The 72,089-nt window shown below is 35.2% G+C and overlaps 1 protein-coding gene across 1 annotated transcript; it reads right to left on the bottom strand.

Moving 5' to 3' along the window:
* Nucleotides 1-39,930: 39,930 nt before the first annotated feature.
* Nucleotides 39,931-44,684, bottom strand: LOC306652453 (rab proteins geranylgeranyltransferase component A 1-like; the record flags this gene model as incomplete). Its single annotated transcript, XM_079125340.1, has 3 exons — nt 39,931-41,055; nt 41,156-42,335; nt 44,642-44,684. 3 exons carry the CDS (start codon nt 44,682-44,684, stop codon nt 40,338-40,340), a joined length of 1,941 nt encoding a protein of 646 aa, XP_078981466.1. The 3' UTR covers nt 39,931-40,337.
* Nucleotides 44,685-72,089: the final 27,405 nt, after the last annotated feature.

Below are 72,089 nucleotides of genomic sequence, written 5' to 3'. Positions count from 1 at the left end.
TGCCCCTGTGTTAAGTCCTCAGTACCATAGAAAAAGACAAAAGCAGAGGATTTTGTTGTTGTTATTATGAGAATTTCACATGAGAGAAAGGTACATAAAAATCACTTGATCTATGTAAAAAATGTGCTTGTATTCTCCTTTTGTCTCTCCAAGGCCAGACACCTTGTCAAATGTCTTTGTGTTGAGAGTTTCCCTGAAGGAAATTATGTGAGAAAGTTCTCCTTCTCTCTCTGATATTTTTCTGGTACTGTGTTTCAAAACTATCTGATATGAGAATCCCATAGCTGGCACATCTAATGTTTCTTGAGAGTCTAGTGAATATCAGTGCTTTGGTCTTATCTTGTTAGTAGACTTAATTTAGGGAGTATAGTTTTTCAGGGAAGTAGCTGAGTACCCTACAGCTGGAAGAAATCTCCTCAGGTATCCCTTATCCAAAATGCATTTCAGTTGTTTCCTGACCTTGGCTACTGTGGATACTGTTGCAGTGAAGATGAAAATGCAATCATTTATTTAACATACTGATTTCAAATAATTTGGAAATATACCCAGAATTATTATTATTCTGTTAGATTTTAAAGAACTTTCAACTTTCAAGACTTTTTAAAAATTGGTTTTACTAAATTCATTTCTAGCAGTTTAAAGTGTTTCTTTCTTCCATATCCATATAATCGGGGTTCTTGTTATTCTTCCACTTTTTGATAGTAACCATTCTAACAGCTGCACTCAGGTCACAGATGCTTTTATTGTTGAATGGTGCACTAAACTTATGATGCAAGTTTGTTAGAATTGAGGCTGCCTTACACTCATTGAAAGAAGTTGATGTGATCCTATTCTAGAAATATACAGGGATCTGTTCTTTTATCCCTTTTTCTTCACTCCTAGTGGGGATTTTAGTACATGGAAATGCTTGGACCAATATGGAGTCCCTTCTTTGTGAGATACTGAGATAAGCACATATGCATTTGTCATTGCTCCCAAAACCTGGAGGATTAGGATGTAGTCTGATGAATGGAAAAATTTGCATTTCAGACATATTCCTTACAGAAAGAATTGCTTACTCCTGGAGTTATTAGTGAGGTTAGCTGAGGAAGAGGGCTCATGAAGTACTTCACTTCCACTTGTGCTGCCAGTAATGGGATATATTTCCCTTGTTAACTCTTTGGTGTTGGATAGATAGAACCTCAACTCTTAGCAACAGCCTTTTGCAGATTATGCTGGCAAATGTCTTTTAGGGAAAATTGGGACCCTTGAGATTTATCTCCTCTTCTTCCCTGGTCCCATGAAATAAAACCCAGGGACCTTGCATTTTCATAGAAAACCACTTTTCTCTGATCTTTATACTCATGTATATCTAGTCTCTTTCTCTGTGTGCAGCAGTTAAATTAAAATTCAAACTGTAGGAAATTTAGAATTAAATGTGCTATATTTATGACTCAAACTGTCTTCCTCTACTCAGAGTGACAGTGGATTTAAGAATCCCATCCCATTTATAAGAATTATTGCTCAAGGAATGCTAATGTCCTAATATAACCCAATCTTTCCTCCTCATCTGATGGTAGATATTTTTGTTTTATATGCCTCTAATTAATTTATAAATTTAAGACAGATTCAAAACAGGAGTAAATATTGATTTGGTATATCTGTGAGTGGACCAAGAGTCAGTAGGTTCATATTCTATATTTTTATAATCATCCCTCTTAATATCTGCTCTCTGGTTGGTGGTGCTGGGGTATAATTCCAGTGTCACCCATTCTGCACACAATCCCAACCAGTGGTCTGGGCCTCTTGTACTAATATCTACCTTTTGGTTGGATTATACCATTCACATTAAATACTTTTCTTGATATGATTGTATTTATATAGGCCTTTTTATTGCACTTAACAATAAAAATAATATTTAGATACATACAGACTTAACTATCTAATTTTCTCTATTGTTATTTTTTGGTCTTTATATTACCACAATATTATAATTTTATAATGATAGATAGTACTTTGCTTTTATATAAAATAAACTTTCTGGAGAATTTTGTATGTTTTTGCATTGTTCCCTTCTTTAATTTCATTGAGGTATTTTTATAGTTGACTTGGAGAAAATGGTCATCCTTATGATAGGTTTACCATCTATATATAAGGTGTGCAATTGGTTCTTTGATTTATTTCTTTGTGTTTTTATTTTTCTCAAATTCTGCACATTTTAAAATATTCTTACATATGAAATTAAACATTCATGTAACAACTTTTTTAAATATACATGGTGTTTTTTAAGTATATGTCAAAATGAATATAATAAAAAAGTGTCTACCTATGAGAACCATTATTTTTCACAGTTTATTATTAATTTCTTCATAAATATATACCCCCTTTAATCATGCTCCTGGGTTTCAACTCAGAAGAAATATGGTTATGTCCTCATATGTCAAGGTGTTGTAATTTTAATCTATATTTCTGGTAATGGTGCATCATGTATGCTTGATTGCAAATAAAAATCTGCACATGGATAATAACAGTTAAAACTATATCTTCCCTTTATGAGAATGCCTTTCTTCCACATGTTCATCAATACTATTTAACTTTGTGTATATGATGTGATTTTATTTCACATTACCTAATTTCTAAAGATTTTTAGTTTTTTATGATTATGGAACACTTATATATGGTCTATTTAAAGTGAATATTCAAGTGTCTTGCCTGCTTTTCTTTTTGCAGTGTGTAGTTTTCTTCTTATAAGTGTTTGATATATATGAGGTAATTAGGTCATTTGTCCTTGCACCATTTCATGGAATCATTTGATGAAAATAATTTTATTTTAATATTATACAATTTAAAAATATTATTTTGTGTAAGTTTGAAAAAAATAACTTTTGTGTTGTTCTTTTTCCCTTTTTGGATTATGGATTGAAGCTGGTGTTCTATTACTGAGTTATATCCTCAGCTCTTTTTTAAATTTTATTTTGAGACACATTTGATAAGTTTCTTGGTTTGATCATAGACTTGTGATCCTTCTGCCTTAGCCTCTAGAGTACTTGATATATCAGTTGTGCACCACCATATGCATCCTGTCTCATTTTCTTATGTCAACCTTTGGATGCTTTATATTTTCTTTTATATTTCTCTTTTCATAATTCTTATATTTAGTATGTGAAAATGGGTTATGTGGTATGAGTAAAGCATACAATAGCATTTTTACTATCATACAAATATCCCCATATCCTAGCATTTTTCTTTGGAAAGAATGTTATTTTTCCTCTTTCCTACACTACAATCTCTATGATTTAAAAACTGCCTAAACAGCAAAAGACTTATTAAGAGTTTTTTCTTGAGTTCAACCATGTATTAATTTTATCATGAAGTCTACCCTGATTGCTTTAAATTTATAACATTATTCTATTGTGGCATTATGGTGTTTTGGTCAGTGGTAGAATCCATGTACAACAGTGGAATGGATATATCAAAGGACCTCTACCATGTAGTAGTCTGTCCCAACTAGATGTTTGTCATTACACTCAGGTTTTTGGAAAATAGCAGAATCATCTTAGAATGAATTTCACAAAAAGATATTCACTTCAAGTGAGACATCATAATATATATTCATATATATGAAATTACTTAGTATATAATTGATATAATTTTTACTTATTGAATTATTGAATTTACCAGAGTCTCTCTGAGTTAGTAAGTGATTCACTAAGTTACTGAGGCTGTCTTTGAACTCTTGATACTCCTGCCTAATCCTCCTGAGTTGTTTGGAATACACGCTTGCTCCACTATATCTGACTCATTTGCTTTTTAAAAGCACCATCATTTACTTTGGTGATTCTGTGTTATATTTATTTTCAATATCTTTTAATTTTAGTCTTTTGCTTAGGATTTTTTCTCTACTCTTACTTTTATAAAATGTATTTGTTTCAAACTATCAAGATGGATGATTTGCTAATAAATTCCTAGTCATTTTATGGATTACTAATTTATGTCTCTATATTTCATTTTTAACATCAACTTTGGATACACCCCACTTTTTAACAGTCTTATGGAGGTTTAATTGGCACATATTTACCTGCACATATCTTAACTGTATACTTTTATCTTGTGGCATATGTACATATTCTTAAAACCAGCACCACAATCAACCAAATTGTGTCCATTATTAAAATATGTTCCCAGATATTACATTCCATTTATGTGTGATCTACAAAATGTATAAATGCATTCTACTGCCATGTACAAGTAATTAGAAAAAATAAAATAAATTAAAAATAAAATGTTCCCAAATGTCATTTTAAATCCCTTATTTTGCTCTTCCTCACAGCCATTCATGTAATAAATTTGATTTTATTAAGTACAGCAAGAACAGGCACACATTGAAATTATAGAGTTTCTTGAATTAACACAAAGAAAAAATAGCATGTACTATTGCTTACATCAAGAAATAGAACATTAATGATGCCTTGAGAACACCTTCATGCCCTCTTCCTCTTAGTACCGCTCCATAATGTCTGAAAATAAGTACTCTTTTCCTTTTCTGTATAGTACTACTTATCCTTTTTTAAAAACAAAGCATGCAAAAAATAAAAGGGAAGCATTACTCCCTCTGAACTTATTTATGCAAAAGGTGCAGGAGAAAATGGAAGATGTGGGTTTGTCTCTGACCCTGACCTCACCCCAGCCTCCTGGTAGCTGATAGGAGAATTTTTGAGGTAAATCTAGAAAAGGCTGGAGCAGGATGCAAGGCTGGGGACTGCTATGAGAGGCAATGAGAGTATAAGTGGTATGAGGTAGCAAAAGAGCAAGTAAGGGGAGAAATAAAACTGGTGACCAGAGGAAAGCTCAAATGGAGCAGACCAGATGGTGTAACAAGGGGAGAGTTAGTGGGGAGTATCAGCATCTAGACAGGTGGAAACAAGAAGGCTGGAGTAAAAAGAATGGCATCTCTTGTGCAGTTCTCCAAGCTACAAGCAAGTAAAGTGTTTGCACTCTAGTTTTTTCCACTCTCACTTTCCAAGGGGCATTCCATCTCAAAACCATTGGAAGGGGCCTCCTGCTGTCACCCCATTTTCTGATATCTCCCAATTGGTATTTACTTCATCTTCTTTCTCCTGTTCTTCCTCCTCTTCTGCATATTGTTTATTCCCCTCTTCATACTCAGCAGGTACTTTTTCCTCCTCAGCCCCCTTCTTAGTCTCCTCTACCACTTCTTTATTTTTCTCTTTCCATTTTGCTTTGTCCTTCAGGTCCTTGGTGGTAATTAGACAACCGCCCTGTGCTTTTCTCTGAGATGGTTCTGGGGTTCTGTTTGTACTTGTGTGAAAACTGGGTCCCATCATCCAGGTTGAAAGGTCCTAGCCTGCACAGTGTGGTGGCAGCTGGAGGAAACTATCCCAGTGATAAAATCACCAGTGGTGGGTCCCAGTTAGAGCATTCTCTTATAATCATTTTTCCTACTTATTTTCTATCTAAGGGTATAATTAATGGTTCATATTATGTGCCTGAATAGAAAGTGCCATGCTATTTTCTAAAGGTACTTTAATTTTTACCTTACCACAGCAGGCCTGACAATTCCAATCACTTAACTCCTGGGTGACCATTAGTTTGTTGCATGTGTGTGATTTTTTTTTTTTTTTCTTTCTTCCTGGTGAGTATACAATAGTCTTTTAGCTTGAATTTTAATGTCCTTAAATATTAGTGCTTTATACTCATATTCTTTTTTTATAATTTTAGTTTCCTCCTTTGTAAAATCTTTTGAAGTTTCTCATCTGTGCTGTACTCTGTTGAGATGTATTTTTTCCCAAAGAAATGGTTGAGAGTGGGTTTCTCAACCTCTGTAGTAAATCACAATTGGCAATCACACCCCAAGGGAAGGAGAAACTTCCTTTCATGGTATTGTCAAGCTGAGAACCTCAAGGATTGTACCTTGTTTCTCACCTTTATTATATAGTCTTATAAACTTTTGTGTCAAGTAGGTGTAGGGCAGGAAGTGTCATGAGTATCTTTTAACTTCACACAGGCAGCTGGGAATTCTGGTGTACAAATGAAATGTTTTATTTTTTTCTTTTTAAGGCCTAATACAGGAGTTTACATATTAAGCTAAAATTAAAGACCAGCATCTGACTGTTTTAGTCAGATTTTTTACGACTGTCACAAAAATTCTATACAAGAGCAATTTTAGAGAATGAAGAGTTTATTATGGGGCTAACAGTTTCAGAAGTCTCAGTTCAGAGATGGTTGGCTCCATTCCTTTGGGACTGAGATGAAGCAGAACATCATGGCAGGAGAGTGTGGTGTATAAAAGCATTTGAGAAGATGGTGCAGGGAAGCAGAGAGTGCTCAGCTCAACAAGGATGAAAGATAATCCTTAAAGGCCGGCCCTTAGGGATCCTTCTCCTCCTGTCATACTCTACTTGCCTGGAGTTATCATTCCATCCCTAACTGAGGCTTAATGCACTGAATATGAAAGACTCCCATAACCTAATAATTTAATATCTAATTCTTCTTGCATTGTCTCATGCATGAGCTTTTGGGGAAAAATTAATATCCAATCATAGCCATGACATTTACAGGAACCTATGTACCTGTCTCTAGTTCCTGACTTCTGTAAAGCTTAAGATAGCCTTGTTTAAATCTGACATCAAAATTCAGGTACACTGGATAATCTGGAATCCCAGATAGGTGACATGTTTACAAAACTCAGTCATTGTAGTGAGTACCTCATATCCACATGAGATGAGGTGTTTTACTGCAGTAATATAGTAATTGAAAATCTGAGTTCGTAGGTGGGGTTGGCTATTGGCAGATAATCCTCATCTTGAGAAAGGATTTCTTAATCCACTCATGACCCTCAGCTAACAATTTTGATAGAATTCTACTCAAAAAAATTAAATCTCTTTGGAAGAAAACCCAAAACAGTCCTGGATTGTTAATTTTGTATTGAAGTCCTGTCACTCAAGAACAGCAATTAGGAATACCTTATCAGAGGAATGCAAAGGAGCTCATCTCTTAAAATTGTACTTAACCAATCATTGTCACCTGGCATTATTATTAGTAAAGTATATGGATTTGGTACTCTTGGATGAATATCTGAAACTATGATACTTTTAGCTCTCAGATCTTGCCCAAATTAGTATGCATCAGTTGGTTTTAATTTTTTTCTTTTGTTTTAAACAGAAGATTGTGTTATTGCAGGGTGTTTGGCAAATACAACCAAATCAATCTTTTAAGAACTCGTCCACAAGATATTTCAACCATATTAATATTTCACTTTAAAGTATATATTGTTTCTTTACCCTGTAAAGAAACAATATCCTTAAACAAAATATTGTTTGAGAAAATATTTGTCATCCTTCTCAGTGTCCCTTTGAACAATATAGCCTTATTTATTTATTTATTTATTTATTTATTTTGACCATGGATTGTACCCTTGTATCCATATCCTCAGCACTTTACATTCTTTTTTTCTATTTTGAGTCAGGGTGTCACTAAATTGCTTAGGGTCTTACTATTTTGCATAGGGTGGCATTGAAATTGAAATCCTCATGCCCCCTCCTCCCAAACATCTGGGATTAGGGGTATGTGCCACTGTGCATGATTCAATCATTTCTTTAATTAAAAACATCACAAATTGATTTTTGTTTTTAAAAATTGAATAATTTTTTAATTTTTCTTCACATGAAAATTATTTTAATGTATAAAAGGTTGATATTTTTATATCTGTGCACATAAAATATAAATATCATTTGATCCAGTTGATTTTGTTGTCTTCTCATTTCTCTTGCTCTTCTCATTTATGGTAACTATCCTGCTCTGATAATTGTTTTAACATTCAAACTCTCTTTTGACCTTAATATTTTCTTAAATCTGAATTTCAGATCAAATGAACTTTGGTAAATATTGAGCTCTACCATCTAATGGATACTTCATAAAATATCATAAAAGGAATACTATTACTACTATCTACATTGTTTTTGGTTTTATGACTTAAGATATGAAAATCTCATACAGTGTTATGTACACATTTGAAAAATATCTAAAAAAAAGGTTAGTATTGAGGCAGGCAAGATGGTGTATTAGAGTGAGGGAGCATTTCTCCCAGCTCACTTACCCAGAACTCAAGTGGTGAAAATAGTACTTCTCTCTGAGGCTTCAAGTGAAAAATCTTGAGACTGGAGGGTCATTGTGCTCTTGCTGAACCAGAGACTATTCAACTCATTAAATTGATCCAAAAAAAGTTACAGCAAGCTTACCAATCATCATAGGAGAGCTGAACCAGGAGTAAACTTGAGAGTAAACAACAGCTGTTCCAATGGATAGTGGAAACCCAGATTTGGGAGATTATGACTAGGCATGCATAAACCTCTCTGAGCCTAGCAAAGACTTAACTGAGATTTAAAAACCCAGGGAAAAGAAGAAACTAAGAACATTTGGGGAGGTAGGGAGAACCCAACTCTCTCCAATTCTTAGAGTTCTGTGGCTCAAAGGAGCTTATAAGGCCAGCTACAATGAATCAGATATTTGATGTGGTGAGTTTCAGGGTACATAGCTCTGTGATTAACTGCCTGACTGGTTCTGGGCACTTCCAAGACCACAGCACCCACCTTTCCCTGAACCCACCTAGTTCAGCACCTACTGAGTCCCTGGTTTCCACCATTTATAGTGTCCTACCTGTTGCTGGCACCTGCCAATCTTCTGACATCCAACTGCTCCTTGTTTGCCCTATCTGTCTGGTGTCTGTGGACATAATCAGCCTGGGTCCTCTGGACCACAGAGACCCAGTATTCTAAGCCCCCAAACCTCACACCCTGCCCACTGCTTGACCAATTATGCCTGCAATTTCACTGATTGGCCCATAGGGCAGAGTGCCAGTCTGCAATGTCCCTGCCAGTTCAATCTGACCCAGGCACCCGCATTGCTCTCTGGCCCACAGGCAGCCCCAACCAGCCCAATATTTCACCACCTGAAGTGCCCAGTCCATCACAGGTTGACATCTGCTAGGCTTTAGAGGAATATTAATTCAACAATGCCAGAAACTCATCACAAAATTAAGCAATGAGAAATGAGAACCTAATTAAAACTAAGTCCCTGCAACCAGGAACTCCACATATGGGACCTTCTCTCATAGAGCCCAATGCAGAGCACACAGTGGTAATGGGTACACAGCTCTTCCCATTTCACCCCTTATATATCTCACAAGAAGAAAGTTTAGAAGTCTTAGAATCCAGCTGGCAACATAGTGAGCAACACAATAAAAAGGAAGGGCTTGAAAACCCACAGCCCATATCCCACACTCAGTTCACACCTCAAGAAGAAACAAAATCAGTTGGGGACAGAGCAAACACATATGCTCACTATTTGTCCAACACAGTCAAAATGACTTCATAATTTCTTAACTTTTCATCCAGGTTTTTCAGTTTTTTAATTTTTGGTTATGTTTTATTTTGCTTTTGTTGTTTTGATTTATTTCAATATAAACCGATTGGTTCAAGAACACCTATACATATAAAGAGTTGTTACTCTTCCTAATTTCTAGTCTTTTTGTTGAAGGTTATTTTTCATGGCCAGTTTTTTGAGGGTCAAGGTTTTTGATAAGCATAGTTTGATTTTGTTTTGTATACTTTATTCCACCACTGTATTCTCTATTTTTCTTTTCCCCTCTCCATTTTCTATTGTGAACAACCAAATTCTATCCTGCTCTTCCTTTATATTCTTTCTTCTATTTTTGTCTCCCTCTTCCTCATATCATGACATCCTATGTTACTATTTATTGCACTCTACCCTTTAAAATTGCACACATTTTCTACCTTCCTATCTCCTTATTCCACAACCAAATGGATCCTTAACACCTCTTTATGATACTTGATGTATATAATATATTCCCCTACCACCAATGCCAGAGCAGTAATTAATATGGCAGAAGTCATAGGCAACACCTATTGTTTAAGTTTGTGCCAGACATAATTTATGATTACTTACTTTTTTACTAATGTAAATCACTGATCCTTCTATTTCTGCATATTATACCAAGTAACACTGTAGATGTCAAAATAGGAACTAAGTACCTAATCTACTGCTGTATATTCTTGGCATAGATTTTTACTATCATTGGCCTCTGCCCCCAAACTGTGAGATGCTTATTACATAGAGGGGCACTATAGACTTATAAAGTAGAAACTCTACTGCTTCAGATCCATCCAGATAGATGGGTGGACACACAATCAATATGAAAAATGAAGGAAAAAACATACCAAACAACAGAATACCTGAAAAACAGATTTTATTGACACAAAAATGGAGGAAAGGCCAGAGTTGGAATTCAGAAAGTTCATGGTTAAACTGATCTATGAGAAAAAAAGATGACAAAATCAATGAATTAAGAGGAAAAATACAAGAATTGAAAGGTAACTTCAATAAGAAGATATAGATCCTGAAGAAGATTTAATTGGAAATTATAAAAATGAAGGTAGTAATAAACCAAATTAAAATCCAATTGAAAGCATTACCAGTAGACTAGACCACATGGAAGATAGATTATCAGGGTTTGAAGACAAAGTATATTATCTTAAAAAACAATGACTACAGATAAAAGATGTTAAGGGACTATGAACAGAAATTTAAAGATAATGGTTCTGAAATAGAGACAAAATACTGTACAATCTTAACAATAAAATAACATCAGGAAATTTCCAAAATCTAAAAAAAAAATTGAAAATTAAATATAGAAAGCATACAGAACTCCAGATATACAAAATTGCATGAGGCCCATTACAAAGCACATCATTTTGAAAATATCTAACATACAGGAAATATAATCATACAAGCAACAAGAGAAAAAGACTGGTCACATTTTGAGGAAAACCAATGTAAATCTCAGCTGATTTTTTAACCCAAATCCTAAAAGATAGGAAGTTTTAGAATACTATATATCAAACTCTAAAGAAAATGGATGCCAACCAAAAATACTTTATAAAGAAAATTAAGGTTTTGATTTGAAGATAAGGTAAAAAATTTCCATGATAAAGTTTAAAAATTCACAACCTAAAGCTGACACCACAAAAGATATTCAATGAAATATTTCAAAAACACATGGATCTAAAACAAAAAAACAGCAAATCAGAAACAACACCAGAAGAATACTCAAAAGAGAATCAGTTCAAGTTAAAAACTAGAAATAAACCAAAATGATAAAAAAATTTTAAAAAGCATCTTTCAATAATAACACTGAACACAAATTGTCTAAATTCATAAAAAAAAAGCCATAGGCTTACAGATTGAATTGAAAAACAAGACCCAATTATATGCTGTCTTACAAAGACTTATGCATAAAGAAATGTATCCACAGAATGAAAGTGAACGTTTGGGGAAAATATATTATTCATGTTGTCTTCATAAATAAGCAGGGGTTTCTATTCCCATATCAGATAAATTGGACTTCAAAGCATAGTTAAACAAAGAAGGCCATTTTATTCTGCTTAAGGGAATCATACAAGAAGAAAAATCAGTCATGGATATGTTCTGAAAGGAGCATATATAAAGCAAACTTGGCATATATATCAAGCAAACTTTCCTTAACATTAAGAATCAAATAGGCCAAAACACAATAATGCTGGGTAAACTTAACATACTCCTCTCAACATTAGATAGATAATTCACACAAAAAATACATAAATATGCTAAAAAAATCTAGACTTAACAGACATATATAGAATATTTAATTGATTAATGACTGAATATACCTTCATCTCCACAGCATGTGAAACATTTTGAAAAATATAATTAGAATTCAATGATAAGACAAAAAGAAGAAAATACTCAAATACCTGGAGACTAAATCATTGCACATCATTTTATTGAATGATGAGTGGATTGCAGTATGAATCAGTGGTGAAATAAAAACTACTTAGAAGTAAATGATAATGGTGGTACAACATATTATATCCTCTGGGCCACTATGAAGGAGGCTAGAAGAAGAAAGTTTATACTATTGAGCTCCTTTTTTAAATAAACAGGAAGACACAAAAAAATGAACTAACAGTACATCTTAAGGACCTAGACAAAGAAGAACAAATCAATAACAATATCAATAGATCCCAGGAAATAAAATCAGAATTCAACTCAATAAATTTGACCTTATAAAAATAATTCAAAAATCAATGAAAAAAGTTAGCTCTTTGAAATACTAAACAAATTTGATAAATTTTTAGCTCAGCAAAGAATAGGAAAAGAGAACAATGTAAATTTTTAAAATCCACAATGAAAATATCAACACAAGCCCTACATAAATAGAGAGGAGTATCAGAAAGTATACTGTTCTTATACTCCAGTGTGTTAGAATATTCCTAGATATGTATGATCTAACCAAACTGAAACAGAAGAATCTAGAAAATTTGAAGAGATCAAATTCTAGTAATTAAATTGAAGGAGACATGGAAAAATCTAACAAAAAGAAAAATCTAGAACTGAGTAAACTCTCAGCCAAGTTCTACCATGCTTTTAAAGAACTAACATCAATCCTACTCAAATTTTTGCACAATATAGAAAAGTAAGGAATGCTTTCAAACTAATTCTATAAAACTAAGGGCCCCCTGATACCAAATTCAGAGAAAGTCACATCAAAGAATAAAAACTTTATGCTGATATCATTGATGAACATAGATGCAAAAAATTCTTAATAAAATACTGGTAAATTGCATACAAAAACACATTAAAATGATAGGTACAGTTTTTAGGGGGAATGCTTTCAGTTTATCACCATTTAGAATAATATTGGCCTTAGGCTTAGCATAGATGGCCTTCACAATGTTAAGGAATGTTCCACTATCCCTATTTTTTCTAGTGTTTTGAGCACGAAGGGATGATCTATTTTATCAAATGCTTTTTCTGTATCTATCGAAATAATCATGTGATTCTTGACTTTAAGTCCGCTGATATGGTGAATTACATTTATTGATTTCAGAATGTTGAACCAACCTTGCATCCCTGGGGTAAAAACCACTTGATCATGGTGCACTATCTTTATTTCTTTATTATAAACAAATGGGATACATGTTGTTTCTCTGTTTGTACATGGAGTCAAGCCATACCATTTGTGTAATCATAAATTTACATAGGGTAATGTTGTTTGATTCATTCTGTTATTTTTTCCTTCCCCGCCACCCCTCCCACTCCTCTTTTCCCTCTACACAGTCCTTCCTTCCTCCATTCTTGCCCCCCTAGTTAACCATAACCCTAACGCTAACCCTTCACACTCCCCATTTTATGTCATCATCCGCTTATCAGACAGATCATTTGTCCTTTAGTTTTTTGAGATTGGCTTATCTCCTAGGCACGATATTCTCCAATTTCAACCATTTGCTGCAAGTGCCATAATTTTTTCATTCTTTATGGCAGAGTAATATTCCATTGTATATATATGCCACAGTTTCTTTACCCATTCATCAACTGAAGGACATCTACGTTGGTTCCACAATCTGGCTATGGTGAACTGAGGAGCAAAGAACATTGATGCGCCTGTGTCTCTGTAGTATGCTGATTTTAAGTCCGTTGGGTATAGGCCAAGAAGTGGGATAGTTGGGTCAATAGGTGGTTCCATTCCAAGCTTTCTGAGGAATCTCCATACTGCTTTCCAAGAGTGACTGCACTAATTTGCAAACCTGCCAGCAATGTATGAGTGTACCTTTTTCCCCACATCCTCGCCAACACCTATTGTTGCCTGTGTTCTTGATAATCACCATTTTAATTGGGGTCAGATGGAATCTTAGGGTAGTTTCGATTTGCATTTCTCTTATTACGAGAGATGTTGAACATTTTTTCCATATATCTGTTGTTTGCTTGTACATCTTCTGTGAAGTGTCTGTTCATTTCCTTAGCCCATTTGTTGATCGGATTATTTGTATTCTTGGTGTAGAGTTTTGTGAGTTCTTTATATATTCTGGATCTGGAAATTAGTGCTCTATCTGAAGTATGAGTGGCAAAAATATTCTCCCACTCTGTAGGCTCTCTCTTCACATTACTGATAGTTTCCTTTGCTGAGAGAAAGCTTTTTAGTTTGAATCTATCCCAGTTGTTGATTCTTGCTTTTATTTCTTGTGCTATGGGAGTCCTGTTAAGGAAGTCTGATCCTAAGCCAACAAGTTGAAGATTTGGACCTACTTTTTCTTCTACAAGATGCAGGATCTCTGGTCTGATTCCGAGGTCCTTGATCCATTTTGAGTTGAGTTTTGTGCAGGGTGAGAGATAGGGGTTTAATTTCATTCTGTTGCATATGGTTTTCCAGTTTTCCCAGCACCATTTTTTGAAGAGGCTATCTTTTCTCCATTGTATATTTTTGGCTCCTTTGTCTAGTATGAGAAAATTGTATTTATTTGGGTTTGTGTCCATGTCCTCTATTCTGTAGCTTTGATCTACCTGTCTATTTTGGTACCAATACCTTGCCATTTTTATTACTATTTCTTTGTAGTGGAGTTGATGATCTGGTATTGCGATACACCCTGCTTTGCTCTTTCTACTGAGGATTGCTTTAGCTATTCTGGGTTTATTGTTTTTCCAGATGAATTTCATAATTGCTTGCTGTATCTCTGTAAGGTACATCATTGGGATTTTAATTGGAATTGCATTGAATCTGTATAGCACTTTTGGTATTATGGCCATTTTGACAATATTAATTCTGCCTATTCAAGAACATGGGAGATCTTTCTATCTTCTAAGGTTTTCTTTAATGTCTTTCTTTAGTGTTCTGTAGTTCTCATTTAGGAGGTCTTTCACCTCTTTTGTGAGATTGATTCCCAAGTATTTTATTTTTTTTGATGCTATTGTGAATGAGGTAGTTTTCCTAACTTCTCTTTCTGAAGATTCATCACTTATGTATAAAAATGCATTGGATTTATGAGCATTGATCTTGTAACCTGCTACTTTACTGAATTCACTTATGAGTTCTAAAAGTTTTCTGGTGAAATTCCCAGGTTCCTCAAAATATATAATCATGTCATCAGCGAACAGGGAGTTTGAGTTCTTCTTTTCCAATTCGTATCCCTTTAATTTCTTTGGTTTGTCTAATGACTCTGGCTAGAATTTCAAGGACTATGTTGAATAGAAGTGGTGAAAGAGGGCATACCTCCCTTGTTCCAGTTTTTAGGGGGAATGCTTTCCATTTTTCACCATTTAGAATGATATTGACCATGGGCTTAGTGTAGATGGCCTTTACAATGTAAGGAATGTTCTCACTATCCAATTTTTTCTAGTGTTTTGAGCATGAAGGGATGCTGTATTTTATCGAATGCTTTTTATGCATCTATTGAAATAATCATGTGATTCTTAACTTTTAGTCTGTTGATATGGTGAATGACATTTATTGATTTCTGGATGTTGAACAAAACTTGCATCTTTGGGATAAAACACCCTTGATCGTGGCGCACTATCTTTTTAATATATCTTTGTATGTGATTTGCTAAAATTTTGTTGAGATTTTTGCGTTGATGTCCATTAAGGATATTGGTCTAAAATTTTCTTTCCTCGATGTGTCCCTGTCTGGTTTAGGTATCACGGTGATATTGGCTTCATAGAATGAGTTTGGGAGAGTTCCCTCCTCTTCTATTTCATGGAATACTTTGAGGAGTATTGGAATAAGCTCTTCTTTAAAGGTTTTGTAGAATTTGGCTGAGAACCATCTGGTCTTGGGCTTTTCTTTGTTGGTAGAATTTTGATGACCTCTTCTATTTCATTGTTTGAAATTGATTTATTTAAGTTGTGTATATCCTCCTCATTCAGTTCAGGTAATTCAAATGTCTCTAGAAACTTGTTGATGTCTTCAAGGTTTTCAGTTTTGTTGGAATATATATTTTCAAAATAGTTTCTAATTATGTTTTGTATTTCACTCTTGTCTGTTGTGATATTTCCTTGTTCATTCTGAATTTTAGTAATTTGAGTTTTCTCCCTCTCTCTCTTTGTTAGTGTGGCTAAGGGTTTGTCAATTTTGTTTATTTTTTCAAAGAACTATTTATTTTGTTAATTTTTCCAATTGTTTCTTTTGTTTCAATTTTATTGATTTCTGCTCTGATTTTAACTATTTCCTGTCTTCTGCTACTTTTGGTGTTGGTCTGCTCTTCTTTTTCTAGGGCTTTGAGCTGTAATGTTAAGTGGTTTATTTGTTGATTTCTACTTCTTTTGTTGAATGCGCCCCATGAAATAAATCTTCCTCTAAGTACTGCTTTCATAGTGTCCTAGAGATTTTGATATCATGTGTCTTTGTTCTCATTTACTTCTAAGAGTTTTTTTATTTCCCTCCTGATGTCTTCTGTTATTCATCATATAATTGTGTATTTTTTAATCTCCAGGTATTGGAGAAGTTTCTGTTTTTTATTCTGTCATTTATTTCTAATTTCAATCCATTATGATATGATAGAATACAAGGTAGTATCTCTATCTTCTTGTATTTGCTAACAGTAGCTTTGTGGCATAAAATATGGTCTATTTTAGAGAAGGATCAATGTGCTGCTGAGAAGAAAGTGTATTTGTCCTTTGTTGAATGGTGCAGTCTATATATGTCCATTAAGTCTAAATTGTTGATTGTGTTATTGAGATCTATGTTTTCTTTATTCAACTTTTGTTTGGTAGATCTATCCAATGCTGAGAGAGATGTGTTAAAATCACCTAGTATTATTGTGTTGTGGTCTATTTGATTTCTGGAATTGAGAAGGATTTGTTTGACCTACATGGATGAGCCAATTTTCAGGGCATAGATATTTATGATTGTTATGTCTTGCTGATTTATGCTTCCCTTAAGCTGTATGAAATGTCCCTCTTTATCCCTTCTGCTAACTTTGGCTTGAAGTCCACATTATCTGATATGAGGATGGATACTCCAGTTTTTATGCTGTGTCCATGTGCATGGTATATTTTTTCCCATCCTTTCACCTTTAGTAAATGGGTATCTCTTTCTATGAGATGAGTCTCTTGCAGGCAACATATTGTTGGATTTTTCTTTTTAATCCAATCTTCCAGTCTATGTCTTTTGATTGATGAGTTCAGGCCATTAACATTCAGAGTTATTATTGAGATATGATTTGTATTCCCAGTCATTTGACTCATTTTTGGTTTTTGATATGATTTAGTTTCTCCTTTATTTGGCTATTCCTTTAGGCTAGTTCCTCCCATTGCTGATTTGCATCATTGTATTTCATCTCTTCCTCATTGAATATTTTGCTGAGAATGTTGTGTAATGCTGACTTTCTTTTTGTAAATTCCTTTAGCTTTTGTTTATCATGGAAAGATCTTATCTCATCGTCAAATCTGAAAGGAAGTTTTCGTAGGTATAAGATTCTTGGCTGGCATCCGTTTTCTTTCAGGGCTTGGTAAATGTTGCTCCAGGCCCTTCTAGCTTTTCGGGACTGGATTGAAAAATCTGGTGATATTCTTATTGGTTTCCCCCTGAATGTAATTTGATTCTTTTCTCTCGCGGACTTTAAAATTCTGTCTTTATTTTGTATGTTAGGTATTTTCATGATAATGTGACTTGGTGTGGGTCTGTTGTAATTTTGTATATTTGGAGTCCTATAAGACTCTTGTACTTGGTTTTCCATTTCATTCTTTAGATTTGGGAAATTTTCTGATATTATTTTATTGAATAGATTGTTCATTCCTTTGGTTTGTTTCTCTAAGCCTTCCTCAATCCCAATAATTCTTAAATTTGGCCTTTTCATGATATCCCATAATTCTTGTAGATTCTGTTCATGATTTCTTACCATCTTCTCTGTTTGTTCAACTTTGTTTTCAAGGTTAAATATTTTGTCTTCATTGCCTGAGGTTGTGTTTTCCAGGTGTTCTATCCTATTGATTATGCTTTCTATGGAGATTTTAACTTGGTTTATTGTTTTCTTCATTTCAAGGATTTCTGTTTGTTTGTTTTTTAGTATCCCTAACTCTTTACTGAAATGATATTTTGCCGCCTGTATTTGCTCTTTTAACTGTTGATTGGTGTGATCATTTAATGCGTGCATTTGCTTTTTCATCTCCTCCTTCAATGCCTGCATTTGCTCTTTCATCTCCACATTCGCTTTCCTGATTGTTTTAATTATGTACATTCTGAACTCCCTTTCTGACATTTCTTCTGCTGTGCTGTCATTGGGTTTTATTGATATAGTATCTAGGTTTGTTTGGGACATTTTCTTCCCTTGTTTTCTCTTATTGGCCAGATATCAGTGGGACTCTGAGATATTGCAGATTTCCTTTATTGGCTTATAGTGTCCCTATAGATTTCCAGTATATCACCTCCCAGCCTTCAGTAGCCTGAATTGTTGGAGGAACTCAATAATGCAGTGCTTCCAAAGAAAGCTGCCCCTAGCCCGCTGCTGGTTTCAGGGATTGTAACTGCCTCTGTGCGAATAGGCTGTCACTTGGCAGCCTACTCAGAGAAGCTGGCCATGGAAGGAACCCACAGCGGGAGGGTGCAGGGCTGCCTGGGTAAGACTTTAGGTGCCCTGCCCTGCTCTGAGTAGCCACCCCTGTCCAGGCCTGCTTCCTGGGCCAAGCTTCACCCCACTATATTTTTAATGTATTTTTGTATGTGATTTGCCAAAATTTGGTGAAGAATTTTTGCATCGATGTTCATTAAGGATATTGGTCTGAAATTTTTTTTCCTTGATGTCTCTGTCTGGTTTAGGTATCAGGGTGTTGTTGGCTTCATAGAATGATTTTGGGAGGGTTCCCTCATCTTCTTTTTTATGGAATAGTTTGAGGATTATTGGAATGAGCTCTTCTTTAAAAGTTTTGTAGAATTCAGCTGAGAACACATCTAGTCCTGGACTTTTGTTTGTCAGTAGGCTTTTGACGACTTCTATTCCATCACTTGAAATTGATCTTTTTTAAATTGTGTATATCTTCCTGGTTCAGTTTAGTTAATTCATATGTCTCTAGAAACCTGTTGATGTCTTCAAGATTTTCTGTTTAGTTGGAGTATAGATTTTCAAAAAAGCTTCTAATTATGTTTTGTATTTCAATCGTGTGTGTTGTGATATTTTCTTCTTCATTCCAAATTTTAGTAATTTGAGTTTTCTCTCTCCTTTGTTTTGTTAGAGTGGTTAAGGGTTTATCAATTTTGTTTATTTTTTCAAAGAACCAACTATTTATTTTGTTTATTTTTTCAATTTTTTCCTTTGTTTCAATTTCATTGATTTCAGCTCTGATTTTAACTATTTCCTTTCTTCTACTACTTTTGGTGTTGCTCTGTTCTTCTTTTTCTAGGACTTTAAGCTGTAGTGTTAAGTCATTTATTTGTTGATTCTTCTTCTTCTTTTATTGAATGTGCTCCATGAAATAAATCTTCCTCTAAGTACTGCTTTCATAGTGTCCCAGAGATTTCAACATGATATCATTCTTCTTTTTTACTTCTAATTATTATTTTTATTTTCCTCCTGATGTCTTCTGTTATTCATTTAATATACAATAGCATATTATTTAATCTCCAGGTTTTGGAGTAGTTTCTGTATTTTTTCTGTCATTTATATCTAATTTCAATCCATTACAATCTACTAGAATTCAAGGTTGTATCTCTATCTTCTTGCATTTGCTAACATTAGCTTTATGGCATAAAATATGGTCTATTTTAGAGAAGGATCCATGTGCTGTTAGAGAAAGTGTACCCGCTCTTTGTTGGATGGTATATTCTATATATGTCCATTAAGTCTAAATTATTGATGATGTTATTGAGACCTATGTTTCCTTTATTCAATTTTTGTTTGGAAGATCTGTCCAGTGGTGAGAGAGTTTGTTCAAATCACCTAGTATTACTGTGTTGTGATCTATTTGAAAGCACTCCCCTTAAAAACTTGAAAAAGGCAGGGATGCCCTATTTCACCACTTCTACTCAACATTGTCCTTGAAACTAGCCAGAGCAGTTAGACCAAAGTAATTAAAGGGTATGAATAGGAAAAGAAGAACTCAAACTATCCATATTGGCTGAAGACATGATTATATATTTAGAGGAAGTGACAAATTTCACCAGCAAACTTTTAGAACTCATAAGTGAATTCAGTAAAGTAGCAGGTTATAAGATCAGTGCTCATAAATCCAATGGATTTTTATACATAAGTGATGAATCTTCAGAAAGAGAAGTTAGGAAATCTACCCCATTGACAGTAGCCTCAAAGAAAGTAAAATACTTGAGAATCAATCTAACAAAAGAGGTGAAAGACCTCTACAATGTGAACTACATAACACTAAAGAAAGACATTAAAGAAAACCTTAGAAGATGGAAAGATCTCTGAAGTTCTTGGAGAGGCCGAATTAATATTGTCAAAATGGCCATAATACCAAAAGTGATATATAGATTCAATGCAATTCCGATTAAAATCCCAATGATGTACCTTAGAGAAATAGAGCAAGCAATCATGATATTCTTCTGGAATAATAAGAAATGCAGAACAGCTAAAGCAATTCTTAGTAGGAAAAGTGAAGCAGAAGGTATCATAATACCAGACCTTCAACTGTACTACAAAGCAATAGTAACAAAAATGGCATGGTATTGGTACCAAAATGGACATGTAGATCAATGGTACAGAATAGAGGACATGGACACAAACCCAAATAAATACTATTTTCTCATAATAGACAAAGGTGCCAAAAATATACAGTGGAGAAAAGATAACCTGCTTAACAAATGGTGCTGGGAAAACTGGAAATCCACATGCAGCAGAATGAAACTAAACCCCTATCTCTCACCCTGCACAAAACTCAACTCAAAATGGATCAAGAACCTTGGAATCAGACCAGAGACCCTTCATCTTATAGAAGAAAAAATAGGTCCAAATCTTCAGCATGTCATCCTAGGATCAGACTTCCTTAACAAGACTCCCATAGCACAGGAACCAAAAGTAAGAATAAATAACTGGGATAGATTCAAACTAAAAACTTTCAGCAAAGGAAACTATAAGCAATGTGATAAGAGAGCCTACAGAATGGGAGAAAATCTTTGCCACTCTCACTTCAGCTAGAACACTAATTTCCAGAATATATAGAGAACTCAAAAAACTCTACACCAAGAATACAAATAACCCAATCAACAAATGGACTAAAGAAATGAGCAGACACTTCACAGAAGAAGATGTACAAGCAATCAACAAACATATGAAAAAATGTTCAGCATCTCTAGTAATAAGAGAAATGCAAATCAAAACTACCCTAAGATTCCATCTGATCCCAATTAGAATGGCAATTATCAAGAATACAAGCAATAATAGGTGTTGTCGAGGTTGTGGCAAAAAAGGTACAGTAATACATTTCTAGTAAGGTTGTAAATTAGTGCAACTACTCTGAGAAGCAGTGTGGAGATTCCTCAGAAAGCTTGGAATGGAACCACCATTTGACCCAGCTATCTCACTCCTTGGCCTATACCCAAAGGACTTAAAATCAGCATACTACAGAGATGTAGCCACATCAATGTTCATAGCTGCTTAATTCACAATTGCCAGATTGTGGAACCAATCTAGATGCCCTTCAATTGATGAATGGATAAAAAAACTGTGGTATATATATATACAATGGAATATTAATCAACCATAAAGAATAATTAAATTATGGCATTTGTGGGCAAATGGATGAAATTGGAGAATATCATGCTAAGTGAGATAAGTCAATATCAAAAAACTAAAGGACGAATGATCTCGCTCATTAGTGGATGATGACACATAATTGTGGGAAAGGGGCAAGAATGGAGGAAGGAGGGACTGTATAGAGGGAAAAGAGTGGTGGGAGGGGTGGTGGAAGGAAAAACTAACAGAATGAATAAAACAACTTTACCTTATGTAAATGTTTGATTGCACAAATTGTATGCCTTTTCTCCATGTACAGAGAAACAACATGTATCCCATTTGTTTACAATAAAAATAAATGAAAAAAAGAAAAGAAAAACTAAAAATAAATCAATAAAATAAAGTGATAGGCCACCATGGTCAAAACCAAGGCAAACATCATTCTAAATGGAGAAAGTGAAGTCATCCCCACTAAAAACAGGAAGAAGAGCAGGATGTTCTCATTTACCAATTTTATTCAGCATACTCCTTGAAACCCTGGCAAGAGTAATTCATCTAAAGCCAGAAATTAAAGTGATATAAGTAGGAAAAAAGTGTTCAAACTATGTGTTTTTGCTGTCAACCTGATTCTATACGTAAAAGTCCCAAAACTTCAACTGGTAATTTTCTAGAACTCATGAAGAAATTCAACAAAGTAATGACAAACAAAATGAATATCCATAAGTCAACCGAATTTCTACACATCAATAATGAATCAGCTACTATAGAAATTAGGAGAACTGACCCATTCACAATAGCCTCAAAAAAAAAAAAAAAAAAACTACTTAGGAATCAATCTCATAAAGACTTGAAATACCTCTACAATGAAAATCATTTAACAGAGCTATAGTTAAAAAACTAAATAGGCATGAAAGCAAATGGAACAGAATTGAAGATGCATATTTAAATTCCACATAAATATAGTTACCCCATATTACACAAAGGTGTTAAAAGTGTACACTGGAGAAGAGACATCCTTTTCAACAAATGATGCTGAGAAAACTGAAAATCCATATGTAATAGAATAAAAGTTAATACCTATTTTTCACCCTGCACAAAACTTAACACTAAGTAAATCAAAGACCTAGAAATTTTACTAGAAACAGAACCAACTAGAAGAGCAGTTAGGTCCAAATCTCCAACACATTGTACAGGAACTGATTTCCTGGACAGGGATCTAAAAAATATTAATAATAACAATAATAAATTAGATTGTCCCAAACTAAATACCTTTACACCAAAAGAAACATGAAGACAGAACCTATAAAATGGGAGAAGAATTTTGCTACCTGTACATGTTGTTAATTTCTAGGATGTACAATGAATTCATAAATCTTACACAAACACACAAAAAAAGTCAATAAAGGACAAAGGAACTGAGCAGAACTTTCACAAAGAATAGAGAAATAATCGACAAATATTTCAAAAAATGTACAACATCTTTAGATATTAGAGAAATACAAATTAAAAGTGCCCGGAGATTACATCTCAATGTGGCCAGTATGGTAAGTATGAAGAATATAAGTAATATGTGTTCATGAGGATGTGCAGAAAACAGAACGTTCACACATTACTAGTGGGACTGCAGATTTTTGTAAACTCTCTGGGAAGGAATATGAATATTCTTGAAGAAATGTATCCACCATTAAAATAAGAGAACCCACTCCTTAACATATACCCATAGTACGTTAAATTCAGAATACTACAGTGACACAGCCACATTAATATTTATAGCAGCACAATTTAAAATAGCTAAGTTATGAAAGCAACATAGGTGCTCTTCAACAAATGAATGGATAAAGAAATTGGGGCATATATACCCAATGCATTGTTAATGCAGCCATAAAGAAGAATGACTCCATGACTTTTACAAATAAATGGATGGATCTAAAGAATATTATGCTAAGTGAAATAAATCCATTCTCAAATTCAAAGGTTTATTTTTTGGCTGATATGTTAAATATAAACCACAAAAAGTGGGGAGGGTAAGAAAAGTTCATAAGATTAGACAATGGTGATAAAAAGAAGGGAGGAGGATAGAAATTGGAAAGACAGTAGAATACATCTAACATAATTTTCCTATGTATACATGTCAAAATACTTAAGTGAGTTCCACCATCATGCCCACCCACAAGATAATTGTCATTCTAAGTAGAATAGAATATATCCCATACTTGTATAACTTCATGAAAATGCATTCTACTGTCATGTAGAACTAAAAAGAACCAATAAATTTAAATAAAAATGACAATTGTTTGAAAAACTAGTTGTTTATCCTGTTATAAACATTATATAATATATACATATATCAAAACTTTAGTGCATAAATATGTATAGTTTTAATTTTATATATTAAAATAATTTTAATTTGAAAACAAATATTCAAATGGGATTGTTGTTGCTATTTGATGTTTTAATAACATGCATAAATACCATAAAATATTTGAACTCAAATTCACTAGTAAATGTTTCCTTTATGTGGTCAATCTCATTGCCTTTCAAGTTTCTCTAATCCCACTGTGGTCTTTGAATAGCTAAAGAAATTGTTACATTTTCAGAAAACTCAACTCCATCTCAAAACTATTGAATCAGTTTCTTCATTTCAGTAATCTCTGATTCATGGTTGTGCAATTTTATCTGACAATTCCCTGTACTTTGATTCATTGTAGACAAATGGGGTACAACTTTTCATTTCTATGGTTGTACACAATGTAGATTCACACAATTCACATAATAATACATATACACAGGGTAATACTGTCTCATTCTACTATAGTTTCTTAACCCACACCCTCCTGCCCCATTTTCCTCTACACCATACAAAGTTCCTTCATTCTTCTCTTTCCTCCACCATCCCCCCTCATTATATATGCTCATTGACTTATCAGAGAAAACATTTGACCTTTGGTTTTTTGAGCTTGGCCTATTTTACTTAGCATGATAATTTCCAACTTTATCCATTTACCAGAAAGTGCCAGAATTTTACTCTTCTTTATGTCAGAGTAATATTCCATTGTGTATATACCACAGTTTCTTTTTCCTTTCATCTATTGAAGGTCATCTCAGTTGGTTTCACAACCTATTGTGACTTGAACTTCTATGAACATTAATGTTACTGCATCAGTGTAGTAAGCTGATTTTAAGTATTTTGGGTATAAACTGAGGAGTGGAATAGCTGGGTCAAGTGGAAGGACCACTCCAAGTTTTCTGAGGAATGTCCATATTGCTTGTCAGTGTGGCTGCACCAATTTGTAACTCTACCAGCAATGTATGATTGTGCCTTTTTTGCCACATCCATGGCAACAATTATTATTTCTTTTGTTATTAATATTAGCCATTCTAATTGGAGTTCGATGAACTCAGGATCATTTTAATTTGTGTTTCTCTAATTACTAGGAATGATGAGCACTTTTTCATATATTTGTTGATCACCTGTATATCTTCTTCTGTGAAATCTCTGCCCAGTTCCTTAGCCCATGTATTGATTTGTTTATTTGTATTTTTGGTGTAAAGTTTTTAAAATTCTTTATATACTGTGGAGATTAGTGCTCTGTCTGAAGTATGTATGGAAAAGATTTCCTCCCACTCTATAGCCTTTCTTTTAACATTATTGATTGTTTCCTTTGCTGAGAAAAAAGCTTTTTAGTTTGAATCTATCCCATTTATTGATTCTTGCTTTTATTTCTTGCACTATGTGTGTCTTGTTGAGGAAATTTGGTCCTAAGTCACCATGATGGAGATTTGGGCCAAATTTTCTTCTATTTGGTGAAGGGTATTCAGGACTAGTTCTTAGATCCTAGGTCCATTTTGAGTTGAGTTTTGTACAGGGTGAGAGATAAGGTTTTAATTTCATTTTACTGCATATGGATTTCCAGTTTTGCCAGCACCATTTGTTTAATAGACTATCTTTTCTCCATTGTAAGATTTTGGCAACTTTGTCTAGTATGAGATAACTGTACTTATGTGGTTATGTCTCTGTGTCTTCTATCCTCTTTACCATTGGACTTCCTATTTTGGTGCCAATACCATGCTGTTTTTGTTATTCTTCCTCTATATTACAGGTTGAGGTCTGGTATTGTGATATCTCATGCATCACTCTTCCTGTAAATGATTGTTTTTTGTATTCTGGGTCTTTTGTTCTTCCACATGAATTTCATGATTACTTTCTCTATTTCTGTGGTAAACATCATTGAGATTTTAATTGGAATTATGTTAAATATGTATAACACTTATGGAAGTATGGCCATTTTGATAATATTAATTTGTACTATCCAGGAGTATAGGAGATCTTTCCATCTTTTAAGATCTTCTGCCATTTCTTTGTTTAATGTCAATTTCATTGTAGAGGTCTTCTAACTCTTTGATTGGATTGATTCCTAAGTATTTTATTTTTTGAGACTATTGTGAACAGTTATTTCCCTTCTAGATATTACATTGTTTATGAATTAAAATGCTTTAGATTTATGCATGTTGATTTTCTATTCTGCTATTTTGGTGAATTCATTTATTAGGTCTAGAAGTTTTCTGGTGGAGTTTTTTTGATCCTCTAAATATAGAATCTTATCATTGACAATTAGTGACACTTTTAGTTCTTCTTTTCCTATTTGAATCCATTTAATTTCTTTGGTCTGTCTAATTGCTCCAGCTAGTATTTCAAGGATGATGTTGAACAGAAGTAGTGAAAGAGGGCATCCCTGTCCTGTTCCAGCTTTTAAAGGGAATGTTTCAGTTTTTCTCCATCAAGAATGATGTTGGCTGTGGGCTTAGCATAAGTAGTCTTTACATTGTTGAAGTATGTTCCTACTGTCCCTATGTTTCTTATTGCTTTGAGTATGAGGGGGTGCTGTGTTTTGTCAAAAACTTACTGTGCATCTATTGAAATAAATATATGACTCTTTACCTTAAGTCTATTGAAGTGATGAATTACATTTATTGATTTCCAGATGTTGAACCATCCTTGCATCCCTGAAATAAACCCCACTTGATCGTGGTGCACTATCTTCTTCATATGTTTCTATATGTGATTTGCTAAAATTTTGTTAAGGATTTTTGCATCTATATTCATCAGACATATCAGACTAAAATTTTCTTTGCTCGATGAGTCGTTGTCTTGTTTTGGTATCAGAGTGATACTGCTTCATAGAATAAGTTTGGAAAGGTTTCATCCTTTCATATTTCCTGGAATACTTTAAGGAGTATTGGCATGAGTTCTTGTTTGAAGGTCTTGTAGAACTGGACTGAGAATAAATCTGGTACTGGGCTTTTCCTGGTTCATAGAGTTTGGATGACTTCTATTTCATTCATTGCTTGAAATTGACCTGTTTAAATTATGTATGTCCTGCAGGTTTAGTTTTGGAGGATCATGTCTCTAGAAGTTTGTCAATATCTTCTATATTTCCTATTTTTTGGAGTATATATTTTTAAAGTAGCTTCTCATTATGTTTTGTATTTCAGTGGTGTCTGTCATGATAATTCCTTTTTCATCACAAATTTTGTAATTTGAGTTTCCTCTCTCCATTTTTAGCGTGGTTAGGGGTTTATCTATTTTGTTCACTTTTTCAAAAAACCAACTTTTTGTTTTGCCAATTTTTGAATTGTTTCTATTCCATTGATTTCAGCACTGATTTTAATTATTTCCTGTCTTCTTCTTCTTACGATGTTGTTCTGTTCTTCTTTTTCTAGTGCTTTGAGATGTAATGTTAGGTCATTTAGTTGTTGACTTTTTATTATTTTCTTGGATAAGTTCAGTGCAATGAATTTTCTTCTTAGTACTTTTTTGATGGTGTCCCAGAGATTTTGATATGTATGATCAATCTCATTTACCTCTATGAATATTTTTTATTTCCTCCTTGATGTTTTCTATTATCTGTGCTTCATTCAGTAGTATATTATTTAGTCTGTAGGTCTTGGAGTAGTTTCCGATTTTATTTTGTCATTGATTTCTAATTCCATTATGATCTGAGAGAATGCAAGGTAGTATCTCTTTTTTTTTTTTTGCATTTGCTAAGGACTGCTTTGTGGCATAACATATGATCTATTGTAGAGAAGGATCCATGGGCTGCTGTGAAGAAAGTGTATTGACTTGTTGATGGATCGAATATTCTATACATGTCTGTTAAGTCTAAGTTATTGATAGTTTTATTGAGTTCTATGTTTTCTTTGTTTAGGTTTAGTTTGGGGGATCTATACAGTGGTGACATTGGTGTGTTAAAGTCACCCAGAATTATTGTGTTGTGGTCACTTTGATTCATGAAATTGAGAAGAATTTGTTTGGTGTGCATGGATACACTGTTGTTTGGGACATAAATATTTATGATAATTATGTCTTCCTGATTTATGGTTCCCTTAAACAGTATGAAATTTCCTTTCTTATCCCTTCTGACTAACTATGACTTGAAGTCCAATTTATCTGATATAAGAATGAAACCTCCAATTTTTTTTTTTTTGCTGAGTCCCTGTGTGTGGTAGGTCTTTTAGGTTTTTTCCCATCCTTTTACCTTTAGTCTGTAGATGTCCTTTTCTATGAGGTGAGTCTTATGAAGGCAGCATACTGTTGGGTCTTTTTTTAAATCCAATTTGCCAACCTATCTCTTTTGATTAATGACTTTAGGTCATTAACATTCAGGGTTATTATTGAGGTATGATTTGTTGTCCCAGTCATTTGGGTTTATTTTTGGTTTTTAACTTGAGTTGGTATGTCCTTTGGTTTTTCCTTTAAGGTAGTTCCTCCCTTTGCTGACCTACATTGTTGCTTTTCATTTCCTCTTCATGGAATATTTTGCTGAGAATGGTCTGTGACACAGGCTTTCTATTTGTAAATTATTTTAACTTTTGTTTATCATGGAAGAATTTTTCTTTTTTTGTCTTCAAATCTGAAGGTTACTTTTGCTGGGTATAGGATTCTTTGTTGGCAATCACATTCTTTCAGAGCTTCAAATATGCTGTTCCAGGCCCTTCTAATTTTTAGGGTCCAGGCTGGGAAATCTGCTGATATTCATATTGGTTTCCTCCTATATGTATTCTCATGCTTTTCTATTGTAGCCTTAAAAATCCTATCTTTATTTTGTATATGAGGCATATTCATTATATTGTGACTTTGTGTGGATCTGTTGTAATTTTGTGCATCTGGTGTTCTGTAACTCTCTTGCATTTGATTTTCCATTTCATTCTTCAGGTTTGGAGAATTTTTTAATATCAGTTCATTGACTAGGTTGTTCATTCCTTTGGTTTGTATCTCTGTGTCTTCCTCAATCCCAATAATTCTTAAATTTGGTCTTTTCATGTCTCAGAGTTCTTGGAGTTTCCAATCATAATTTCTTATAATCTTCCATCTTCTCTGTTTGGTCAGTTTTATTTTCAAGGTTAAATATTTTGTGTTCATTGTCTGAGGTTTGTTCTTCTAAGTGATCTAGTCTGTTGGTGATGCTTTCCATTGAGTTTTTTATTTAGTTTATTGTTTTCTTCATTTCAAGGATTTCCTTTTTTTTTTTTAGAATCTCTACCTCTTTATTGAAGTGATTTTTTTTCCTTCTTGCAGTTGCTCTTTCATCTGCTTATTGTAGTGATTATTTGTTGACTACATTTGCTCTTTTATTTCATCCTTTGCCTCATAAGTTATTTTAATTATGAATATTCTGAACTTTTTTTCCTGACATTTCTTCTACCATGTTGTCACTGGGTTCTCTAAATATAGAATCTACATTTGTTTGGAACATTTTCTTTCCTTGCCTTTTCATGTTGTTCATGTATCTTCCCCTCCAGCAGTACAGATCTTGGGTGTTGCAGTTTCCCCCCTATAGGCTTATAGTCACTCTATAGGTTTCCAAAACATCTTCTTTAAGGAAGAGCCCAATAATAGCAGAACCCAATACAGACAATATGCAGCCCTAATCCAAAAATATTCTTTGATGACATTAACAATATTGTCATAATAAAAAGATGAGTACAAATCTTATCTACATTATAACAGATAGATTTGCATTAAGGCCTGCAGTTTGTAATGGAGGACAAAGTGGATGGGGAGTGGTATAAGATGTAACTGTTAATGGGATGAGAAATTAGTATATAGAAGTTGTATATCATAGAAAGTGTGAAAGTGTAATCAAAAGTAGTTGGTTGGTTAGCATAAGTAAAGGGAGAAAGACACTCTGAGGAAACCAGTAAACAAAAGGAAAATAGAGCAAGAAAAGTAAAGAAACAAAAACATAATTTTTCAAAAAGGAGAAAAAAGAAAAACCTGTACTATAACACTTATGTTTTATTCAAAGCTCCCAGTCTTCAGCAGCCTGATGCATGAGAGATACATGACAATGAGCTTCCAGTTTCCAGTAGGCATCTCAGGATGGGATTTGCCCCACCTAAAGGTGGGTGCTTCTGCTTCCCAGGTAATCCAAGATGGCCAAACTGGCTTACAAGTATGTTGACAAATGGGGAGCTGCAGCTCAGGGCATGGGTGTGGTTGGCTGGGAGTCCTGGAGACAGGGGGTGGTTGGTTGGAAAGGGGTCCTGGAGCAGAGTGTGGTCTTTCTGGTTCAGGGGCCCAGGAGATGTGGTATGGTCAGCTTGTCTGGGGGTCCTGTTGGCAGAGTGTGGTTGATTGGGCTGAGATGTTCTAGAGATGGGGCTTTTTCAATCTGTCCACAGGTCCTACAGTGCTGGCTATTGTCTCAAAATTGTGGCAGCCACATGTAACCAAACCAGTGGGTATTGTGGCAGTGAATTTCCAGGCAACAGCAGGCATCTGGTGATCCCCTGGTGATCTGCAGTCAGCCTGCAGGCTAACAGTAGACAATCACCTCTTCAACAGAGGTTATGTGGGAAGTCCAAGGCCTGATGCATTGAGAGCTTCCTCCATTAGATCCACATTTTGCAGTCACTGTCATATGAAATATGGGCTGCTCCCTTCTCCTCTGTAATATTTATTTACCTATTCTTATTTCAGGAACTTTTGACATTCAGGGATGTGGCCATTGATTTCACTGAAGAAGAGTGGAAATGTCTTCAACCAGCTCAACAAAACTTATATAAAGATGTGATGGTAGATAACTACAGAAACTTGATCTTCCTGGGTATGCATAACTTCCCTTCATAATTTTTAATTAATTATAATTATTTAATTTTCTTCCCTTCATAAATATCTTCTGGAAACTTCTCTATAAGAATGTGTTTCAGATTTGCACTTTCAAGAAAAACAGGGCATTTTTGGTATAAATAAAATGTTAATGACATTCCACTTAGTCATTAATCTCTCTTTCTTGTTATGTTATATATCCTTCCCTTTAGAAAATTAATACTGAGAGTAATTCAGTGATATAAAATACTGTGGCCTACACCTATAAGAAGACAGAGTTGAGAGGTGCAAAGTTCAAGGAAGAAACCAAACTTCAAAATGTCGAAGTTACCTTGCAGAAATGATTTTTCAGAAGTTTAGGTTTATTTCTCTTGTTATTGAATGTGTACTGCCCCATGTTTATCTTGTTTTAAAATTCTGTAAAACCTTCTGTGTATCTACAGTGATGTCCCAGTTCATTTAAATTAACCACCAAAACTCTCCTTTGCTAGTGAGTATTAGCATGATCTAAAAGGATTTCTGTTATTTGTGGGTCTTCAGGTGATAATGTGCACATTTTTGGAGAATTCTAGGTCAATTCATTTTAATAAGTTAATATCCTAAAGCAATTTAATATTATTCATATATATATATATTCATTAAAATTTGCTGACATGTGCTCTTTATAAATAAATACTTGTTATGGATTTTCCATCAAAATAGACTCACAATAAATGCTCTTTTGTGGTATGTAATGATAGCTGCAAATTGTAGTTATATGAAAGCATTTATAAATAATATATCTACGGTTGGTTAAATTTTCTTTTCTCTTATTCTTTCATTTTACAGAGTACATTTCATGTTTTAGAAGAGGTTTCCTCACTTCACAAAACACTTTTATTTGTGTCTATATTTTATGAATATATGAAAATTTCTATTACTTCACGAATTAGGATAATGTTCAAATTAAGTTATGTGTAATTCTTGTTTCTATTGCCAATAAAATTTGATATGCTTTTACTTGTTTGTATAAATAGTATACCTTTTTAAATGATTTTTTTTATTTTATCCAGATTGATTTCTTGTCCTGTGTATGTACATAGTAATACAATTTTTTTATGTGTTAATGCAATAGGGATAGAATCTAGGGGTACTCTAATAATGGGCTACATGTCCAGCCCCTTTATGTTTATATTTGGAGAGAACTTCTCACAAAGTTATTGAGGATGGCATTGAAATTATTACCTCCCTGCGTCAGAATTACAATAGTAATTCTAGATTATATGCATGCTCTTTATACATATATTCATGAATTTGTTCTTATTTATAGGATAAAGACCATAATATTTTAAAAGTACCTTTCAAACATTTTACAATATTTTTAGTTTTATGTGTTATTTGTAATTTTAATTGTGATCAAAATCACAAAACAATACTTGCTTTCTCACCATATCATGGATACTGTTCAGCAATATTAATTCAAATTGTCACATAATATATCTGTAGAATTCTTACATATCAAAAATCAATAAATATATTTCCATGTTAACAAGTGCTCATTTCCGTCTTCTCCTATCACTAATGTCATTCTCATTTCTGTTCAGAAGGTTTTTTTTTTTTTGCATGTTTGTTTGTTTTTAGTTGTCTTATATCAGTAGAATTCTCCCATATTTTTCTTTGTGGTTGTGACATATTTCAGTTAAACATAATGCACTGAAGATTTATCCTGATTAAAGAGTTTGCAAAAATTTGAAAACTATTCTGTAGTTTCTATATTTCAGATTGCTCCATCCTCTCATTTCAAGGGTTATTTGGTTTGCTTCCTCGTAGTAGCTCTCTTGATTAATGCTGTAATAAATTTTTTTGTTCAAATATCTTAATTTGCTCTTTATGCGAGACCTTATTACACTCAGAATTCACTCTGTCCTGTCTTAATTGATGTCACTATTACCAATTAAATTTTACAGTTTTTAATGTTTTTAAATCATGAAACAACCTCCCAGTTTTATTTTGACTTTGAATATTTTTGATATTTCCATAAAAATTTGAGATACCATAAAATTTCTAGAATAAGTTTTTTCTGTCTTGGCAAAACATATTATTGAGAGTTTGAGAAATATTTACATGTAGCTTCCAGGTAACTTTGAGAAGCATAAAAGTCTTTTAATTTATTCTTTCAATTCTGGAAAAATATATGTACAAGTTTGTTCAATCAGTTGCCACATATGTGTGGATATTTGAACATCCTTTCCACTTCTGATTTCTAACATTATTCTCTAATAATCAGAAAATAATTTTAATATTTTATACATATTAACCTTTGGTTTATTACTTTCCTTTTGGCTGATCCACTTTGATATTCCATTTCTATTGAAAACATTATAAAAGTCAAATTAATTTAAATTATTTTCAAAGTTTTCTGTTTTTTTATTATCATTTTATTGACTTTTCCTTTAGAGCAAGTGCATATTGGTGGCTCCTAGTGTTCAAGTGTTGATTTTGATTTCTTTATTTACTTCTGTCAGTCTCAACTTTTTATGTCTTAGATATATGGTGTGAGTTGAACCTGTATCTATTCTTTTTGTAGTATTCTAGGCAAAACTTTTTTTACCTTCATATAATATTATACTATGCCTATTTTCAAAGATTTTTCTAATTTAAAATATATTTTATTTCAGATAACTTCTTGCTTTAAACTGTTTTCTGCAAATAATTTGGTCATCCCAGCTTTCTTTTGGCCACATTTTTATGTCACACTCTTCTATTCCTTGCTTTCATTCTACAAGTTTCCTTAGATTTACAGTTCCCTGTAAATTACATTATTTGTATTTTAGATTTATTATTTTTTTAACTTTTTTTTTCTTTTTAGATGTACATGGCAATAGTATGTATTTTGACCAATGTACATACATGGAATAAAACTTCCCATATTTGTGAGTGTATGCAATGTGGATTTACACTGCTTGTGTATTCATATATGAACATAGGGAATTTATATCTGATTCATTCTATTATTATACCCATCTCCACTTCCTTCCCTTAATTTCACTTTATCTAATTCAATGAAATTTTATTCTGTGTTCCCCCAACTTATTGTGTGTTAGCCTCCACATATCAGTGAGAACATTCAGACTTATGCAGTGATATTTTAGTACCTGTACATTTAACATTCATCAGGCACTTCTAAATGTCTAGACAGACTAGATGTTTCAATTAAAAACTAATTTGTCAACTATGTACATGACAGTTTTGAAGAAACCGAACACATGTAACAACACTTCTAATTTTAAAATGACTTTAAAATATGGGCATTCTGGTCCTTCACCAACTCAGTGTGCTATAATGATCCAATTTTAAAAAGAAAATCCTTCCTAGGAATTTTATCAAAAAACATACAAAATTTGTTTACTAATAGTACTTTTGTCATACAGTGGCAACATCATTTACATCTAGAAAAACTAGGTGTAGATTTCAACTTGTTTGTCCTTTATATACACTATACAAAGAGCAAAGTAAAACAAAACACACAAACACTAGATCAATGGTTAATTTTGCTTCATTGATAGCACACTGGTGTGGTGTTCTAGAGAACAAGTATACAATGCTTATTACACAACAGGTGTTTTGGCTATTGTCCTCCCCAACATTTGAACATTTCCTAGAAATGTTCAAAAAATGTAATTTACAAAATGTGTTATATTTTACTGCTTCTACTTTGAACATTACAATATCTAAAAAATCATTATGTCTAAAAAAATACTTAGCATTGTCAACTATATATACAGGAATGAGGAGTAAAATGCACATACCAAGCAATGGTTATAATATGAAAAATGTAATTTACACATAACCAGTCTGGCCCAAGACCCTCCCTTCTCAAGGTCAAAGTCTTCTCCATGTCCTCTAACCCCCTGAATAAAAGTGAACAATGCCATTCCTAGAGGTAGTCTAACAACTCCATTTCACTGTCACTTTCAGAAGACATTTCTGACTTTTCAAAACCAATGGGTATGTAACATTATAATATAACCGTAACCTATATCAGCAACCTGTTTAAAATTTAGAATGTACAGATGTAGCAAAAGTTTTAAATGGTTGGGTGGGGCAAGTGGAGAGCAGCTGTTTCATAATATATACACACATCTTCTACAAATGCCCATTAAATTTTCCTGAAGGATGTTGGGCATTTCCAATTGGTCAAACAGTTTGTTTCCCTGCAGGGTCTCTCTTTGGTAGAACATACACCAACTGTCCAAAAGTGCTCACTGTTCCACTCATCATGTTCCACAGCTTTACTAACCTTCTGGGATGAAGAGACATTTGTTTGCCTCCTCAGGACGAGGTGTCATCTAATGTAGTATGCACAGATTGGACACTGAAGGCCCTAGTCTGTGCTGATTGACCAAACTTTCTGTCATCCATTTACCCCCCTGCTGGAATTGGCACTTTTGTTTGGCCACCATTCTTGAAATACCTTCCATTGGTGCTATTTACTCAGTGCAAATTTGAACATGATTGGGCCAGGAGACTTGATAGTCAAGGATTCCTGGGTCTTGGGATGGAAATATCAAAGCCACTATCGGGTCACACAGGGAGGTTTCCCAGTCTTTAACAGCCTAGGTCAACCAGTGAGCAGTGACGGCAGTAGTTCTGCAGGGCAGAGGCTGCACCATTTTCCTGGGTCCCCCATCTTACCCAGCAGGCTGGGACTGAAGGGCCACAGGTTTTTGGAGTAGGTTGTGTTCCATATCTTGCTACTCTCTATTGAACTGACCTGGCAGTTTCTTCTTTTAGATACAATTATGCTAGTTAAGTTGTTTTGATTTACTTTAAAATAATGCATTAATAAGCTAATAAAATTTTAAAAGTGAAGAACTCATTACTTCTACCTTGTAAGTCATATTCTATATTTCTTGTATATTTTTTAATAATTTGCTTAATGATTTAACGTATGGTTCACTGCATTTCATAGTGGCATGCTTTAATTCCTCTCACCCTTCCCTTTATATATTTTTATTCCCACTTCCCTTTATATATGTTCTATAGGTTTTTCATTTTTCACAGGAGCTAAGTTGCTAAAACTGGATTTGAACTTATGACATCCTTGCTCGGCCTCCCCCATGTTGCTAGGACTACAGATTTGTACACCATGCCTGCCTTTCTCATCTACATTCCCTTAAGGAGTTCTTCAAATTCAAAATTTCTGCTTATTTATATTAACAATTTTTCTCTGAATTTAGCTCACTAAACTTCCTTTAAATTGTTATTTAGCATTCTTTGGGCAATTCATAACTCTTACTAATATAATGTTCAATTTGTAATGTTTTGGTTTATTACATTGATTAATACCTCATTTCCTTTACCTTTATATGTGGTACTATTTTTAATTGGTTTTGTATATTTTAAAAACAATCAACAGTAGATTATAATTCATTTGTAAAAACAATGTGAAAATTTTGAAATCAATGAAAAAATAGTCAAGTACAATTTAAAGGTACATGCTTGAAATCCCAGCATATTGGCAGGACAGTTGAAAAAATTTCAAATTTGAGGCAGGTCACAGAAACTTAGAAACAACATGTCTCAAACAATTTTTAAACGGCTTGTATGGAAGTTCTGTTGTATAGTACCCTTTGGCTTAATCCCAAGCACCACATATTATTGTGTGTTTGCCTCCACACATATAAATAAAAGTAACATATAAATAAATATAAATAACAGTAAAATAAACTCATGATCCAGAAATGCCAGTACAAAATATGTGTCCATCAGAAATTAAATCAGTATGTTGAAAACATATCTCACTATTACATTCAGAGTAAGCATGATTCTCAGTATTCAACTTACAGAATAAATCTATGTGTCCATCAATGATTGAATGACTAAAAACATGGTATGTACATAACATTACTATTTTTCTATAAAATAAAATACATTATCATTTAAAGTGATATGGGATTAATATGCAACATTCTACATTATATGAAATGCAGCAGATGCAAAGTCAGTTGCAGGAGCATCTGATTCACATGTGAAAATTAGAAATTCAGAGAGTATAATTGTGGTTACCAGGTACTGTGTTTTGTGGAGTGTGGGCATACTGTTACTCGAAGTCTACAATTTTTTATTTCAATGGACAAAACATGATCAAGAGTTTTGCTGTACCACATGGTGACTGTTATGTAATATGTTCTTGGTAAATACTAATAGAAAAAAATGCAATATTTGTAAGCAAAAAACTGATAATTATACAAAATGACATTTGTGCTATTAATATTATGTTTGTCGTATCACCTTGTATACATTAAAATACAATGATACAATTAGTAAATACACAAAGTTGAATTTGTCAATGAAACAAATCAGCTAATGGCACAATATTAAAAATGCAATTTATTATTATTGATTTCCATGTGTTGGCTTCATCTAAGTAATATTGACATAGTCTGTGCAAGGGTTTTATTGTCTTTCAAATTTGTTTTCATGTTGAATCTTCTAGACATATATATTTTTTCTCTCTAAAATTTTGTCCATATTTCTTCTTAAGAGTCCCTACCACTTAAAACTTTTTGAATATCCATTGTATTAGTTAGTTCCAGATCTCCATGTCTTGGGAGACAAAAACCAATTTTCACAAAATCTTCAAAGAAGCTAGAAATGTTGATGAATGTTTCATATTTACTTATTCTACTGAGAGTGAAGGCAGCTTGTAGATTTTTTTCCCTAATTGGACAATGCTATATACAAAAGCAGGAAAGAGTTTTGTCGATAAAAGTAATATACATCCCTTCCCTTGTACTATGTTGCTCTCTGTAGAAATATAGTCATCTTGGATATTGTGCTCTCTACAATAATTTGTGTAATTTTTACAATATATATGTGACTCTACATTTTTATGTAACACATTTCTGAAGTAATGATGGCCTTGGTTTACTAGTCTGCTACACTGCTGATGTCCTGACATTGCTAACTCTGCTATAATTTTGTTATATATACTAAATATATTCATTCCAGTCTACTAAGTAATTTTTTTAAACTTTCATTTATTTCAGCAATGACATCTCATAATACTGAAGAATTTTCACAAGACCAGGGTATAAGATATATATTTCAAAAAAAGATTAATGGAAACTATGGAAATTTTGACTTTGACTATTTACAACACAGGACACTATGGAGAACTTTAAATGAGAGTGAATATCAGAAATTATGTTATCAAAAACCATGCCCCATTCACCAGCAGAGAGCTCATACAGGAGAGAAGCCCTTCAAATGTACAACATGCAATAAAGCTTTTAATGACAAATCATACCTGATTTGCCATCAGAGAATTCATACTGGAGAGAAGCCCTACCAATGTAAAGAATGTGGCAAAGCTTTCTATCGAAGAACATGCCTTACTCAACACCAGATAATTCATACTGGAGAGAAGCCCTACCAATGTAAAGAATGTGGCAAAGCTTTCTATCGAAGAACATGCCTTACTCAACACCAGATAATTCATACTGGAGAGAAGCCCTACCAATGTAAAGAATGTGGCAAAGCTTTCTATCGAAGATCAATCCTCACTCAACACCAGAGTATTCATACTGGAGAGAAGCCCTACCAATGTAAAGAATGTGGCAAAGCTTTTAATGCAAACTCTGACTTTATTTGCCATCAAAGAATTCATACAGGAGAGAAGCCCTTCAAATGTACAACATGCAACAAAGCTTTTAAGGACAAATCGTACCTTATTTGTCATCAGAGAATTCATACTGGAGAGAAGCCCTACCAATGTAAAGAATGTGGCAAAGCTTTCTATCGAAGATCAATCCTCACTCGACACCAGAGAATTCATACTGGAGAGAAGCCCTACCAATGTAAACAATGTGGCAAAGCTTTTAATGCAAACTCTGACTTCATTTGCCATCAAAGAATTCATACAGGAGAGAAGCCCTTCAAATGTACAACATGCAACAAAGCTTTTAAGGACAAATCGTACCTTATTTGCCATCAGAGAATTCATACTGGAGAGAAGCCCTACCAATGTGAACAATGTGGCAAAGCTTTCTATCGAAGAACATGCCTTACTCAACACCAGATAATTCATATTGGAGAGAAGCCCTACCAATGTAAAGAATGTGGCAAGGCTTTCTATCGAAGATCAATCCTCACTCAACACCAGAGAATTCATACTGGAGAGAAGCCCTACCAATGTAAAGAATGTGGCAAAGCTTTTATTGAAAAATCTGACTTCATTTGCCATCAAAGAATTCATACAGGAGAGAAGCCCTTCAAATGTACAACATGCAACAAAGCTTTTAAGGACAAATCGTACCTTATTTGCCATCAGAGAATTCATACTGGAGAGAAGCCCTACCAATGTAAAGAATGTGGCAAAGCTTTCTATCGAAGAACATGTCTTACTCAACACCAGATAATTCATACTGGAGAGAAGCCCTACCAATGTAAAGAATGTGGCAAGGCTTTCTATCGAAGATCAATCCTCACTCGACACCAGAGTATTCACACTGGAAAGAAACCCTACCAATGTAAAGAATGTGGCAAATCTTTCCATCTAAGATCAATCCTCACTCAACACCAGAGAATTCATACTGGAGTGAAGCCCTACCAATGAAAAGAATGTGGCAAAATTTTTAATGTAAAATCTGACTTTATTTGCCATCAAAGAATTCATACAGGAGAAAAGACTTACAAATATACAGCATGCAACAAAGACTTTAATAAAAAATCAGAGCTTATTCACCACCAGAGAACTCATATTGAATAGAAACCCTACAAATGTAAACAATGTGGCAAAGCTTTTTATTGAAAATCATACCTTACTAAACACCAGAGAACTCATACAGGAGAGAAGTCCTTCAAATGTACAACATGCACCAAAGCTTTTAATGACAAATTGCACCTTATTTGCGATCAGAGAAATCATACTGGAGAGACACCCTGCCAATGTAAAGAAAATGACAAAGCTTTTAATGCAAAATTATACCTTATATGCCATCAAAGAATTCATACAGGAGAGAAGCCTTACAAATGTACAGAATGCAACAAAGCCTTCCATGAAAAATCAGACCTTATTCACCACCAGACAATTCATATTGGAGAGAAGCCCTGCCAATGTAAAGAATGTGGCAAAACTTTTAAATTAAAATAAACCTTTTTTTGACACCAGGGAATTCATACTAGTGAGAAGCTTTAGGAATGTTCAGATTGTGGCAAACCTTTTTTTTTTTTTTTTTGGCCTGGATCTTGATGCTTTAGTTTTCTCTATTGAATTTACATATTATTTTATCTTTTGTCATATGCTCATATCTGTAATTTTAATAAATAATCAAAGGAAATAAATATGTGAGCTGATTCTGAAGATGTAACTTTCAAATAAGGATCCAAAGTGGCAAGAAGAAGTTGTTCTAACACCACAGAATTATTAACAATGCATAGGATTACTTTCATATCCATAACTATATTATCAGGAATCAGTTCATTTATAATTTTTATCTGCTAATTTCATAGGTTTGGTATTTAAAATAGGCAGGTAAGTCAATGTGCTTTATAAGTGCTATGTGTTACTGGAATGTCCTTTTTAAGGAAAATTCCCTTATGGATTTCTTTGACCTGTTTCTTCTTCTAATTCTGCATGTCAACTGGCTGCTCACTTCTAAAATTTTTTTACATCAAGAAGATTCTGAGGTCCATGGGAATTTCCAAAGTGGGGTATTGAGTTTGGTATATATCCTTTATTCAGAGGACTCCTCTAGGTTTCCCTGGGTTGTGCTTCCAGCAGGAGTCTCTGAGTTGGCTTCTAGAATGGCACTGGGTTCTGAAGACTCTGGTTGTGAACTGTCTCCATCAAGGACAATATCTTCAGGATTTGGTGGTGGTGGACAGAAGTCTTCATTGGGGCATATATTCTGGAAAATTGTTTCAGCCTGCTTGACTGCATTATCATTTCCTAAACCACCATCTGGGCCAGAGCAGACATAAACGTTGGATGGCAAATCATTATTAGAGTTCCTGCTGATGTTGGAAGAATCTCTCATATTGAAATAGAGAGCCCATAGAATTCTTGGCTTTTCAACTTCTTCATTTTCTATCCCCGTTTCTGTATGTGGAATAAACAATTTCTCCACAACTGCTTCTAAATCTTCTCTTGCTGTTTTGGAAGATGTACAAGTCAAATGAACCAAATAGGTGCCTTTCATGCGTGTCATCGTTGAAGAACATAACTCAATGACCCGAACAGCAGAACTTCCTGGTTCCTCTGCTGGAACTATCAAAATGGAAATCTGTTGATCTGAATCCGATTTTAGTACAGATCTATCTGTAATCAGAACTGCCCTGGAGATCTGCCTGTATTGCACACGTGAACATGTGTTCTCAGAAAAGTAACTGTCCTCCACGAGGAAATGCTTAGAAATTATTCTCTGACCAAACTGATCTATAATTGCTTTACATCTGGTGATTCTTAGGCACATTATACTTTGAAAACTACCATCTGGTGGTTCTTTTGGTCTCCAGACCTTTAGACCTCAGCTACTGGTTTCAAGTGTAATCTTTTCTGGATTCTTTGTCCACTACAAGGCACTGTACAGAATGGTGAAGACAATAGATTCCACCAAACACAGCACATATCCTGCAGAAACACTGAGGCAGTTCTCCTTGGCCATATAAAGGAAACAAAAACGGAGTGTTGCCATACCGCCCAAGACAGTGAAGAAAGTTTTTGGTAGCTTTGAGACCATCTATGGTATTGCTGGTTGTTTCTGATGTCATTGCAATTGAATGCAGGACAAAATATTGGAGGTTGGGAGTTAATTTTTGAGTTTTTAAATACTCAGAAAATGTAATGTCCTCATAGGCTTTATATTCATCAGGATGTTCCTCATATTCCATACAAAAGGTAAGAAATTTCATTAGCATTCGCTTTTCTACCATAGTAAGTTGTTTGCTATTAAAGACATCAGCTCTGGAACAAGGGACCTGTTCCACTCTTCCTTCACGAAAAGCAAGAATCCTGGAGATAATTTTAAACTCTGCGTATTGACTAACATTAGATTTGATTAGAAGATCAATTAGCATTCCCTGAGAATACAGGAGCTTTGATACTAAGTCAATATTAAATCTCCTGCCTTCTTTAACAATCTGTGAGTAAGTGATCCGATTTTTCTTTGGCTGTTCTGCAGTGTCCTCTGCTGTAGGTACATTTTCATTTGTTTTTTCTTCTGAAGTTTTACAATCACTATGGTTTTCTTTCTCCCCTGTCTCTTCAGCATCATTCACTTCTAGGGCACTCTCAGGATCACTGCTTGGAGTTTGCTCTTCGGGCATTTCACAGTTCTCAGTGCTTAATGGCTCATCTTCTGTAGGCAGGCAGGCAGAATCTGCAGCTTCTGAGGAGTTCACAGGTGTAACAGAAGCATGATTTTTCTGCAGTGCACCAGCTTCTTCAACATATTCATGCAAATCCTGACTGGCATAACAAAAAACTTCCACATGTTGAATAGTTTTGTCCTTCCTGATGAGTGCAATGGCTTCTTCATTTTCAAGGATCTGCTCTTGCCACAATGAACTATCAATCACAATGTCATTGTTTTCCTGATATTCCTTTAGCCAGGACAACAGCCCTGAAAAACTGAAACTGGCCCAGTTTCCTCCATAGTAGCTTCTTGAATCAACATGCAGAACCCTCTGGACACTCCTTGAACATGCAGCCGCAATGATGGATTCAGGCAAACCTCAGCAATCGGCATCAACCAGATCGACCCCTACTCCTGTGGCAAAACTTTTAATAAAAAAGTATGACTAAAGTATGACCACCAGGGAAATCATACCAGAGAGAAGCCCTACAAATGCAAAGAATGTGAAAAAGCATTTATTGAAAAAGTATACATTTCTCACTTGCAGAAAAATCATACTGAAGAGAAGTCCTAAAAATGAAAAGAATGTGACAAAATTTTATTTGTCAAAAATTTTTACTTGTTTCCAATTAGTTATATGTGACAGTAGAATGCATTCAGACAAATTGTACACTAATGGAGTACAAATTCTCCTTCCATGGGCTGCAAGTGTTGCAGACACAAAAGTCATTTAATCACACATGTATTCATAGTAATGATGTCCAGATCATTTTACTGTCATTCCCCTCCTTACCCTGATTCCTTTCTCATCACTACCTGCTGCACAATCCAAAGACTCTTCATTCCACCTAACACCCATTATGGGTTGCATTTGCCTGCCAGAAAAAAAACATTTGGTCTTTAGTTTTTTGAGTTTGACTCATTTCACTTACTGTGGTATTCTCTAGATCCATGCATTTACTAGAAAATGCCATAATTTTCTTTTTTTTTTAATGTAAATAACATTCCATTGTCTGCATATACTACATTTTCCTTATCCATGCACAGGTTGAAGGGCATCTAGATTGGTTCCCTATTGTGAACTGAGCTGCTATAAACAGTGATGTGGCTGAGTCACTGTAGTATGCTGGTTTTAAATCCTTCTTGTTTAAACGAAGGAGTGGGATATCTGGGTGAAATGGTTTCATTCTAAATTTTCTGAGAAATCTCAATAAAATTTCCAGAATGGTTAAATCAATTTGTAGACCAAGCAGCAATGTATGAGCATACCTTTGTCCATACATCCTCACAAAAACATATATCTTATGTTTTATTTTTTAAAAATTTTCAATGTTACAGGAGTGGGATAAAATATTCAAGTAGGTTTAAGCTGCATTGCTCTAATTACTAGAGATAATGAGCAATTTTTCATGTTAGTTGATCATTTGTATTTTTTCTTCTGTGAAGTGTTTTTCAGTTCATTACACCATTTATTGATTAATTTATTTTTCATGTTAAGTTTTTTGAGTTCTTTACATATCCCATAGATTATCGATTTATCTAAGGTGTATATGGTAAAAATTTTCTTCCATTCTGTAGTCACTCTCTTCATATTACAGATTGTTTCCTTTGCTGAGAAGATTTTTATTTTGAGTCCATCCTATTTATGGTTTCTTGATTATACTTCTTGTGCTTTTGGAGACTTGTAAGGAGGTAAATTTGTAAGCTGACTAGGTGGAGGCTTGATCCAATTTTTCTTCTATTATTTGCAGGGTCTCTGTTATAGTGCCTACATCTTTACTCACTTTTGAGTTACTTTTTCCACAGCATTAGAGATAGAGTTTTTAATTCATTTTGCTACTTATGAATTTCCATTTTTTTCCAGGACCATTTGTTTAATAGGCTATATTTTTTTCAATGTATGCTTTTGGTGTCCTTAGTATGAGAAAACCCTATTTATTTGGGTTTGTCTCTGTGTCTTCTGTACCATGGTACTACATGTTTATTTTGGTGCCAATGCCATGCCATTTTCATTACCATCACTCTCTAGGTCTGCATTGTGATCCCTCCTGCATTGCTCTTTTTGCTATGTATCACTTTGGCTATTCTGTCTCTTGTTTTCAAAATAAATTTCATGTTTCTTTTTCTAGTTCTGTGAAGAATGTCATTGATATTTTAGTAGGAATCACATTAAATCTGTAACAATCTTGGTAGTATGATCACTTTGACAATATTAATTCTGCCTACTCAAGAACTTGGGAGATATTTTCATCTTGTAAGAATTTCCTCCATTTTCTTATTTAGGATTCTGCAGTTTCCATTGTAGAGTTCTGTCTCTTTCATTAGGTTGATTCCCAATATTTTTTAACAGTTATTGTGAATGGACTAGTTATCAAGGACTATGTAAAAAAAAAAAATAAATAAAGTGGTGAGAGAAGGCATCCTGTCCTCTTGAAATTTTTATGGGGAAGGTTTCATTTTTTCTCTGTTTAGAATGATGTTCTCCTTTGACTTAGCATAGAAAACTTTCACGATGTTGAGCTATTTTACTACTATCCCTTGTTCTTCTAGTGTTTTAAACATGAATGAGTCTGCATTTTTTTAAAAAGCATTTTCTCCATCTATCGAAATGACCATATGATTCTCATCTTTAAGCCTATTGATGTGATAAATTATGTTTTTCGATTTCCATATGTTGAACTCACCTTGCATCTCTGAGAGAAACCCCATTGTATTGTGCTGCACCATCTTGTTAATCTGTTTTCGTATGTGATTTGACAGAAGTTTTAAAAGAAATTTGGATTCTGTTTCATCAGGGATATTGATCTAAAGTTTTCAATCCTTCATGTGTCTTTGTCTTTTTTTTTTATATCAACATGACATTCATAGGATGAATTAGGAAGGGTTCTCTTTTCTACTTAATGGTATTATTTGAGGTGTATTGATGTTAATTCTTCTTTGGAGACATTGTAGAACTCAGTTGAAAATCCATCTCTGGTATGTGGCTTGTCTTGGCTGGTAGATTTTGATTGCTTCTTCAAATTTATTGTTTTTATTAGACTCTTCACATTGTGCATGTCCTCTTGATTGAGTTTGGATAGTTTATTAGTCTCTAGAAAATTTTCAAGTCTTAAAGATTTACTATTTTATTGAAGTATACATTTTCAAAATAATTTTATTTTACTCTGTACTACATTAGTGCCCATCATCATATTCCACTTACATCATTTATTTTAGTAATTTGTGTTTTCTCTCTCTTTCACTTCAATGTGTAGCTAAGGGTTTAACAATTTTCTCAAAGAAGTCACTTAATTTTCTTCAATCTTTTCAAATGTTTCTTTACTTTTCTTTTTAAATTCATTTTATTGTAAACAAATGGGATACATCTTGTTTGTTTGTACATGAAGTAGTGGCATACCATTTGTGTAATCATATATTTACATAGGGTAATAGTTTTTGATCCATTCTGTTATTTTTTTTCTTCCCCCAACCTCTCCCACCCCTCTTATTCCTCTATGCAGTACCTCCTTCCTCCATTCTTGTCCCCCTCCCACCACCTTATATGTGTCATCTTCCGCTTGTCCTCAAAATCATTCCTGCTTTGGTTTTTTGAGATTGGCTTATCTCACTTAGCATGATATTTTCCAATTTCATCCATTTGCCTGCAAATGCCATAATTTTATTATTCTTTATGACTGAGTGATATTCCATTGTGTGTGTGTGTGTGTGTGTGTGTGTATATATATATATATATATATATATATATTCACAGTTTCTTTATCCATTCATCAATTGAAGGGCATCTAGGTTGGTTACACAATCTGGCTATTGTTAATTGAGCAGCTATGAACATTGATGTGGCTATATCTCTGTAGTATGCTGATTTTAAGTCCTTTGGGTATAGGCCAAGGAGTCAATGGTGGTTCCATTCAAAGTTTTCTAAGGAATCTCCATACTGCTTTCCAGAGTGGCTGCACTAATTTTCAACCCCACCAGCAATGTATGAGTGTACCTTTTTCAGCACATCCTTGCAAACACCTATCGTTGCCAGTAATCTTAGTAATCATCATTCTAATTGGGTTGAGATGGAATCTTAGGGTAGTTTTGATTTTCACTTCTCTTATTACTAAATATGTTGAACATTGTTTCATATATTTGTTAATTCCTTGTAGATCTTCTTTGAAGTGACTGTTCATATCCTTAGCTCATTTGTTAATTGGGTTATTTGTATTCTTGGTGTAGAGTTTTTTGAGTTCTTTATACATTCTGAAAATTAGTGCTCTATCTGAAGTATGAGTGGCAAAGATTTTCTCCCACTCTGTAGGTTCTCTCTTCCCATTGCTGAGAGTTTCCATTGCTGAGAAAGAGCTTTTTAGTTTGAATCTACCCCAGTTATTGGTTCTTGCATTTATTTCTTGTGCTATGGGAGTCCTGTTAAGGAAGTCTGATCCTAGGCTGACATGCTGAAGATTTGGACCTACTTTTTCTTCTATAAGATGCAGGGTCTCCGGTCTGATTTCAAGGTCCTCGATCAATTGTGAGTTGATTTTTGTGCAGACTGAGAGATAGGGGTTTAGTTTCCCTCTGCTGCAAATGGATTTCCAGTTTTCCCAGCACCATTGTTGAAGAGTCTATCTTTTCTCCATTGCATATTTTTGGCCCCTTTGTCTAGTGTGAGAAAATAGTATTTATTTGGGTTTGTGTCTGTGTCCTCTATTCTATACCATTGTTTTACCTGTCTATTTTTGTGCCAATACCATGCCACTTTTGTTACTATTGATTTGTAGTATAGTTGAAGTTCTGGTATTGCGATACCCCCTGCTTCACTTTTCCTGCTAAGGATTGCTTCAGCTATTCTGGGTTTCTTATTATTGCAGGTGAATTTCATGATTATTTGCTCTATTTCTGTAAGGTATGTCATTGGTATTTTAATTGGAATTGCATTGAATCTGTATATCACTTTTGGTAGTATGGCCATTTTGACAATATTTTAATTCTGCCTCTCCAAGAACATGGGAGATCTTTCTATCTTCTAAGGTTTTTTTTGAAGTCTTTCTTTAGTGTTATGTAATTCTCATTGTAGACGTCTTTCACCTCTTTTGTTAGATTGATTCTCAAGTATTTTACTTTTTTGTGAGGCTATTGTGAATGGGGTAGATTTCCTAACTTCTCTTTCTAAAGATTCATCACTTATGTATAAAACTCCATTGAATTTATGAGCATTGATCTTATAACCTGCTACTGAATTACTGAATTCACTTATGAGTTCTAAAAGTTTTCTGGTGGAATTTCTGGGTTCCTCTAAATATATAATCATGTCATCAGCAAATAGGGATAGTTTGAGTTCTTCTTTTCCTATTCCTGTCACTTTAATTTCCTTGGTCTGTCTAATTGCTCTGGCTAGAGTTTCGAGGACAATATTGAATAGAAGTGGTAAAAGAGGGCATCCCTGCCTTGTTCCAGTTTTTAGGGGGAATGTTTTCAGTTTTTCACCATTTAGAATGATATTGGCCATGGACTTAGCATAGATAAACTTTACAATGTTAAGGAATGTTCCCACTATCCCTATTTTTTCTTGTGTTTTGAGCATGAAAGGATGCCGTATTTTATCAAATGGTTTTTCTGCATCTATCAAAATAATCATGTGATTCTTAACTTTAAGTCTGTTGATATGGTGAATTACATTTATTGATTTTGGAAAGTTGAACCAAATTTGCATCCCTGGGATAAAACCCACTTGATTGTGTTGCACTATCTTTTTAATATATTTTTGTATGCAATTTGCTGAGATTTTGTTGAGAATTTTTGCATCAATATTCTTTATGGATATTGGTCTGATATTTTCTTTCTTTGATTTGTCTCTGTGTAGTTTAATTATCAGGGTGATATTGGCTTCATAGAATGAGTTTGGGAGGGTTCCCTCCTCTTCCATTTCATGAAGTACTTTGAGAAGTATTGGAATGAGCTCTTCCTTAAAGGATTTGTAGAACTCAGCTGAGAATCCATCTGGTCCCAGACTTTTGTTTGTTGGTAGGCTTTTGATGACCTCTTCTATTTCATTACTTGAAATTGATATACTTAATCATGTAAGACCTCCTTGTTCAATTTCAGTAATTCACATGTCTCTAGAAATCTGTTGATGTCTTTGAGATTTTCTGTTTTGTTGGAGTATTGATTTTCAAAACAGCTTCTAATTATGTTTTGTATTTCAATTGTGTCTGTTGTGATATTTTCATGTTCATTCCGAATTTTAGTAATTTGAGTTTTCTCTTTCGTTCTCTTTGTTAACGTGGCTAAGGGTTTATCAATTTTGTTTATTTTTTCAAAGAACCAACTATTTTGTTAATTTTTTAAATTTTTTCTTTTGTTTCAATTCCATTGATTTCAGCTCTGATTTTAACTATTTCTTGTCTTCTACTACTTTGATGTTGCTTTGTTCTTCTTTTCCTAGGGCTTTGAGCTGTAGTGTTGTTGTTTATTTGTTTTTTTTTTTTCCTTCTTCTTTTATTGAATGCACTCCATATGATAGATTTTCTTCTAAGTACCGCTTTCATAGTGTCCTAGAGATTTTGATATGATGTTTCTTTGTTTTCATTTATCTCTAAGAATTTTTTAATTTCCTTCCTGATATCTTCTGTTATCCTTTCATCATACAATTCATACATACAATACAATTCATCAACAATATTTAATCTCCAGGTGTTGGAGTAGTTTCTGCTTTTTAGTCTGTCATTTAATTCTAATGTCAATCCATTACGATCTGATAGAATTCAAGGTATCATCTCTATCTTCTTGTATTTGCTAACATTAGCTTTGTGGCATTAAATATGGTCTATTTTAGAGAAGGATCCATGTGCTGCTTAGAAGAAAGTGTATTCACTGTATGTTGAATGGTATGTTCTATATATGTCTGTTAAGTCTAAATTATTGATTTGATTGTGTTATTGAGATCTACAGTTTCTTCAATTTTGATTTGGAGGATCTGTCTAGTGGTGTTAGAGGTATGTTAAAATCACCTAGTGTTATTGTGTTGTAGTCTATTTGTTTTCTGGCATTGTGAAGGATTTGTTTGTCATATATGGATGAGCCACTGTTTGGGGCATAGATATTTATGATTGTTATGTCTTGCTGATTTATGCTTCCCTTAAGCAGTATGAAATGTCCTTCTTTATCCTTTCTGACTAGATTTGGCTGGAAGTCCACATTATCTGAAGTGAGAATGGATACTCCAGCTTCTTTGCTGTGTCCATGTGCATGGTATGTTTTTCCCCATCCTTTCACCTTTAGTCTGCAGTTATCTCTATGAGATGAGTGTCTTGGAGGCAGTAAATTTTTGGAATTTTCTTTTTAATCAAATCTGCCAGTCTATGTCTTTTGATTGATGAGTTCAGGCCATTAACATTCAGGGCTATTATTGAGATATGATTTGTATTCCCGGTCATTTGGCTCACTTTTTTTTTTTTTTTTTTGACATGACGTGGTTTCTCCTCTATTTGGCTGTTCCTTTAGTGTAGTTTCTCCCTTTGCTGATTTACATCATTGTTTTTCATCTCTTCCTCATGTAATATTTTGCTGAAAATGTTCTGTAATGCTGGCTTTCTTTTTGTAAATTCTTTTAGCTTTTCTTTATCATGAAAGAATTTTATTTCATCGTCAAATCTGAAGGTAAGTTTTGCTGGGTATAAAATTCTTGGTTGGCATCCATTTTCTCTCTAGGCTTAAAAAATGTTGTTCCATGCCCTTCTAGATTTTAGGGTCTGGATTAAAAAAATCTGCTGATATCTGTATTGGTTTTCCCCTGAAAGTAATTTGATTCTTTTCTCTTGCAGCCTTTTAAATTCTGTCTTTATTTGTATGTTAGGTATTTTTACTATAATGTGGCTTGGTTGGGTATTTTCAAATTTTCTGTATTTTGAGTCCTTTATAGGAATAAATACTTGTACTTGATTTTCCATTTCATTCTTCATATTTGGAAAATTTTCTGATATTATTTCATTGAATAGATTGTTCTTTCCTTTGGTTTCTTTAAGCCTTCCTCAATCCCAATAATTCTTAAATTTTGGCCTTTACATTATATCCCATAATTCTTGTAGATTCTATTCATGATTTCTTACCATCTTCTCTGTTTGGTCAACTTTGTCTTCAAGATTAAATATTTTGTCCTCAATGTCTGAGTTTCTGTCTTCCAGGTGTTCTATCCTATTGGTTATGCTTTGTATTGAGTTTTTAATTTGGTTTATTGTTTCCTTCCTTTTAAGTATTTCTGTTTGTTTTTTTTTTTCAATATCTCTAACTCCTTATTGACATCATCTTTTGCTTCCTGTATTTGCTCTTTTAACTGTTGATTGGTGCAATCATTCAATGCCTGCATTTATTCTTTCATCTCATCATTCAATTCCTGCATTTGCTCTTTTATCTCCTTGTGTGCTTCTCTTATGGTTTTAATTACGTACATTCTGAACTCCCTTTCTGGCATTTTGTCTGCCATGCTGTCATTGAATTTTATTGCTATACCATCTAGGGTTTTTTGGGACATTTTCTTTCCTTGTTTTCTCATATTGCTCAGGTATCTATCATTGCAGTAGTGGAACTCTGAGATATTGCAAATTTCCTCTATTAAATGATATTGTCTGTGTAGATTTCCATTAACTCACCTCTTAGCCTTCACTAGACTGAAGTCTTGGAGGAACTTTATAATGTGGTCCTCCACTTAGGAAGCTGCCCCTCTAGGGTTGGTGGCCTTCAGGTTGGGTATATTCCCTGTCTGTGGGCAGAAGCACGTCCACTTGTTGACTGATGGTCAAAGGGGGACTAGACTTCAGACTGGGGATCGTCTGAGCTGGGCCTGTGTCTCTGGTTCTATTGCCCTGTTGGGAAAGCCTCACCCAGCAGGTTGACTCAACATGTAGGGAATTTTTGCTGTGCAGCTCTCCTCTGAGAAGTTCCCTTTAGTTCAGAACTACCACCTGGACTGGGAAGCCCTCCTGTGTGATGTTCCCTGTGGTCCTGCCCTACCACCTGGGCTGGGGAACCTGGCCCTGCAAGGGACTCCCTCACCGAGTTGCCCTCCTCTACTACACTCCCTGGGGTTGGAGCTACTGCCTGGGCCTCAGAACCTCAGTCTGTGTTGAAGCCCCTTGCTGTGGCCCCCTCCTCTTCAATGCTCCCGGTGTACTGGGTTCTCCACTCCAGCAGGGGAGTCTCATTGGTTCACTCTACTCCACAAGTTCCCTGTGTTTTGGGACTATTGCTCCACCCGAGGAGCCCAACCAGTGGGAGAGACCCAACCAGTGGCACTGAGTTGGTCCTGAGTCTCTCAATATTACCTCTTCTTGATTCCTGGGTCTTGTCAAAGGTCCTCTAAGCTCCTGTATGTGTCTCAGGAATGGAGCTGCTCTTCCAATGATGATGGCCATGCCCTCAGGAATAATTCAAAATGCCTGCACCAGCCTATAAGGAAGCTTCTGGTTAGCTCCACAGTGCAAGCAGGCCAGTTTGTCTGCCGGCATGTTCTGCAATGGCAACAGACCTAGGCGTGGTGGTCGGGAAGGGTTGCTCAGTGATGGTGTCTGTCTTGGCGTGGTGGTTTTGTGGGTAGCTACCCACTGCCTAGCTCTGCAAGGCAGGTGGCTTGGGTGTCCACCTGCTACCTCCGTGATGCGGGCAGCCTGACTCACCCACCAGCTTGCTTCCGTGGCTTGACCTAATAGTGATGGCACTGTCCTCAGTGCAGGGGTCAGGTGGGGTTGCTCAGTTATGATGTCTTCTTTGGCCTGGTATTTGTGTGGGTTGGCTGCCTGCTGCCTAGCTCTGCAAGGCAAGTGGGTTGACTGTCCCACCAGCTCGCTTCATGACTTCTACCAACTAGCCTGTTTCTGTAGTTTTAATTTCATTGATTTCAGCTCTGGTTTTAATTACTTCCTGTTTTCTACTACTTTTGGTTTTCATTTGTTCTTCTTTTTCTAGCTATTTGAGATGTAAAATTAGGTCATTTATTTGTTGACCTTCAATTCTTTTAATGAATGAGTTCAATGCAGTGATCTTTATTTTTGGCCTGCCTTCATATTGCCCCAGATATTTTGATATGTTTTATAGGCTTTGTCACTTACCTCTAAGTACATTTTTAATTTTCTCCCAGATTTCTATTGCAGTTCACTTGTTATTTAGGCTCTAGGTGTTGGAGCAGCCTTTATTTTTATTTTATAATTGATTCCTAGCTTCATTCTATTATGATCTGATAGAATGCAGAGTAGTATTACTATTGTTGATATTGACCAATTATTGCTTTGTTTGGTAACATATGGTCTGTTTTAGAAAAGAATCCATGTGATGTTGAGAAGATTGTGTATTTGTTCAATGATGAATGAAATATTCTATAAATGTCTGCTAAGTCTAAATTATTTATTGTATTCTTTTAATTCTGTGATTTCTTTGCTTAGTTTTTGTTTGGAAGATCTATCCAGTGGAAATAAAGGTGTAATTAAAGTAAGTGAATACTATTGGTTTGTATTCTACTTGATTCTTGTAGTTAAGATGAGTTTGTATGTAGATGCTCCATTTTGGGGGAAATATATATTTAGGATTATTATGTCTTCTTGTTATATGATTCCCTTAAATAGTATGAAATGTCCATCTTTATCCCTTCTATGTTTGACTTGATTGGATATGAGGATGAAAACCACAATTAGTTTATGAAGGCCATGTAAATAAACCTTCACCTTCAGTCTGTGTCTTTGAGTGTCTGGGTTGAAAAATCAGCTGAAATCCAAATTGGCTTTACCTTATATGTTATTTGATTAGTTTCTCTCACAGATTTTAAAGTTCTATCTTTATTCTGTATGTCAGTTTTTCTCATAATTTGCTTTGGTGTGGATCAGTTCTAATTTATGTGCAGCCTTGGAGTTCTCTAAGTCTCTTGTATTTGATTTCCCATATCATTCTTTAGATTTGGGAAATTATCTATTATGTCATGAAAAGATTTTGCATTCCTTAGGTTTTTATCTCCATGCCTTTGTCTATTTTGATAAATCTTATATTTGGTATTTTTATGTTATCCCATATTTCTTGGTAATTCTGTTCATGGTTTTTTCCATCTTCTCTGGGTGGTTGACTTTATTTTTAAGGGTATATATTTTATGTTCTTTGTCTAAGGTTCCTAATTCTAAGTGGTCTAGTGCTGTTGGTGATGCTTTCTATTAAGTTTTTAATTTGGTTTATTGATTCCTTCATTTCAAGGATTTGTGCTTGATTTTTTTTCACAATTTCTAATTCTTTATTGAGTTGATCTTTAATTTTCTATATTTTTCTTTGATTTCATTCCTCCTTCTATACTTTACTTTCCAGGTCATTTGACCATGTACATTCTAAACTTCTTCTCTGGCATTTCTTCTAATGTGTTGTCAGTTGGCTCACCATTTAGTGTCCAGCCTGCTAACTCAGTTGCCTGTCCTGTGCTTTACACAGAATTCTACCATGCATAGTGAAAGCCTCAATGACCAAGATTATTATAATAATTTTATATTTTATTAGACCTTTTCAGGAGGCATGAGAAAGGCAGTCTCACAGGCAGTGTTAGACCAGGTCATGGTCACTGCTTGGCAGTAGATGAATGGTTAAGATTGAGGTCTGCATCATTCACTGGTGCAGTTGAAGTAACTGAGGTCTTTAGTATCTTCTTGTGGTGTCTGTGGTTTAGCTGAAGCTGTGCTGATATTGAAGGTGTGTGTCAGGTAAGGATGTTTTTCTGTGCAAAATAAACAGCCATGGAATGTTGGACTCTAGGAATGACTTGGTTCCATTTTAGTTGACAATGTAGTGTTTAATGACAACAGTTTAATATTCTGTATGCCAATTTTTCATTTGAAATAAAATGTCACTTCATTTTACATGCAAAGATCTAGTGACAATAAGGCATTTTAAAAGAAATATTAGCCTATCATATATCTTAAGTCAGTTGCTCATGATTGCATTTTACCAACTCTACTAAATGCTTTAATTAATACTAGGATAATTAAATTAGAGTTTTAATGAGCAATAATTTCTGAAGTTATAAATCCTGGAAAGTTTTATTTGAATCATACCTTTCTTTTTTTGAACTCTTAAATTTGTGTCCATATAATGATTTGAAATGGCAACAGTCATAAGCAAGAAGCATTTTAAGTGCTTCTATTATGTAGTAAAATAATGCTTCTTTATTGCTGCCTTATCTAAGTATGCACATTGCAATCCTGGGTTAGTTGTACTAATTGTAATCCTTAAAACAAAAATGGCTCAGAAACTTAACCACAGTGATTGACCATACTAAACAGTGAATATTTCTTGAATAAGTAGATAAGTATATCTTGAATTAATAAATAAATAAACAAGATAGCATATGACTTCTGGAAAGTGGTGCTGGATAAAGTACACTGAAATTAAAGCTTTAATCTCAACCCTGAAACAGTGACTTTGTGACCTTGAGCAAGTCAGATAACTGTCCTCAACAAAGCTGAGATAATGGGATACCTCAGATAAAGGTAGTAGTAGCTGCCATCCTAAGTTCGTGGAGTTATGACTGCAAGAATTTATTTGTTGAAAAAAATTGTAGGTGGGAAAACATACTTTCACCTGTAAAATAAACATCACATGGTGACATTATCATTTCCATGCCCATCTCTGCTGATTACACTCTAATTAGACACATGAACACACATGAACATACATTAATATTCAGAGTCACCTGCACCTTATGTCTTTCAGAACTGTTTTTAGGTAGGTTTTGCAAAACAAATTTTCAGACTTTGCTTAGTTCTGCCTACATCTACAAACTGTTAGGAACTATGCCCCGTTGGTCCTCCCTTTGAGGAGAATCCTGGGGTGTACCAGGCATGAATCCAAAGTATGGACTGGGCTTGAGCACAGAACACTGGGCTCTCATCATGTCACATGAGAACACTCTGTGATGACCTAATGCCTCTTGGGCCTTCCTGGTCCCCAGTAGAAGTCTGCGCTTCCCTGTATGTAGTGTAAACATGTAACCTGAGCAGTGGCCTGTCTATCTCATTAATATGATTGGTTCTCACTTCATATATAAACTATTGTACTTCCTGAATAAATTGATTCTGTGTCACAGAACCTGGATCCTGGTGTCTGAGCAAAGGGGCACCATCGCACTCACTCCCTTCCCAAGAGGCCAACCCACATCTGACAACACCCTTTCCTTCTCCAACAGTGACAATATTCTTGGGAAACTGAAACCTTTCTAATATTGGCTGGATAATTAGGAAGGCACCACAATGGTGCATCTCATATGCAGTTCATTTCCTACTTAAATATGAGTGACTTTTATCAGTTTCATTGTTGGACTCTCAGTGTCAGATACAGGTCATTTCATCATTTGTTAACTCACTCATTTAAGAAGTAGCTAATTATGCTTATTTAACCTATGAAACTTAACTCTTAAAACTCCAAATTTCCTACAGGGCAAATGTCTTTTGATCCTGGCCAGGGATATGTTGTAACAGGGAATTGGGAAGATTTTACAAGGCTAAGTAGTTGGATCCAGACCTAGGCATGACCCTTAAGCACAACTTCTTATAATTCTCCAAGACACCTGTCACATCTAAGAAAGAGTTAATGATCAATGGGATTCAGTCTGTCCTGGCACTTAAAAGAGTGTCCATTATGGTGATCTGATCATATCTCTTCTTATCCCAGGTGTTTAGGGAGAAATATTGGTCACCAAAGTTTTACAGTCATACATAAAGCATGTGAAGAGAGGCTATTCTCTCATCCCTGGAAAAGAAAACCAAGAGAAGAGCTATACTTGGAGCTCAAGGTGATGTGTGTCTTATTCCAGGGCATTGGAATTCTTCATGGTCAGGTCTTCCAGAATGTTATAGACTGGAAAAAGAAATCATTTGGGCATGGGCAGGAACAAGTGTGTTAAGGAGATAAAGGTAGGCCACTAAAAGTTGATTGCAACAGCTGATGTGTTTGACCACTCATGTATAGGATATGTGCCCACTGAGGTAGAGTCCTTGGAAGTGGATGAAGCACATTACTGTGTCAGAGTGAATGGAAGTGTGTGGTATCTGAACAAGTATTGAGAGAATATTGGGTTAGAGTGAGAAAAGGGACCTTGAGGCCCAGTGGTCTTCCTCACTCTTTCTGATTCTAGAAAATTCTAACTTAATATTTTGGGGATTCTATTTTTTACATGTGAAGTGAGTACACAGCAATATTTTGACTGTCTAACATGAACACATCTTTTAATTTTTTTTTTACAGATTGCATTTTGATTCATCATACAAACATGGGGTACATTTTTTTGCTTCTATGGTTGTGCACAATGTAGATTTACACCATTTGTGTCATCATACATGTACATAGGGCAATGATTACTGTCTCATTCCACCATTTTTCATAAGCCCCTCCTCCTCATTTCCCTCTACATAATCTAAATTTCCTCCATTTTTCTCTCACCCCATCCCCTCCCCCCCATTATATATCATCATCCACTTATCAGGGAAAACATTTGACATTTGTTTTTTTTGGGATTGACTTATTTCACTTAGCATGATATTCTCCAATTCCATCCATTTATCTGCAAATGCCATAATATTATTCTACTTTATGGCTGCATATTATTCCATTGTGTATCTTTTTGTTTGATGTTGCACTGGTAAGGACTAGATGGGATGACAGTTCCTTAGGAGAATGAAAATTTGAAGCAGGGGTGGCAGACATGCAGCCCATTGGAATGATGTGGAGCCAAACACTTTTCTTACGCGTCTGCAGGACCACTCTCATTCTTCATGACATACTATGAAGGAAAACAAAGGAAGACTTATCAAACAGATGTTGTGGATAACTGGAGAGGGAAAGAAAATGACTAGGTGAATAAGAGGCAAATTACATGTTAAAGGTGGATCTTTGGATGAACCTCAGCCCTTGAATGGGAGCTGGTCATTTTTGTGAATGCTTGTGACATGGTTCATCTCCACTTGCCACAAGTGTGGCAATGTAGCAGAAGGCACTTTGTGTTGTGATCCCATTTGCAGCCAGGTTCCAGTCCAGACTGTTAAGTTATAGAAAATTTCTTTTCTCCATTTGTGAAGGTCAGAAATAGTGAGCTGGACAGCCCACCATGTAGAACTTGTATATGTGTGCATAATTATCAAATACTGGCACAAATCTGGGAGTCTTTTGTGAATTACCAAATTTCTTATCTGTGAAATTATGTCTCCTGAGGGCTCATGCTTCACTGTAATCAGAGTGACCAAAGACTTGCTAGGTCTAATGGTTTGATTATTTGCTTCAAAGATGGTCCCTAGTATGCAGTCTTTATTCAGTGTGTAAGTCTCACCTCTGTACTAGGCTCTGCAGATTATAAGATCAATAAAATGAAATCACTCTTTAGGACTTGTGGTCTAGTGATTGGGCTATAGCTGCCTCAGAGAAGTTCATCTCATGTATTCTTCAAAATAAAAACTTTATTGAGGTGTGATTTTTCCACTATGAAATTGATTTGTGAAGTGTTTCATTGCAGTTCTAGGTCATTAGCATATCTACACTGTTGTGCATGCACACCACTGCCTATCAGAAATTTTTCTTTACTCTGAAAGAAAATCCTGTTCCCACTTGTAGTCATTCCCATTTATAACTCTTCTCTAGCTCCAGAAACCATGAGACTTTGTCTCAATGATTTGTCCATTCTGAACATTTAATACAGAAGTAATATTCAGTGCATGGTCTTTTGACAACATCTATGGCCTTATGTCAACTCTATTTTGCTTTCCTTTTTCTTTTTGCTGGTCATCATTACACTTCACTGAGTCATTCATTGGTGCATTTTATGGCCTGAGTTCTTTGGAGTAAAGAAAAGACACTCCTTTCTTCAACAGGTATTTGTCAGATGCCTCCTTTATGTCACATTCCATGGGTTCCTGTTCTTACTATATTCAGCCTGATGAAAATACAATAAGAAACATAAGCAAAGCACACACACAAATGTAATCAAATGATCAGAGAAGCTCTGCCCAAAGATAAAATATTTATACCAAAAATTGAAAGAGGACCCAGTGACACAAGGAGATGGGGCTAAACATTGGGCAAACCATTTGGAACTAAGGTTGTCAGGAGTCTGGTGAGTTCCAAGGCCTGAAAGGAAGCCAGAGTGGCTGCATTGCTAGTAGGAGGGTGTCCCAGGAGAGAGGAGTAGGTCCATGATCACCTTACTCTTTATTGTGAGAAATAGGTTTGGATTCTTCCAGGTGGAGTGCTATGATCTGATTTGGTTTAAGAAAATCTGGCTGCTCTTTGAATGATAAAATGCAAAGGTAAAATTGGAGATAATACTTGGAAAGTCTCTGCATATATCCTGTCAAATGGCACTGGAAGCCTTGGTTAAGACAGGGTAGAAGAAATGAACCAGAGTGGACACATCAAAAAGCTATGCAAAATGAGAATGGAAAGGTCTTAAAGATGGGTTGAGTGAAAAGTGGAGTCAGGGACTAATTTGAGCTCTTTGGTATACATTTCTCTAAAGTTAAGAAATATGGATTCAAATGGCTTTGAGACATGTATGAAAAACATAGGCCAAAAGATTAACTGGACATTTACATACACACAGGTATAGAGCTCACAGGAAAGCTGGGACTGGATAAGCAGATGTGGAGTTCATTAATGTGGACAGAGTACTTGAAACCATGTTAGTGGACAAGCCCTTCTAAAGGGAAATTCTAGAGAGAAGAGATGCAAGCTCCAATAGTCTACATTCATAGAAAATCAGACATAAGATGCTCAAGATGCACAAGAGTGCAGCTGGGGAGAAGGTATCAGGGGATCCTGGTGGCATGCAGACACCAGGAAGAATACTTTTCAGCCAATTCCAGCTTTGTTGAGGTGTCTTGAGTCAATAGGAAGTGAATTCAGTATAAAATAAATAAGAAATCAGCAAAGCAGAGGCAGAGTTTGGGAGGCATGCAGAAGAAATTGAGAAAAAGAGAGCAAGGAATTGGGGAGCCTGTCTTTATAGCATTCATTACCTTTGGTTAAAATCTGAACATAACACTCAGCTCTACAACCTGGTTGAGAAAATGGTCAGCTTCACCCTCAGCGAAGTTATAAATTGAAAAGCCCCCTGGGGGCAAATGTGCTGTGGACTGATTAGAATGCTAAAAGCAGACAACCACAGAAGCACTAGTTCATTCTTCACCCATAATGATTTTTCATGATTTAATGCTTGGTTTGATTGCTTGCTGATGGTATGCACTGTTTTACCTTGAAAGGTTATAAGTGATGGAGTATCCTTAGAATTTTCTTAGATTTTGAGAGCATGGATCTTTCATCACTCTAGACTTGCCCATTATTAGAAGACACAAATTATTATATCTGAGAGATAATTTGTGTCCTCTGGTGACATTTACAATGTGTATATTTTATAGTTGGGGGTCTACAACTTAACATATGAACCAATTTTGAGAATGGCCTATGCTGTTATTTTGGTGTTTAGAAAATCACCTTTGTGAAGGCTTTGCTCATGGTTTTTTAATAAATATCCTTCAATCTGTGAAATCATTGAGAAACCATTATTGCCCAATTTAGTGATCTAAGTTATCATTTACTTTGCTTTGTAGAATTTAGCATTCTCTCTGCAAATCTATCATGCCAAGTACTTGAACAACTGTCACTCTCAATACATTTATTAACTTTTTATTAATTTTAAAATGGACTAATAAAGAGAAATTGTAATCTTGTTTGAAGTTGCTGTATGTGGGTTAAACTTACTGAGTTAAATTTCAGTTAAATTTAAGAATTTTATCTGTATAAATGAATGTGAAACAATACTCATGTTAATTAAATTTGAAGAGAAAGGAGGCATTGGTAACCTGCCTTTGGCTTTTCTTTGATCTTTTATTGTGTTTGGACTGTCTAGTTATTTAGTGCTTGAACATCATTTATTACACTCTTTATGAATTTGCATAAATTTTAAATGCCTTCTGTACAATTTAGTTGTTTTTTGACATTGTGAAGAAATAAAGTAATTGGCAGTCATGGAATTTTTGAATAGCATCTAGTGATTAAATTAAAAAAAAACTATTTCTGAATTCATGGGAAATGTCCCTGATTTACTACAATTTATTTATCTTACTATTCTTTACATCTTTAGGAATATATAACTAGCAAATATTCCAAAGCACCAATGATCAAAATAGTAGCTAAGAATATGATCTTGGAAATCAGAGTGCACGGGTTTGAATCCTGTCTCTAACACATCACAGCATGTGTCCTGGGGCACATGATTCAGTCTCTCAGAATAAAATCTTCCATTCCTCTGAGGACATAAATCATACCTAGTCTGGTGTCTGCATACTGTATATGCTACTTCCATGTTATCAGATTATTGAATTATCACATGTTTTTATGAAGTAAGCTTGTTTTATTTAATACTGGTCCCAAAGCATGTGGATAGTGATGCAAAGGAGGCACCAGGGAATAAAATATCAAGAATGGATTAACTCCAGTACTCTGTGGCAACACTGAAGCTACCTAGGAAAAATCACTTGGGCGTGGTAGTAGTGTTCATGGCTTTAGACATCCATTGGGACATATTCCTGGGGATCAGTGGGAGGAGCTTCTATATTATTACTTTTTTGCATGTTTCCAACAAAGGTAGGGACAATAGTGGAAATTTATCAAGATGCTGTTTTCTAAACTAAACTTGTCTGTAATGGTAATTTTAAAACTATAAGAATAGTAAATGTTATGGGGGAACTTATTTATATCACTTAATGTTCTATAACAGGACCTGTTATCAATAGGGTATATAGAAAATTTATGTTACTTTTTACACTGAGATAAAAATGAAATGTAAATGTATTAAATGTAAAAGTTAGTGAGAGCCTGATTTATTTAAAGTTTAACATCGTGAAACATAGAAACAAAAGCATTTTGCCACACAAAAGGAAAGTTAAAAGCTCTGTAAGCTTCTCTTCATTTATGTTTTGGAAGTAATGTCATATCATGTTAATTTACACTTATGTAGACTCTGGAAACAACAGATGTAAACTTTGTAAAATGATGTTTAAAGAGGAGGCAAAGATCAGCTTCAGAACTAGAACACTTTAACTAAGAGTTGTGAAAAGCAGGTGCTAAGACTCAGACAGTAATCAACCCACCATTAATCAGAGTAATAGGACGGGTCTCCAACATTGAAGGAGCAGAGGGTGGGGTCACAGCTTTAAATGTTTTTCATGACTTTGATTAAGGGGGAAAAAAGCAACAACATGGCACACACTCACTAGCTCAATTTTCCTCTTGTGGATGCCTCGAGGACTAAAGGCACACCACATTAACCAACCCACAGCCTCCAGACCTAGCAATGCACCATCCTGACCCAAGGAAAAGGCAGGAACCAGAAGCTCATGCTCACCAAGTTCTTGTTGTTACACCCCAGAGACCACCCTGGATGGAGAGTCCACTCAGTCTACACCTACCCTATGCCATTCAGGTGATGCCCCGTCTGTGACCCCCACCCCCATCCACAGAGCCTGGTCCACAAACAGGCCCATGCCCCCTGGTGGCGCCAGTGTGAAGCACACACCAACTATCCGAGGGCTCCCAGAACAAAAGTAGTTGAAGCACCAGCAAGGCCCAACATCTGCAACTGCCAGGGCTGAATTTTGCCACCCACCAACTCGCACCAGTGTCCCAGGTTTTGGCACTGGGTCGCTTCTGGGAGAGTTCCTGAAGCATTCCCAGTCCACTAGTTTGGGGGGCGCCATGCCATATCAAACCACTGAGGACCCTGCGCCCGGGTGCCAAGTGGGCAGGGACACAGTGGCTGCCCTGTGGGAAATCCAGTTGCCTGGCCATTCCTGGTGGCCACCACTGACCTGCCCCCACCCTGACCATCCCTGAGAAGAAAGAGCACTGGCTCACTGTCGCCTCACCCTGGGCAGCAGTCACCACTCCCATTCAGGGTCCCTTCACTCGCGCCACTTGTGCTGAAGCAGATGGCCCAGAGAGGTGGCTCAGGCCAAGACTCAGCCCCTCCCACCTGCCTGCAATTTTGTGCTGATCTGGAAGCTTCCAATGCAGGCTTGTAACTAGGGAACTGTGTTGGACACTGCAGACAGCTGCATCTCAGGAAACACTCAAGGCTGGGCTTGCAGGCCTGGCTTGCATGGACAGGGTGACCAGGTGCTGTGGGCCATGTGGAACCCATGCAGGTAAGGCAGAGTGAGGGAATACTGCGGATCTTGGACCCAGAGCATGCGGGTTTGCCCCAGCATGTACCCAGGGAAGTGCCCTGCACCCACCTACAGTCTCTGTGCTTGGTAGTGACATGCAAAGTTGGTGTAACTGTTAATGAGAAATTGATGCAAATATTTTTTTTTCTTTTTCATTCCTAGCAACAAGAGGCACCATGGGGCCCAACTCCTCCTATTAAGAGCCATGACAGAGTGTAGTAGAGCAGTGACTGAGATTGGGTGTCTTTGGCAACCTCATAGCTGTGGCATGCCCAGAGCCCAGGAATGTTTCTGTGCAAGGGAACAGGATGCTTACCTGCTGTGGCAATGTCTTGCATGAGAAGGCTCTGTGCAAGAGTCCTATTATCTCTGAACTTCATCTCAGGTACACAGCTCCAGGAAAGGAAGAAATTCTTATGCTAGACAACCGTACTGTTTCACCAGCTCTGCTTTCCAGTTTCCTGTCTGCCTTATAGTAACTTTTAACAATGGACTTTTTTGAGAGCTTCACAAAGCTCCTATCATTGCACTTTCCAACTATGAATTGCAACTACAGAAAACTACACAGGATGTCCTAATTTCTGTAACTTTCCTGAATATAAAGAATTGCATAGTCTTTAACCTGATAATGAGACATATATAAATAAAGATTGCTGGCATAACTCTTTAGAGCTGCATCTTCATCAGAAGGCAGAGCTCCACCTGATCTCAGTTTAATCTTCAAGGTCTGTGTCTGTGAATCTTTATTTTCCAATCCCCCTTCACCCCTCGCCAGACCAGAGAGTTTGGTTGCACCCACCCAAGTTCCCAGGAGTGGACATGGATTTGATAAACTTTGTTACAATAATAAAAAACCTGATCATCTTTGAAAGGACTGTAAGATAAAAAAAAAAGGGGGGGGGGAGCTGCAAAAACAGTCCAATCAGAAATGTTCAATCTGTCATAAAGCATTTCACTTGGCTTATCAATGCAGATCTAAAACAGGCATATCAGGAAACCTAATTATGGGTCACCTCTGATCCAAGGCCAAAAGAGGAGGAACGCTTCTCATCTACAGATGCAGATGTCTCCTTCACAGATGTTTCCAGTTCAAACAGAAGCTCCTTCCACAATCCTTTCATGCTACTAGTGGGATGATTAGATTAGATTAGTACTGGGTTAGATTTGTTTACTACTGAGAATACTCAAATATGTCTCCCTGGGGAAGTTAATAAAATTCTTACCCAAACTCAAGAACATCTACCTAAAGGTAACATTGGCTTAATTTTTCCCCACTCTCACAGTGCTAAAGAAGGAAAATTTATAATTGCTGAAATGATTGATTCTGATTACACTGGTGTAATATACATTCAAGTTTGGTCTCATATGCCTTTAATTCTTCTCAAGGGATCCTCCATAGCTCAATTAATTGTCATTCCTTATATTACTGCCCAACAACCCCTAAATGAAAGAGGAAATATGGGATTTGGTTATAGTATTATAGGAGCATGTTTACCTATTACTGAAAACTAGATACAAAATAACCCTTTTTTAAAATGAGCAGTTAATCACAGGGTTATGGGACACAAGTGCTGATGTAACAGTTATCCCTGTCTCAAGATGGCCTCGTGTATGACTCTTTCAGAGGGCCATCCCAGTTTGGGGCATCAGAGTAAATAATAAGCAGGTGTCCAAAAGGTCTCTATGGTTGCAATGCTTCACCCCTTCCAACCCACAAGTTATTACTCACATTCAACCATGCATTATGGCTATTCACTTTCCTATAAGGGGCAAAGACATCTTACACATGTTACAAATGCCTATACCTTTTTTACAGAGATCTCTGTGGAAATGACCACCTTGCCATTAAAGTGAAAGGTTACCACTCCTGTCTAGGTAGAACAATGGCCATTGTCTAAGGATAAGGTGGCAGCTGCAGAGGCTCTCATTCAAGATCAGTTAAAACTGGAACATATTCAACCTTCTACCAGTCCATGGAATACACCCATTTTTATCATAAATAAGATATCCAAGAAATGGAGATTATTTTAAGATTTAAGAGAAATTAATAAATATATACAATGTATGGGTCCACTTCAATGTGGATTGATTGCCTATTCCTAATTTAACTCCTCAAGATTTTTCTTTATATGTAATAGACTTAAAATACTTTCTTTTACTATTCCTCTCTTTCCTGATGATTGAGGAAAATTTGCCTTCACAGTTCCTGTTTTCAATCATCATAAGCCTGCTGATAAATATTAGTTGTAAGTTCTTCCTCAAGATATGTTCAATAGACCCATATTATATCAACATTTTGTGAATAATGCTCTTCAGTGTTTCTGAAAATTATTCCCACATATTCTTGTTTATCCTTTCATGGATGATATTTTGATTGCTGAAACAATACTTATAGAACACAATTTAACTATATTACAACACATGCTATTACTATCTGACCTATATGTGGCCACGAAATATTCAATGACAACTCCCTATTAACTAATTAGGACATAAAATACTCCAATTTTATTCCATTCTTCATGTTCCAAAACTCTTTCTTCCAAATTCTTCTTAATTCATTTACAGCAACAATTAAGACATTTTAATTGGGATCCACCTCATATTTCTTTAGTTACTGATAAGTTGTCACCTTTTTATTCAGCTGTTGAGAAAACAACATAATCCCAACTTTTTGTTCACTTAACTCCTTCACTCACTGCAGCTCTTCAGCATGTTAATGAGAAGTTATTTACAGTTATTATAGATAGATCCCAGCACTCAATGTTCTTTTATCTCTAATAATCTTTACAGGAAAGCCATATGCATTTACTGCATCATCAAATCTTGTATGTAATACAGTGGGTATATTCTTCTCAATTTTTAGGAAAAAATGTTCTCCCTTATGCTGATATATAGGTTCAATTGATCTCAGATAGTTGTTATCATATTTTATCTCTTACAGGAACAGATATTCATGTTCTTTATGTTACTTATAGAAAGACAACATTTACAGTATTTACAATTTTCTTCATATTCTCAAGCTGTCTTACCTAAATTTTTAATTCCTATTTCTTTCCATTCCTCTCAGAATGAATGACTTCCTTGTGTCAAGTCTCTCATGCTCCTTCTATAATCTCCTGCATTCCATTTTACAGTTGTATTACTATGTATACGGATGAAAGAACACAACAAGATTATTATCTATATTCACTGATAAAAAATTGACTGATTATTACATATTGCCTCAAGCTTCTCCTCAGTGAGCAAAATTAGCTGCAATTATTTTGGCTCTTCATATGTTTCCCACAACATTAAACATCATTACAGATTCTCAGTGTATAGCCAAACTGATAACTTCATATTTCCTCTGCAATTTGGTCATCTGATTTGGACTCTAATTTGTTATCCCTGCTTATTACTCTTCAATCTCTTTTATAGGATTATACAGTTCCAGTATTTCTTCCTCATATATGTAGCCACACTAAGATTTCTGGACAACTCACTGAAGAAAATGCTTATGCTGATACTGCTATAAAATCACTTTATCCTCTCTTTTCAGATACCAAGGTATCACACATTTTTTTCATCAAAATGTTCATTTTTAATAAAATTCTTTTCTATTTCCTCTCAACAGGCCCATATCACTGTTAGTAATTGCTCTCATTTTAAACCCTTTTTTTCCCCCCACTTGGGGAATGGTAAACCCTTGAGGTTTATATTATAATGCCCTTTGACAGATAAATATAACTCATTGCCCTCCTTTTCACCCATATTTCTTTTTACATGTAACCAAAGATATATCCTGAGGTGTTATATGGGCCAATGCACATTGTTCAGAGAAGGTCTCAGCCTGTATCTCTCATGTACTCCTTTGCACTGGCCCCATGGGCAAACCTCATCATTTAAAACTGAGAATGCCCCTACTTATCTTCTAGTTCCTTTGCTAAGTTTTGTCATCAATGGAATAAAATTTTAACACATGGAATTCCTCACAATCCTATTGGGCAGGCTTTAGTAGAGCATGCACATCACACACTTAAAATGTACCTTTTAAAAGAAAACAAAAATGGGAACATAGTCTTGCTCATGTTAATAATGCTCTCAATATTCCCTTGTTCACCAGAAATGCACTTAATATACAGTATGAAGATAATACACATTGTTGGTCCTCTGTCTTTTCCCTAAGAAACCCCTATCAATGATTTAGGTAAAATACCAATTTCCACCATATTCAATATGGCAGGACACTGCACCTTTAATTTTATGGTGAAGGGTATGTGCTGTTGTTATTAGTCCTACATGTCTAATAGTCATCAACATGAGTTGGCATCAAGGACTTCTCAATCTGATTCCCAAACTCTATTTGACCCTGGATGAAGAGGACCCTAGTTGAAAGAAGAAACATCCAATAGAAACAAGAGGACCAAGAAACACTCAGTTTTCTAATCATCTAGTGACTTGGGGGGATATGAAAATTTTAACAACATCAGCTGAACATTTGCTAGCCAAGATGGATTTAGTATGTACCCTGGGAAATTTGGTTACAGTTCTGTTGGCCAAACTTACCCAGAATTTCACAACTACACTGACTGTTATTGTGTTATTTCTATGTTATTGTATCCTTGTTGGTGGTGCCCCAGTACTTAGCAAAAACTGTTAATTCTTTTGAAATTTGTATCATCAATCTATTCTTGATAATACAGCAGCTATTGATTATTTTCTGATGTTACATCATAAGGGATGGCAGAATTTAATAATGTGTTGTTTCCATTTAACTAATAATAGTAATCTCATTTAAAGGGAACTGAATCATCTTAAGAAAATTTAAAGAAGGTGCAACAAGATGATGGAAGAGGGATTTATTAGATTGCTTAAACTTATGGCTACAAAATTTTACATAGATCAAAGAGCTTTTCATTGGAGAATGTTTATTGATATTTGCCTTATTATACTCTGCTTGCTTTTGCCAATGTTTGCTTTGCTTTCTCCTTCCACCTTCATTGAAAAGAAGACTAGTCATGTCTATTCTAAAGGCCATACAAAACAAAAAAGGGGAGTTGTATGGATTTCAGATCAGTCAATGTACAGAGGAGCCAAAGTCCTTTCAGTTGAGTAAATGCCTCACGACACAATAGGTGCTGTTTGAATGACTTAGAAATACTCTGAAACTCCTCGGTCCTTGAGGCCTGGAGATATTATCTTATTATAATAACTTTTGATCCTAGTGGACTCTGAGAAGCAAGCAAGTTATGTGATCTGGACATGAACAAAGATAACTGTACTATGTAATCTAGTGTAATGTGATATGACCCTGGAAAAGATAACAAACTGGACTGATTTTCCCATGAGAGCTACTTCTTGCTCTTCACCATCCTGTGTGTTTGCCTCTTTATTAACTCTCCCATTAATCTTTACAACTGGACCCCAATTAACCTTTACATACCACCCTGCACAAGTCTAAGCAGGAAAGGAAAAGTGGGGAAACTGAGGCCTGATGACAGCAGCCAAGTGGAGCAGATGGATTAGGAAATACATCTGACCCTATAATCACCTTTTTTCCCTTCTCTCACTTTGAGAGAAAGGAGACAAGGGTTAAATGCAGCACAAAGGAGCCCTGTTCTTTGAGAACATATTGAGGGCCCCTAAGGAGCACCGGCTAACAGTGCCCAGTAGTGCCCTTTCCAAGACCCAGGTGTCCTGAAGATTTGTGAATTTGATTGCACATAGGGAGAGGCTATTTTTATTTTCTGTTGCCATCCACATGGGTTTATTCAATCTAGCAAGATTATATAAAAACCTAGGGGGAAAAATAAGCAATACCTAATAAGAATTGAGCACTCACTGTGGCCCAGTCTTTCACAGTAGAACCACCTTACCCATGATGACAGATGAATGTCATTGATACAGATGGAAAAACAGAAGCTTACAGAGCCAAAGTATCTTTCCCAAAGACAGGGGCTCAAACCCTGTATTCTCCGCCACTAACCATCTCTGCTTTTCTCAGTGATGGGGTGTGGAGAAATGTACCAGGGGAGCAGATTGGGGCTTGGAGGAATTAGCTCTGCTCTTTCATATTACAAAATTTGTGCAAATTAGTGGCAGTTAGCAGAAAGTTTTGAGGCAACTGGTTTGGAATTTGGAAAACCATATAAGTATATGGTAAGTTATAAGAGATAAATGACATCACTACCACTAGAGTGAATGTCTGGAGACCCCTCTGGGAAAATTTTATTCCACTATCATCCTGGGGAAGTAAAGCACTCTTATTGTCTCCATTCTTCATTTGAAGAAACAAGGCCAGGAAATTTTGAAATATGCAAACCAACTGTGTTGAAACAAGAATGAGAATCCAGATCTCAGTGTTCTGCTCTAAGATGTTTCTCCCACCTGGCTATGTTGCCTTTTAAAAGATCCATCAGATTACTATCTTGAGGAGTGTTTAGACTACAACTGTTGTCAAAGAAAAAAAGAAAAAAAATATTAGAGAAACCCCTTTATAATGCTTTGAAGAGGAGCTAGTAAGGGCTGGACTTTTCTACCCAAAAGACAAATCTTTTATCTTAATTTTATCCTGCTGAATATTGTTTCAAGAAGTTAACATTTCATGCAAAATGTTATATATATATATATATATATATATATATATATATATCTGAGAACTCTATCTCTCTAAGACTTGTCTAAGTTTTCTGTAAAAATTTATAAAATGAAAATATATATAAGCTTACTGGCAAGATACCAATAAGTACTCTCTTTGATATATTATATCTGACATAGAAAGGACACACTCTCATATGAAGACCTGTCTTATATCTGCTTGCTTTGACTAAGTGTATTTCTGATGATTAAAATTGTTTTCTAAATGTGTAAGAGATTTAAGACTATCTTTTTACTTTTGTTGACCCATGCAGACCTGTGATTAGTGTCATCATACACTGTGTATTCTAAATTCTACCTTAATAGGTAAACTTAGTCAAATGTAAAAAGTCTCCTCTTCAGAGATCACTTTGCCATGTTGGTATTCTCCAAAGTACTATTAGGTGTAGAAAAAGGCTTGCATTTGTATGAAAATAACAAATTTGATTGGTATTTATTCATGCATTTGATGTTCTATAGCTAAAGTAAGGTGTTGTTAATAAGTTATATGTCCAATTTTGTATGACACTTCACACTGGAATTGGAATTTCAATGCATTTTTGGAAAGTATTAAAGAGAGCCTGATCTGTTTAAAGGTGATATTGTAAAACATGGAAGGATTCTGCCACGTTTCTATGCAAAAATAAAGTTAAAATCTGTCTCAGTCTGTCTTTGATTTATGCTTTCAGATGTCATGTTGTATTGTGTTAATTGTGAAGAAATTCTTATGTTACCAAATGTAAGACTCTACCTCACACTTTACTGCATGTTAGAATGTCTCCAAAATAGTCTAGATGTTAGCTTATTTAAAGATGTATTTAAAAGATTGAGTTTTTCAAAAAATTATTTTTATCTCAGACAGGGAATATAATATATACCTAAAGGTTCAAGAATATGAAAATCATTTTTCTTGGTTCACAGCCTTCACAAAAACTGAAGAGATTTTTTTGCTCAGTTAATTACATTTTTTTTATTTTTCATGAAATCTATGCAGTATAAAATACTTACCTCCTGTAATAATGCTAACCCCAATTAAATTAAAGGGGTATCTGTACAATTATATATACTGAAGTTATAACCTTTTACTCTCTCTTTAGACAGGTGATACTGTCTTGCCTGGTGTTTAAACTCAAAACCATGGTGAACAATGCAAAAAAGTGAAAGGTTCATGGATAAAGCAGCCAGTATTTTGGCTTTTCAATCTAAAGTCATCCAGGATTCAAAGAATGACAGGACCCTTCTCTGGGCCCTGCACCTCTGGTGAGTCACCTGATCTGCTGATAAGGGAGATTGAGAGAACCCTAGAGAATAGGAAGCTAAGCAGTACACATTCTACTAAGAGACAAATCAATGGCAATGAAAATAACCCTGATGTATCCCAGAGAAATCACATATGGTAGGCCAGAACTGAACCTATCCTGACAGTTGGCACATCTTGTATGGGAAAATTAAAGAAGCATGATGATTGCAAACTTGTCCCCAAGAGTGATCTCTGAGGAATCTCAGCTAAAATTTAAGAGTAGATAGGACAAAGTGCCGGGGACCAGCCCAAGCAGCAGAGTCCAGGGGTCCTTGATGGCCTGAAATATAAAAGCCCCGAGTGATTAGACGGCGCAGCGTCGGCGATGGACAGCAACCACACAGACTCAGGTCAGTGTTAGGTTGCTGACAAGTTTATTGAATTCACCAGCAATTTTTATACCCTTTACAAACTTACTAAGAAAAAAGGAGGAAGTTTCAAGGGCATAGATAACAGAAGAAGGATTTGGGCATTTAGCCAACAGGTGCCATCTGGTAATATTTTATCTTTATTAACTAACATATTTCTGCTAACCTAAGTAACATTAAACAAATATAATGAATTTATTTTGACCCGACACCTTCAGAACATAGCTTAGACGTGGAAATATTATTTAAAGTCTAACTTCTCCTTGACCTATATTTGACACTGCCACTTAAGTTATAGACTAGCTGACACTCAGTCTTTGTAGTCTGATATTGGTTTTTGTGGTTCTTTAGGCCAGTGTCTTCTTAGATATGTATTATATCAAGTCACCTGGTGGAAGATAAGGGGACAGCAAAGTGTATGTTTTTAGTAGGTTTTCTTTCTGGGAAAACTGAGGCCTGCCTTTGATCTGAAAAGCTTATCCTTCTAACGAGCTAAAGGAGTTTTTATTTTTGCCTTAGAAGCCTGGGAAAAATCTGTAATAGAAATTATCCTAAGGGAGTCAAAACACTGTTCCCAAGAAAAAGACACAGGACACGGTTGCTCAAGAATGTTTTTCACCCTAAGACCCATAGAGTTTTGTTTTGCACAGTCCTACAAGGACATTTAACAGAATAAGCAATGTTTTTTAATATAACTTAAGAGGCACACTTGTGTGGGCCCTACCAAAAGTAAGAAAAGATGTTAGCATGGAAATATTCTTATGTAAGAGTGCCTAATAATAATGACAAGAGTTGCAAATTTCTCCTGAGTTAATTTTAGTATGATTTTATAGACCTAAAAATCTTCCTAACCTCCTACATTGATGAGCTTGATCTGGTTTTCACTGATTAGTTTATGAATTATAGTCCACAAGGTTTTCAGAGCCTGAGTGAAATACTAATTTTTTGTGCTTATTATTTACTAAAAGTAATGATTTACTGCCCTGTTTATTGTGAACTTGGCATGAATCCTTCTTTATGTATGCCTTGTTCAGTCATAAGCCATCTGCCACTGTGAACCTCTGGACTGCTCTGATGCTGATTGCTCTTAACTGTTCTTGTCCCACTTGATAGAGAACAAGGACTTTGGAATACTTCCAGTAATTTTCCCTGCTTTAAGGAGAAACTTGATTGGAGATATTATTGCCCACTTTCCATAGAAATAGAAGCTAGAAATTCACAGAGGGTCAATGTAACAGAGGATCACTTGAGGCTTTGAGTATATCCCTTGTCACTTTAAAAACTACATATATTTTTTCTTTTTCCTAACCATTTTTCTGACCTTCTCCCTAGTCTTCTTTTCTCTAAACTTCCCCCAGATCTTAACCCTAAACTTCTGCTCCCTGATATTCTTTTCCTTGATCTTCTCCTTCCTGAACTCTCCTTCCTGAACTTATTTTCTCTCATTCACTTCTATCAAACCCCCAGTTCCTGATTATGGGAAAAATCACAGTCATTGGAACAGGAGTCCCCCGCACATCTCCTTAGCTAGGAAGGGAATAAACCATCTTTTTCCTTTTCCAAAAATTATCCTTATTATTTGATTGGCATCAGGGATGAGGACTGAACTTCTGGCAACAATCTCATCCCATTG

The sequence above is a fragment of the Sciurus vulgaris genome (genome assembly GCF_902686455.1).
Source record: "Sciurus vulgaris genome assembly, contig: HiC_scaffold_233_arrow_ctg1, whole genome shotgun sequence".
Lineage (NCBI taxonomy): Eukaryota > Metazoa > Chordata > Mammalia > Rodentia > Sciuridae > Sciurus > Sciurus vulgaris.
Note: the sequence above shows the minus strand (reverse complement) of the source record. Positions and strands in the feature narration are given on the sequence as shown.